Source organism: Artemia franciscana, chromosome 3 (genome assembly GCF_032884065.1).
Source record: "Artemia franciscana chromosome 3, ASM3288406v1, whole genome shotgun sequence".
Taxonomy (NCBI): Eukaryota; Metazoa; Arthropoda; class Branchiopoda; order Anostraca; family Artemiidae; genus Artemia; species Artemia franciscana.
Genome location: NC_088865.1, coordinates 55,920,535 through 55,982,255, shown reverse-complemented (window position 1 = coordinate 55,982,255; position 61,721 = coordinate 55,920,535). Strand labels below are relative to the sequence as shown.

At 33.7% G+C, this 61,721-nt stretch overlaps 2 protein-coding genes and 1 long non-coding RNA gene across 6 annotated transcripts in view; 2 read left to right on the top strand and 1 right to left on the bottom strand.

The window, feature by feature from the left end:
• Positions 1-1,349: 1,349 nt before the first annotated feature.
• On the top strand, positions 1,350-32,879 carry LOC136025443 (zinc finger protein 260-like). Of its 4 annotated transcripts, none has more exons than XM_065701470.1 (6): positions 1,350-1,890; positions 6,936-7,073; positions 14,224-14,409; positions 16,448-16,633; positions 18,735-19,001; positions 28,875-32,879. In XM_065701470.1, the coding sequence occupies exons 3-6, from the start codon at positions 14,259-14,261 to the stop codon at positions 30,434-30,436; spliced, it is 2,166 nt and encodes a 721-aa protein (XP_065557542.1). In that variant the 5' UTR covers positions 1,350-1,890; positions 6,936-7,073; positions 14,224-14,258; the 3' UTR covers positions 30,437-32,879. The 4 variants fall into 4 exon arrangements, with proteins under 4 accessions (XP_065557542.1, XP_065557541.1, XP_065557543.1 ...); XM_065701469.1 differs by having other exon boundaries at positions 18,726-19,001; XM_065701471.1 differs by lacking the exon at positions 14,224-14,409 and having other exon boundaries at positions 18,726-19,001.
• Positions 32,880-40,319: 7,440 nt separating this feature from the next.
• On the top strand, positions 40,320-48,248 carry LOC136025440 (uncharacterized). Its single transcript, XR_010617104.1, has 2 exons — positions 40,320-40,778; positions 47,854-48,248. It is a non-coding gene; the product is annotated as an uncharacterized LOC136025440 (long non-coding RNA).
• A 2,752-nt stretch (positions 48,249-51,000) lies between these two features.
• The window catches only part of LOC136025439 (fibrillin-2-like), a gene marked incomplete at its 5' end in the record, with an annotated part of 51,994 nt that continues 41,273 nt past the window's right edge, over positions 51,001-61,721 (bottom strand). The window contains 2 exon segments of the mRNA XM_065701468.1: positions 51,001-52,219; positions 59,006-59,146. Coding sequence (XP_065557540.1) covers positions 52,194-52,219; positions 59,006-59,146 — 167 coding nt within the window. The 3' untranslated portion in view covers positions 51,001-52,193.

The following is a 61,721-nucleotide window of genomic DNA, read 5'->3' as shown; positions in this document are numbered from 1 at the left end:
ATCTTTGTTAAGATTCTTTGACTTTTAGGGGGTGTTTTCCCTATTTTCTAAAATAAGGCAAATTTTCTCAGGCTCGCAACTTTTGATGGATAAGATTAAACTTGATGAAACTTATATATTTAAAATCATCATTAAAATGCGATTCTTTTGATGTAACTATTGGTATCAAAATTACTTTTTTTAGAGTTTCGGTTAATATTGAGCCGGGTCGCTCCTTATTACAGTTCGTTTCCACGAACTGTTTGAAAACTAGTCTCAATGCAATTCTCAAACCTTCCCGATTTTCTAGTTACCTCTATTTATTATTATGGAGTTTTAATGCCGGAATACGGAGCAGATAAATATATGTAAGCAGGCAAGAGTCTGGTTTTTCTGTTGATATGGCGTTATATAGAAACTATTGGCACAAAATATGCTTGTTACGTCAAAAATTCTAAAAAATTTCAATTTTCAAATATTTGGCTTTTCTTTCAGTTTTTGTTAAAGATATGATGTAATACAAAAATATAAACGCCCAGCTCAGTTGATAAATTTCAGAAACAGAAAACTCTAAAAAAGTTTCAATTTTCAAATGTTTGGCTTTTCTTTCAATTTTCGTTAAAGATATGACGTAATACAAAAATATAAACGCCCAGCTCAGTTGATAAATTTCAGAAAACAGAAAACTCTAAAAAAGTTTCAATTTTCAAATGTTTGGCTTTTCTTTCAATTTTCGTTAAAGATATGACGTAATACAAAAATATAAACGCCCAGCTCAGTTGATAAATTTCAGAAAATATTTTTTTCTAATTGATTATATGGATTATAGTTAAAATCAAAATTTTTGTACACCTACATGAATAAAGCTATAATCAGCTGCAATGAGGAAAATAGTAGACTAATATAGAAGAGGTTAGTATACCTTGTTTCGGGGGGTTAACAAGCAAGGGTAAGGAAAATTTGTCCCACTTGTGATTTGTCCAAAGGACCCTTTGAAAAAATGTGTTGCTCAAAGATACCTTTTGTATTTTATCCCCCCCCCCCCTTTGTCTCTCAGGGAAGACTATACAATCCTCTACCTCGCTCTCCTATATATAGACAAATCTAAATTTAATTGGGTAGGCTATGCAAATTCAAAATGTGTTGAAATTAAATTGTTGAATAGGATAATCGGGAAATGAAATTATATGATACGACGAAATTTTTCTTGGTGAAGCTAATGCTCCAAAGCTCTAAAATTGATAAATGTATTCTGCATATTCAGCGTATTGTTTTGTTTCTGCTCAGTACCATTCTAAACTAGAATCTGAGTTCATTTGCATTGGTAATGCCTATCACTGGCTGATATTTTCCTCTTTTCTTATAGACTCTGTCCGTAATGGTCGTTCTCGAAGTAAGACTAGTGGATGTCTCAAGAATCTGTCAAGTACACCAGAAACTGTCTGGCTGATTGGCCCATCCAATCAATCTAAGCAACTCGAAAAAATTTACTTGAAAACAACTGTTCCAATTAAAAAGCTATCAAAACGTACTATTGATGAAACCAGTCTTGGCAAATGGCGGTGTAATACTTGTGGAAAGATTGAAAATTCTTGTTATCTACTACAAGTGCATAATTCTACAAACTGTGAAACAGGGCTGTCATTTAACTGTGAAATGTGCTCTATAGAAATAAATAACTACAAAGACTTCACCATTCATCACATGGAACACGAAATTGATAAAGGAAATCAATGTCCCATTTGTTTATGTACAAATATTCGTAATATAAAGGAGCATGTAATTATGAAGGGTCATGTCTCAAGGATATTACTGGACTTGATTTCCCTGATTATTTATCTAATTTAAATAAAGATCGAAAACCAAAACCCTCAGTGGTTTTTAACTCCGCCATAAATGGAGGCCCTCAAGGTATTTATTTTTCACTTTGGGCTCTTTCCTATAATTTTTGGAACCTTGTTTGCCTTCTGTCTAGGGCATGAAAAGTAGGTCGTCCCAAATAGGGAGGGAAGATGCCCTAAGGAAAGATTTAAGGTAAATAGAACTTATGGGAAGGTTTAAAGAGGAATGCTTTGAATGGCTTCGGACGGAGGATCGTGAGTAGCTGTGTTGGCCTCAGGCGGCTCGGTGCTGCAGTGAGATGTTAGTAGTATAGTAGCATTCCAAATTAATCCGAATTATTGAATAGCCTACATTTTCTAATATCTGCAATATAATATCTATTTTCTGTTCTAATTTTATTTCAAATGTTTGTAAAAAATATGATGCAATGACGCTCATGATAACTAACTTATAGACATTTGTGTGAACTTCTGACGTATAGATGAGGATATTCTTGTGTTGTAGTCTCAATGTAGTCCGTGACACCCAACTTTCATTTTAAACAGAAAATGTCAATAGTGACTGACTTTTAGATATATTTTTTTGTACCCGTAAAAAATCTTGGAGTAATTTAGCGAGTTTGAGAACACCAGATACAAATGTTTGATGAGCAGTAGCTCAGAACATTGTCGAGCTAATTTGAACTACAAAAATTCAAATTCAAATATAATCAAACTAAAAGCCTACATTTTTTAATATCTGCAATATAATTTCTATATTCTGTTCTTAATTTTATTTCAAATGTTTGTAAAAAATATGATGCAATGATGCTCATGATAATTAACTTATAGACATTTGTGTGAACTTTTGACGTATATGTGAGGATATTCTGTGTTGTAGTCTCAATATAGTCCGTGACACCCAACTTTCAATTGAGTTAATTAAAATTTTTATTTGAATTAAAATTAAAATTTTATTTGAGCCACAAAATTAAAATCTTGATGCATCAATATTTCGAATAGTGAAAGTATAATAAAAGTAGGTTTATTATATCAAATTTTCCATTCGACCGTCAAAACTCAATAAGAGTTTCCAATTTAGTTAGACTGGCTTCAGATCCCATCAAAGGCATTTTTTTAATACAGTTTTTTAAAACGAATTTCCTGTTTCTTGCAACAATTACTCTATGTGTTTCAGATTTTATTAATAAAACCATCATTTCTTTAAATTTGAAAACAACTGGCACTGGGACATTCCAAGTCTGGATAATAAAATGCATGTGCAGCAATTCGCATGCTCCACTAATACTTTATCAGCTAATTTATTATGAAACAGCTCAATGGAATCGTAAAAAATATAATCCATAGTGCTTGACACTATAGTGCCTATCACCAAATGGTTTTTGTTGTTTTTTAAATTCTTCTATATTTTCAATTGATGTAAATATTGACAGAGACTACACTGCCTTTCCATCATGCAAAAAAAAAAAAAAACATAGATAGTGCAATGAGCTATTTCTACATAGATGGAGCTATTTTCTATAGGTTATATAGACAATAACCTATCACCAAATGGTTTTTGTTGTTTTTTAAATTTTTCTATATTTTAAATTGATGTAAATATTGACAAAGACTACACTGCGTTTCCATCATGCAAAAAAAAAAGAAAAAAAAAACAACATAGATAGTGCAATGAGAAACACTGCTAATTATCAAATTAGTATTATTTATTTGGATGAGCTATTTTCTATAGGTCATATTAAATTGATATAGTAATTTGACAAAGATTACATTACCTTTCTATCATACAAACAACAACAAAAAATAACGCTTTGAGAAAACTTGAGACTATGAATGGCAGAAGAAGAATTATTGAATATATCAGCTGTATATCTAAAAGCCATCCTCTAAAAAGCAAAAAGTAGAATTAACATCTATTGTACTTGTTTATATAAGTAGAATAAATAAAGTAAAAGTATCTTTTTACCTTGAAAAGATAAAAATCAATGCCATCTAACGTCACCTCGCAAAGTTGTCTGTTCATTTTTTTGTACTGTGTACCAGTGGTACTGCATTATACTGCTTGAGAATTAGAAATTAATTTTTTTGATGGTCAACTTAAAAGCTACATTTACACATTTTGACAACAACTCGGTGCCCCCCCCCCCCTAGAGACGACCTTGCTCGTACAAAACACGAAATCCCTAGATTGATATGATTAAATTGGTTTTTCTTTTCTTTTTATATTACTATTTTATTCGGCTTTTGAATTTTATAGCTTCTAAAAATAAAATATTATCCATTTTGCATAAAACATTTTCAGTGGTAAAGTATACATTTTTTACAAATTTAAATGTCCTTTTTATTCAGCATTGCTAATTTTGGGCTGAAGACAATATTGTAATAATGTAATTGAATCATGTCTTGCCTATCCACGTGCTAAATAATAAAATATACATATCTAAAAGTCATTCTTAGTGAAGCAAGAAAGTAGGGGATCCTATCAAACGGTTCATATCAAGCATCATATCAAACAGTTCGGGCTAGCGAACTGTAAGTAAGGAACAACTCAGCCATATAGTAACCGAAACTGTAAAAAAATGGAATTTTGATAAGAATTGACTCATCAAAAAAATATATAGTTTAATAAGATTAATGTTACCAATTAAAAGCTACGAGCCTGCAAAAATTTGCCTAATTTTTTAAAAAGTTGGGAAACACCCCCAAAAATTAGGGAATCTTGAGGGGAACTTGCCAGAATTCCTATACAAAATTATTTTTATTTACTTTCTCTTTGGGGACTCATTTTTACAGTTAGAGATATTTGAGAAAAATTTTCAAAGGGGCAGAAATCTAGGGGATTTTTCCGTGGAGGGGTCTTTCTGCGGGAGAAATACTCCATGGGGGAATTTACCACAGGAGAAATTCTTCGTTGTGGAATCTTCAGTGGGGAACTTTCCATTTAGGGAGGGGGGCTCAGGGGAAATTTTAAACGGAGAGGGATTTCCAATATGGTTTGAAAAACAAGTCTTTTTAGAAATGAAAGTAGGCTAAGAAGAATTTTATAGGCCACTTTTTGCGCAATAAATTTTTCGACCGAATTATAAGCGAGAATGTAATTTCCGAGGAAAATTTTCTGGGGAGGAGGATTGTATATGGGAGGAAGTCTCCATGGAGGAGTTATTGGGGTATTTTCCTTGGAAGGGGACTGTGGATTTCCCAGCAAAATTCAATTGAAAGTAATGAGCAACAATAAAACTTAAAAGAAACAGAAATTATACTGTATATGAAAGAGGATGCTCTCTTCTCAATTCCTCATTCTTTACACTCTAGTTTGACTTTTTCTCTGAATTCTTTAAGAACGACTCCTGAAACACAAGGATGGTTTAATCCAAATAAGAGCTTTTTTAAAGTACTACGAAAATATAGTGTGAAGAGTGAGGTGTTGAGGAGGTGGCATCTCGCCTCATATACCGAATACTTTTTATTCCTTTCAAGTTTTATTGTTGTTCCTTACTTACAGTTGAAAAAACTTGTTTTTTTTTATTCAAATATTTTGTACAAGAGCAGCTAGATATGGACTAGTACAAAGTAATGAAGTGGGATGTTCTTCATTGTTGGTTTAATTTTTTTATCATAAATTGGATTTCCTAGCTATTCCCCTTTTTTGTATTGCTGATTCCGGCTATCAGACACATAGCCAGAATAGTTAACTAGTGTTCTTTTGCAATTCACTGCTTTTACAATTGCATTATTGCATTATTGCCTTTTATTGTTTTTATATTAAATTTAGTTGTTCTAATATATTTATTTTTCATTTTTATTTCATTTGCTTATATATTTTTTTATATTTTTATATATTTATATATTATATATATATTTATATTTATATATATATATATATATATATATATATATATATTTATATATAATTATATATTTATATATATATATATATATATATATATATATATATATATATATATATATATATATATATATATATATATATATATATATATATATATATATATTATATTTTTTTTTCATTTGCTTAGTAAAAAAGCTCGGTGTGCCTGTGTAATATTTAATATTACACATTACTCGGTGTTGTTTAATATTTTATTTAAATTTTCCTTTAAATTGTTTTTCACAAAATTGTTTTGATAAGTTTTAAAATGTCCATAGAACTGTGAATATTTTAGATATAAGGAAATCAGGAAACACTGCTTAGATTTAATGGACATGTGCAGGGAGTAATTGGGAGCTTGTGGGGAGGTACATTTGCCCCCCACCCCTCGATATTGAAATATAGCTTTTTAGGGGACATTTTCACTGTAAAATACCTTATTTTTCTTGTTTTTATGGAAAGAATTGAAAAGAAAAAAAAAATTTCCCCTCTTAAATACAAGCGATATCTTTTGCCCCATTCTTCCAACAAATGAATTCATATTTCCATAGAACAAATCTTTTTGAAAAAGGAGAATTTTCCATGTAGGGGGAGCCAGTTTTTCTGGCATAATTGTAAAAACGATGATAAATAAAAAAATTGTTTTTCAAATGAGAGTAAGGAGAAACATCAAAACGTAAAATGAACGAAAATTATTCTATATATTGGAGAGGTTATCCCCTCCTCAATACCTCGCTCTTTGTGCTAAAGTTTTTTGGAACCGTAAAAAAGATACTATCAGAAAACATTGTTGACATCCCAATACAGAGTGAACTGTGGGATTGAATGCTCTCTTCACTTTTGTATATCTCTGATGAATTATTAGTAACCGAAGTATAAATTGTAGTGTAGATTATATGTATGTATTTATAACCCATCATACAAAATAATGAAGTGATGGAGTACATTGAAAAAAAAAGGAAAAAAAAGAAGAAAAAAACAACATATCATAATATAGTATGCAATTGTAAATCAGTATGCAAGTGTAAATCATAGTATGTAAATTGTTGAAATGAGAATACAAATATCATATCAGATAGTCGTGAGAATGAGATTGTACTAATTACCATATGAAAGTTATAACTTTATGATTAATATAAATTTACTGTCCATTTTTTATATAAATTTATATTTTACTAAACTATATAATTTACTTAATTATATAAGTTTACTGTCCATAATTTTAGACTTGGAAGACAAAGATCCACTGTCAAGTGAAGATAATGCAGATAGCAAACTCGACTTCAAGATCAAGTTTGATGATTCACTCAATCATTCTGAAGCTTTACCTAATCAATCGGTAACAACGAGACTAATTATTGATGGTAAGAACTAACCTTTTAATATTCCTTTTGGTTTCATTTTTATGTCTAATAGAGCCTGATGTTTGATCAAAATAAACATTGAACACTCAGGATCATGGGATGGATTAACGATTTTTTCTTTATATTTATAGTAAAGACACGCGATTTATTTTCATTTGAAAAATTAAGATTGCAGTAAGTGTAGAAACTTATCCGTTTGAAATGCGGCACTGTAGTAGAAAAGGGTGAAATGTTTGGTCCTTAGGTTTTGTAACACAAAGAGTAAACCTTAAATGCCAAAAGGTTTATACGGCCAAATATAAAGTAAATTTAAACTTACCCGTTTAAAATGCGGCACTTTAGTAGAAAAGGGTGAAATGTTTGGTCCTTAGGTTGTATAACACAAAGAGTAAACCTTATAGGCCAAAAGGTTTATAGGGCCAAATATAAGGTAAATTTAACATTACCCGTTTTAAATGCGGTATTGTTGTAGAAAAGGGTGAAATGTTTGGTCCTTAGGTTTTGTAACACAAAGAGTAAACCTTATAGCCCAAAAGGTTTATAGGACCAAATATAAGGTAAATTTAAGATTACCTGTTTAAAATGCGGCATTGTAGTAGAAAAGGGGGAAATGTTTGGTCCTTAGGTTTTTTTAACACAAAGAGTAAACCTTATAGCCCAAAAGGCTTATAGGGTAATATAAGGCCAAAACCTTCTATTATCAAATCTTATCGTGCATGATGAAACTGGTGCTCTTTTGACAGAAGGCTTCACATAAGTTTCAAAATAAATAAAGTAAACGGTTTATGTTAAACTAACTTGAGTTATTTGTAAAACCTCTGAATTGATCAATGGATCGTATCGCTAAATTCAATTTCGACGAGCATCAAGATTCATCTGACACTCAGGTGCCATAGAAATTTCAATTTTAACTCTGCAGTTCACTATTTAGGTTTTTTTGAAAATTGAGAATGGACGGATATGGCTCTACCCTCTAAATATGAAGGGTACTCTAATCAGGCTTTATATAAGGGATCCAAAGGCTACAACTCAGAAGCTATACAAGGTTAAATTCTAACCCTGCAGTTCATTATTTCGGTCAATAAAATGGAGAAGGGCTGGATATTATAGCAGTACTATCCTGTAGATATGACGCATATTCCATACTTACTCTGGATAGGGCTCCAACTGTATATATGCCTGACCTTATTATCCTTTTTCTTCCCCTGTGAGTTTATACGCCTCCCCCCCCTCGAAAAAAATTCTTTGTATATATTTGATCAAATAAACCTAGGCTACTAGTTAGTCTAGTCAAGAAATGAATTGAATTTGGGATAGGGCAAAGTTATTTTTAGACTTGACTAGCTAGTAGGTCAGTTCTGGAATCTGGAATTACTAGACCCTTTCATGTTTGGAGTAACCTAGCTCTAGATACCTCTGAATAATAGATAAATCTGATAGTGAATGAGCCTAGAACTAGCAGACTCATTATTATTATTATTTTTGTTTCTTTTGTTTTTATCTATACATTTTCGTTTGTTTTTACGAGTCGGACGAAAAATCAGATGGGGAGGCGTTCAAACCCCGCAACCTTTCCCCTGGATACGGCATTGGGCAAAATAACCACCTTTGTGCTAATGATCTGACGAAGGAAGAGTTTTTTTTTGTGATGGATGTGTGCCTACTTTGGTCCTCCTGTCATGTAGGTACCTCTATCATTCTGCTAAAACAGAATTTAACTTTGGAAGTTCTTTCACCCACCTAAGCTTGCCAATAGTACGAATTTAAAGCTCTGAAGTAATTGCAGCTCAAACAAGATGCAAGATGTTAATTTGTCGAGAGAGATGGGAATGGAGGAGAAGGGCTATTTGGAGAGGCCGAGGCCTACTGTATACCTCCAGTACCATGGATTGAAAATAATTCCACATCAAACAAGATGCAATATGCCTGTATTTCTCCAAAAGCAGAGGCATGGCTTTCTAGTAATGCTAACTCAAAATCATAGCCTGACTAGTAATGCTAACATGAAATGACAAAATCAGATCATGACTGAAAATCATAGCATCCAAACAACGAGCACCACGTCTAACTTTTTAATAAAAAGATGGTGGCAGATGAGAGCGAAGGGGTTTTATTAGGCCAATCACACATTTTAGTTCCTCAGGGATACAGGTCGGAAACTCTGTAATGATTGCTTCAAACAGGGCACAATATGTCTAACTTTTTGCTAAAAAGCTGGTAGTAGTAGGAAGAATGGGGAGGAGGGGAGGGTGTTACACTTCAATTGTTCGATCACAAAAAAATTAAAATCTTTGTATTATATAAAATGTTTTTACCTTTGTGACAAAAAAAAAAAAAAATCTCGGATGAATATTTGCCAGATTTTTCCTGGAGAAATTGCCTACGGATTGTTCTGTATACCTGGCTGACTGACCATATTTTAAACAATAGGCTGTACGAAAAGTGTGATTCAATCCCGCTTTTTAGGACTAAAATGAAAGAATGGTTGAGGTTGCTAGGGCACGTTTTGTTGATGAAGGATTACAGATTGCCGAAGATTGTCCTTTGTGGCTAACCGTTTAAAGCTAGACGGAAAGCAGGTCGTCCGCAGTCGGGGTGGGAGGATGTCGTAAAATCTTTGAAAGGAAATGTGAACTTCCTGGAAGGGTGTAAAGACAAGGCTTGGAATAATTCCTGCTCATTAGAAAAGTGACCTGACGACCTATCAAGGGACTTTTAGGGATGGAAAAAGGGACCAATAGTGACCAAAGTGGGAAGGCATTTTGATTGCTGTTCATGGTCAAAACATTCCTTCGCTCATGAATCAGAAACAGTGGCCAATTCCCTTAGAATCAACATATTCACGAGTAAGAAGTAAGTAAGTAAGTAAGACGGCACTAGACCCTTAAGGTCCAAATCGGCGGTGCTGATCTCCGTTTTATGGCCCTTCAGCCAGGAAGTTCAATGGGGGGTTGGGGCAAACCATCCTGTGCTTTCACACACATATTCATATTCAATATATTCATGAGTCTCAGAAGGAACTCATTTTCCCTGGATACGAGTCAGTTGTCTTGTTTTCCCATTGTCTTTTTGTTCAACTTTCAGTTATGAAACCATTCAATTAACCTATTCACTTCTTTGACTTCTTTAAGAGATTGCTGAACTTGCTTATCTGGTCCAACTTCCTCTTTTGTATGTCATTTTCAGCCCCTTCTTTTTCACTCGTTTCATTTTTGTCGTCTTCTCGCGTTTTCATGACACTGTCTAGTAGAGAATTGGCCAAGGCGATGTCCACGAAATACTTTGAATCCACCGCTCTCTGTAAGAGATTGTTGGCCTTTTTCAAGAGGGCATCAATAATTGCTCGTTTTTGTTTTTCAGAGGCCCCTTTTCTTTCAATGATTCCTCAAGTCTATCTAACTCCAATTTTTGCTCGTAATGTCAAATAAGTTCAGACCCCTTTTTTTCTCTTGGTCTTGGACGCTTTGTTCAGCAGCTTGTTCTTGTGCCTTGCTTTCCATATAGTTTTGGTATTTCGATCAAGCCCACGTAGCTAAAGTCGGCAACTCTTTGGGAATAGGAAACCTTTTGGGTTTGCCTCCATATGTGTTCAATTCGTTAATCACACACAGCTTTGCATTCAAGACTCTTTCTGACATGAAGGCTCTGTCCAACGGAAGGAGTCTTTCTGAGAGAGAAAAAACCCTCTCTACGTAAGCAATGCCATGCGATAATGTCAACGCAGCTTTTATAAGCTTCAACAAAAGCGTATATTTTTGCCCACCAAAAGCATCCGTCATAGACAAAATTTAATGCCAGTAATGTCGACGCATGATAGCGTTAGTGCTACTAATTTCTCAGCTTATAGCAATATCCACTCACTTCTAACATCGTCAAAAGTTACTCCTACTGGGATGCTTTGAGTAAATACAACTATATCTGATATACTTTTAGCTCTTTTTGTTTCTGTGGGATCCAGGCACCTAAGCGCTTCGAGAAGGCTATTAGAAGAGATGGGGCACTTCTTGATCGAGTGTTCGGCACTTGCCTTGAAATACCTTCGTGCCCTTTGACGGAACTCTTTTGTTTCTGCCAAGGTGAGTTTTTGAGCATATAACACAATCTCAACCTGCTCACCTACAATAGTATCCTGCTAACAGTTGTCTTAAGTTCTCAAGCAAACATGTAGAAATTTCATCGGCAGACATGAGAATGTAGGGTTTCAGAAGTCTCGCTAAAACAGTAAGAAGTAAGCTTTTCAGCTCGGCATGAACAGCGTGCACAAGGAGTTCGTTTTCCTGAAACGCTGCTCTGAATTTCGTAAAAAACACTGACAATGAATACACGAATTCGAGGTCGCAAGCATACCTTTCGTTTTTAGGTAGCTGACAATCTTGAGGTACTTCGCCGATGAAGCTACATTCTTCAAATGTTTCTTCGATGGCACGTAATGTAAAAAATACTTCAAGAGTACCGGCCACCCATCAACTGCTTGGCGAACTGCAGACCAAGTAGAAAATGCCTCAAGATGACTCTGAAGTCGGACAACTCCTTTCCAAATTTCTGGAGCCCTTTCATGTATGCGTTAGCCATAACACGGATTTTACACGTTCCAGTATTTGCAAGCTCTTTCGAAGACTTTTTCGTCTTCAATGCATCAGTTTGCGACCATACCTTTTTATTGAAATGAGGCCCATCCCTGCTCATCATTGTTAGTCTTTCAAGAGGTAAATTCTATCTCCCAATGCATTACATTTTTATTTTTATTTTATTTTTTTTACAATGTTCTCACCAGTTCCACGAAACATCCCATAAAATACTCCACCAGATGGTGGCTCCTAACTTGATTTCTTAAAGAGGAGCAAAAGCGCACTCTAATCTATAGCTCTTTTTTTACTTCACTGTTTGTAGTTTCGTCGCATTCAAGAACAAAGTGAGCTTCACTCATGCCCTTCTTAAGATTTTGTTTACGGTCTGGGTGAAGTGCATCAGATATCAAATACATAGCTTTCTTTCCACTCGTCGACATCCTGGGGGGTAGCTTATCATTGAATATGGCTTCAAAGACATCAACGATTCAATCACACGAAGCTGCAGACATCAAAGCTTACAGGGACTTAGAGAGTACTCAGAGGATTTCTGCTTTTTACGCAGCATCTTTGTCACAAAACATATCCAGAGTTTTACCTCCATTGCTTCTGATGGCTCCTCTGATTGGGACTGTTGCCTAGCCGATCCACACAATTGTAACTGTAACGGATATAGATTGATTGTAACATGTTTTTTGTGCTCGTCTGATGCAGCATGCTGATTCAAGCTTTAAAAGCCTTTGCGACATCTAAGGTTTTTCCTGCATATTTTTCGGTAAAAAGAAAACTCATCATCACCAATTCAACACCATTCATGTATCTCGACACCATTCGTCAACCAGGAGCGAAAAATTTGCAGTTGCCCATTATCTTTCCTAAGTAAACTTAAGAGACCTGAAAGACTAGTAGGTTTTAACACAGTAGGAAAAACACTGAGTACAAGATTCTTGCCATCTGAATATTCCTCTCATGGTACTCTTCTCTTCTCACTTAACCTGCTACTAGCTTCTTAACTAACATTTAGAGGGAAAGCATAGATAATTTGAACCATTGGAATACAAGTCAATTCGAACAAATTCATTGTGGTATGGTTCATTTTATGAAGAAATAGGAAATTATCTATCCCTGAACATTACCACGATACGACCAATCCATCCCTCCCACGGTATAGGTCAACTTTATTCTTTATCCTTGTACAATACAACAATGACCCATCTATCCCACCGACCACATAGGTCAATTTTGTGCTTTTATTAGCTGTCTACGTTTACAACAGTTAATAGCCACTTTGGCCACAGACCAAAATCCCACTGTTTTGTTGCTTCTTTCTGAACTACGACGGCGTAACCATGAGATAAGTACAACCGGATTTGAGGAGAAGCTATATTATCTAAATTGGGTCTTTTAAATATATCATGCTTCAGATTTCAAATAGACTATCTTCCAATTAGAGGATTTTAAGGACTTTTGGGGGAGTTAAGAGACTTTCTGTATACAAAGGACTTCGAAGGAACTTCAGCTAAAAAAGGGACCATAGGGACTTTTAGGGAGTAATTATGAGCTCTGTAAAGAAGGAATCTTTGAATAGATTGGGATGGAGGAGGAGCGTGCGTAGCTTTGTTGGCCTCAGGCGGCTTAGTGCTACGATGAGGTGTTAGTAGTAGTAGAAATAGGGAAGAAACGGAGTAATAACGGGTCCAATTTTCACCTCCTTCTTGTTGTCGCAACGCATAATGGCTTCAGTCTTTTTTTAGCAGTCCTTATTTATTTTTTTTCCCAATTCGAATCATAACAAAGAAGATGTTAGGCTTTCAAAATATTCAAAGCTGATTATTTGATGATACATTTTTTGCAGAGAAAGACTAATGCAGTATAAATTAACCAATTCATCAACGAGTATTTAATCAGTGTAAAAAGAAAATTGTGTTCCACTTTGAAAATTATTTTGTTGTTATTGATCTTGTCAATTTTCTAACATCGCTTCTACCGAAGATGTTAACGATCGAGAAAAGGCAAAAGAACTTTTTAATGACTTTGTTTTTAAATCCATAAGGAAAATCTCAAATTTTAAAATTCGATTGGACTGGGGGGGGGGGGCTAGTGTTTAAAAACATTGTGCTGAAACGTTGTCATTTTCCCACAAAGGACAAACAGTTCTTTTTTTTACTAAGTGGGTCCTTACTTAATTTTTGAAGCCAGGGTAAAAAGAGGGCCAAAAGCACAAAAATTGCCTCTGCCAAAATTGAGTTTTTGGATGGACTCGATTCGTGCCCATTAGATACCAAATCATAGACTTAACTACTTCTAGTTTCCAATCATTTTAAAACTCAAATCTTTAAGTCTGTGTAACCAGATCTTGTAAACCTTTGTGTTACAAGATCTGTAACACAAAAATAGACTTGGAACATTTACCCTCAAAACCAGGACTAGGAGTGGCCAGTAATCTCTGATCCACTTGAAATTTAGATATATAAATATAGATTTTTGGTTGGACTCAGGTGTCTAAATAATGTTAGGTGAAATTTTTTAGTCTGTTTCTTTAATTATTTCCGTTTTCAATGAATTTAGTTTCTTATTTTTAGGTTCAGAAGATGAAAAGCCATTGCCTAACAAGAGCATGGAGTTTCAATATAACAACTGTTTGACTGTTTCAAGCCGATCGCGCAGTAGCTCAATAGGATCAAACATGGACTGTATGATGAATTCTGACGTTGAACAATTTAAGACTCCTTCTGGGCTTTTCGAGACAGATATGCCTAATCTTGAAAGTAAAATTTCCTTTTTTTTTTAAGTCCATATTTGTGCCTTCTTGTTTTTTTGATGATTCAAACAAAATGAATATGTTAAATTAAAAAATGTAAGTTGAAGGAGGGTACATATATTCAGCAAAACGTATTAAACTTTTTTTATTCCAAGTACGTATCTCCTTTGTGTATTAGAATTAGCATTGAAAAGGAGTTTCCACGAGACAACTTGCATGAATTAATAAAAAGGTGAATTTGACTTCGTCAGGTAAATCAGGTTTTGAAAATTCTCTTTGTCCTAATGTTTGAACTACTTCATTGGTTAAAGAATGAATTATTGAACACACAAGTGTTTATTTTTATAGCAATGCTTCGAGTCTTAAGATCTTTCAGTCACTTGTGTTTGCTTCAAAACAAATTGTTTGAAACAATAAAGTATCAATTCAACATTTTTCAATGTAATTCTATCTTCCAATGCATGACATCATTTTTTTTTTTTTTTTTTTTTTTTTTTTTTTTTTTTTTTTTTACGATGTCCTTACCAGTTTCACGAAACATCCCATGAAACACTCCACCAGATGGTGGCTCTTAACTTGATCTCTTAAAGAAGAGCAAAAGCGCACTCTAATCTATAGCTCTTTTTTTCCTTCCCTGTTTGTAATTTTGTCGTATTCAAGAACAAAGTGACCTTCACTCATTCCCTTCATAAGGGTTTGTTTACGGTCCTGGTGAAGTGCATTAGTTATCAAATGCATGACTCTCTCTGCATTACATCAGTTTTATTTTACAAAGTCCTCCCCAGTTCCACGAAACATCCCATGAAACACTCCACTCTAATCTATAGTTCTTTTTTTTCTTCACTGTTTGTAGTTCCGTCCCATTCAAGAACAAAGTGAGCTTCACTTATGCCCTTCATAAGAGTGAAGTGCATCACTTATCAAATACATAGCTTTCTTTGCTTCCATCGACATTCTAGGGGAAGCTTATCATTGAACATGGCTTCAAAGACATCAACGATTCTGTCACACGAAACTGCAGACATCGAAGCGTACAAGGACTTAAGTACCCAGAGGATTTCTGCTTTGTACGCAGCATCTTTGTACGCTGCATCTATGTCACAAAATATCTCAAGAGTTTTTCCTCCATTGCTAGCTAAAGGCTCTTCTGATCTGATTAGGACTGTTGCCTAGCCGATCCATACAATCGTAATTGTAACGGATTGAGATGGATTGCAATCTTTTTTTTGCTCATCTGATGAAGCATGCTGATTCAAGGTTTAAAAGCCTCTGCAACATCTAAGGTTTTTCCTGCATATCTTGCAGTAAACAAAAAACTCATCATCACCAATCTTACACCATTCGTTTACCTGGACACCATTCGTCAACCAGCAGTGACAAAGTTTGCAGTTGCCCATTGTCTTTCCTAAGTAAACTTTGGAGACTTGAAAGACAAGTAGGTTTCAACGCAGAAGAAAAAACATTGAGTACAGGATTTTTGCAATGTGAATATTCCTCTCATGGTACTCTCCTCTTCTCACTTACCCTGCTATTAGTTTCTTAACTAACATGTAAAGAGAAAGCATTGATAATTTGAACCATTGGAATACAAGTCAGTTCGAACAAATTCATAGTGGTATGGTTCATTTTATGAAGCTAATGGAAATTATTTATCCCTGAACATTACCACGATATGACCAATCCATCCCTCCAACCCTTTAGGCCAACTTTATCCTTGAACGGTACAACAATGTGACCCATCTTTTCCACCTAGGCAAATTTTGTGCTTTTATTAGCTGTCTACGTTTACAACAGTTAATAGCCACTTTGGCCACAGACCAAAATACCACTGTTTTGTTGCTTTTTCTGAACTACGACGGCGTAACCAAGAGACAAGTACAACCGGATTTGAGGAGAAGATACATTGTCTAAATTGGGTCTTTTAAATATATCATGCTTTAGATTTCAAACAGACCATCTTTCAAATAGGGGATTTTAAGGACTTTTGGGGGAGTTAAGGGACTTCCTTATTTCCGTTTTCAATGAATTTAGTTTCTTATTTTTAGGTTTAGAAGATGAAAAGCCATCGCCAAACAAAAGCATGGAGTTTCAATATAACAATTGTTTGACTGTTTCAAGCCGATCTCGCAGTAGCTCAATAGGATCCAACATGGACTGTATGATGAATTCTGATGTTGAACAATTTAAGACTCCTTCTGGGCTTTTCGAGACAGATATGCCTAATCTTGAAAGTAAAATTTCCTTTTTTTTTTAAGTCCATATTTGTGCCTTCTTGTTTTTTTTTGATGATTCAAACAAAATAAATATGTTAAATTAAAAAATGTAAGTTGAAGGAGGGTACATATATTCAGCAAAACGTATTAAACTTTTTTTATTCCAAGTACGTATCTCCTTTGTGTATTAGAATTAGCATTGAAAAGGAGTTTCCACGAGACAACTTGCATGAATTAATAAAAAAGGGAATTTGACTTCATCAGGTAAATCAGGTTTTGAAAATTCTCTTTGTCCTAATGTTTGAACTACTTCATTGGTTAAAGAATGAATTATTGAACACACAAGTGTTTATTTTTATAGCAATGCTTCGAGTCTTAAGATCTTTCAGTCACTTGTGTTTGCTTCAAAACAAATTGTTTGAAACAATAAAGTATCAATTCAACATTTTTCAATATCAATATTAAAAAAAAACTTTGCGACTAGTTGATTATTTGCTTATTTATTTATTTCCCTCAAGACCGACGAGATATAAATACATAAATGAAGTTGCCAAAAAAGACAAAAAAAAAATAATTTAACAAATGAAACAAAGCACTGACTTACAACAGTCTTAATAACATAACTGAATGAAATATGTGTAGATATTTTGACTGTTCTCCGCAAAATACAAATGCATATATAAAAGAAACTTACATTAAATTCGACCATTAAAACTAAAAAAAAATATTGTAGTGAAGATGCTAAGACTGTTAAAAAAAGAAACAAAAATAGTTTTAATGGTTAAACTTTAATGTAGGTTTCTTTTATAGACTCATTTGTGTTTTACTTAGGACGGCCCTTGGATATATGGTTGAAATATTAATTTCAGATTAAAGTTTCACTGTCTTACGACTTGTTTCTGTTTATGATCGAAAGGCAGTGTGGTCTTCGTCGCTGTTTAAGTATTATCATCAGTATAAGCAATAAAAGACACCCCAGCCTGGAGAGATAAACGTTTCAGATAGAAAAAAAAACATTCCGCCAAACACATATTAAAGATATAAGGAAAATCTATTAACTTGGTGTAAGAATATAGGGAGGGCGAGGGGTTAAACGCATATTAGAACCGACTCAAATAGCCATGACAAATATGAAAAATTTTGTTAATATACATTAAAATGTATGTTTTATAATAGATGCACGGTGATGGAATTACAAACCTATTTTGTCTCCCTTGTTTGACCTGTTTGATCTACTATCCTGTAGTATAAGTAATAGTATAAGTAGTATAAGTAATAGTTAGTAGCATAAGTAATAGTTTTTTTGTGAACAAGTTTAATTATTACTATTTCCTAATTAGAATCACGACATTATTTTCTGGAATTTTTCACTTTTGTTCATTTTAAGGGAATTAATTCCACTTCTCCTGGGCCGACTATATTCAGATTAGATGTATGTACTAAACATAAACTTAGTTTAACTTAATAGAACTGACCATATTAGTTGTAACAGCTATGGTTAATGTTCATTAAGATAAATGTTCAATTTATATTAGATGATAGATTTACAAAAAAAAAATTAAACATCGAATGTGTTTGATCTCCCGTCCTTTGTTTTTAGTTTAAATAATGTTGTTTTTTTTTGGAAGAGGTAAGTATACAACTTATGACAATGACTGTTAATTTTTCCTAACCATAATCACAACACAAATTTCTACAATGTTTCATTTTTTTTTCCATGCTTACATAATAAATTTCAATTCCTGTAGGCCGATTGCACAAGAATTCACTCATTACAAATTAGCTCATTTATGATCGGACAGATATTGAATTTTTTCCATATTTAGATATGATAGTTCGTGAATATTTAAAAAAATTAATTGGTTCGCCTTCATGTTTAATTTTCCATTCATTCCACAAATAAAGCATGATAAACGATTTTAATAGCTACAAAAAACATTTTTCTTAATTGCTAATGATCTTATATTTGTTTCGTCATTGAAGGACGTGTCTGAAAGAGACAGGGAGAAAAATCTAAATGATGCTTGTTAGTATCAGGGTAAATGTCTAGACTTTGTTGTAATAGCAGGCTTGATTAGTTTTAAAAGAACTATATCTTTTAACATTCTAGATTACCAAGCGGATATATTGACATCTTTTGAAACGAAGAATATATCGATAGCGATGGATACCGTCTTCTTACCTCCTGTCTCCCATGAACCAATGCAGGACGACGAAAAGCCAGCAATGGAGTTGGAACGATCTATACGAAACATTAAAAAAGAATCTGTATCCATAACACAATCAACGCCATCTGATCTAGAAAAACCGTATCTCAGACGAAGAAACAGCAAGGCCATCTATTATGAATCTTGCGATTCTGATATAGACGATGTTAGTGATGAAGGTATGGCATTTATGTTAGTATATTAGATAATTTATAAGAGTAGATATGGCAGACAGTGACATATTCCCTTTTGACTGTTCTCTCTAAAACAATGATATTTAAATTTTTCTGTAGGCAGTTTAAATTAAAAAAAAATTAGGCTAAAAGCTGGCGATATCTAATAAAGACGCTCAAAACTACAAACTACAAGAAAATTATAATCAAGCGAGGGAGAAAATATTAGATTACGCTACCTCATATCCCTTATGTATATATATTACAAGTTTTCTCTGTAAGTTTGTATGCTATTTTTTATGCACTTCTACAGTATTAATGTTTCAACGCAAGACGATTATTTTGATACTGATAGATTGAAATAAATTTATTTAAACTGCTTTGTGTTTTTTAATTTGAAAAATTAGTTCAAATCATGCGAAAATAAATATATTTCCACATTTTTCTTAGCAAGTTCAGATCATTCTCTTAGAAAAATTCTCCACTATTATAGTTGTAGATCGAGGAATTGAAAGATCTAAAATTAATGAATCCAATGATATAAGTACCTTGTCCTCTATATAAGTACCTTGTCCTCTAAGTGCAAATTACAGCTGTAGGCTCGTTTTAAGATTGTAATCACATCACAATTACAACGATTACAAGCCTTAACTGTCAAAACAAGGACGAGGGTGCCCTAACATTCATTCACACAATTTTTAGTTTCCAGTTGATGGTGTTAGTTTGCCTTCATTAATTTTTACGGCCTTTGTGTGGTCAACGATACAGTAGTTATCAAGTTCTTTAGGATCGTGGCGTGCCATTTCTAGGGACACATTGCTAAGGTCGAGTTGCCCACTCGGGGGACGTTGCAATTGACAAAATATTTAAAAAAGCTTAAAGTTTATGCTATGAAAACAAAGTATTATTTAGTTTGGTCATCTACATTATTCACGCAAAACTTACCGCATAACATGTATTTTACTTTGCAAGAGAAACTTAAAAATACGCGTCAAAATTTGTTTACATTCGTTTGTGTTATGTTTTTACAATTGGGACATTTTTTTTCTTTTTTTTGGGTGTGGGGGGGGATGTTGTTTGAACCCCGTATCATCCCCCCATGGATATGGCCTTCAGTAGCAATGAGAAAAAAAATCTAAGAAGAATATATGGTCAATGAAAAAACTGGATACGACGATAAACAGGCATAAGCCACGCCTCGGAGTTTTATATGGTGTATTGGTAACTTAACATTCTATTGGAATTTATCGCAGCACTTTTGACATGGAGTCATTTGGAACTATCCTAAAAATAAACTTTTTCCCGGCCCTTGAGTTAAGGGAACCCCAATACATAAAAAACGAAAAATAAAAAAAAAACATGTAAAAAAAAGTAAAGAGAAAAAAATCGCATTTAAATGAGTCCCATAGTAGTGCTAAAACATGCATGTCGCTGTTCAGAAAGATTCAACAGTAAAAAAAAAACGCTTTAACACTTTAACTATAAAATACTTCCAGCAATAAATTGTTATTGAAAACTTTATGAGTAAATGTGTTAAACTTCTGCGTGAATTGCTTCTACGTCGTTGCGAGAGATATAGAAGTTAACTTAGAATGAGCTAAAGGTTAATAGATAATGACGAGGAAAAAGTCAAAACAGGGGTTAGCAATCTGATGTTGCTGTATATCCTTGACAAAAGTCTTCCAAAAATTGTTGGTAGACCGTATTTTTTTACCTTTAAATTTCATTTATTTAAATTTATAACTTTTAATTTTGATTTAAGTTAAGAGGGATATCCTCCCCTAGTGAAAAGATTTGAAATAAGAAAATACAATCTTATGAGTTAAATTATTTAAGACACCAGTTTTCTTAGATGGACGTGTTTGGCTTAAAAATATTTAAACATATCTTTTTAATATTGATTTCTAATTTCATGAATTTCTTCATTATAAAGAAAAGATGACGCCTCAATCTTCGTCCGAATAAACTATGGAGAAAAAATTGGAAACTAGAAAAGTTTTGGAACCGGCCAAACTTATGGCAGGAATTCAGACAATAATTCCAGGGGAGTGGGTATGGGAAATGAAACAAAAGTTATTTCCGACCCAGCCGAACTTGACTTCATGTTTTGAACAATATTACAATTCCATACAGTTTTGTTCGCCTTAAATGAAGTGTGAACTGAGTGCGAACTAATGAAGTATAAACTCTGGGCTTAGAAGTATAAAAGCTTAAAAGTAAAGCGTAACTAACAAACTAGAGAAATTGCAAATATTATAATATTTCACGAAACGTCTGTTTAAAAGATTAGTTTACACTCAGTTTTTGAAACTTTTCACTTTAAACCAACTTCTTTTTTTATCGATGATTACATATCTTTGTGGTGAACAGCCTAAAGTACTAAGTTAAACAGTATCAAGTTGTTATTACATTTTCATTTTTGACTTAACCCCAGAAATTCAATCCTTCATTTCATTGTGAATTCAGCAATGTGAGTTTTTGAAGGGGTGCAATGTCCCCACTTATTGCAGAAACATTTTGAAGATGCAGGATAACATAAACTGTCAAATGCTTATCTGCATATTCAACGAACGTGGCTGATAAAAATTCAATACGAAAATGAGATTTGAGCTTGATATTCATGCGAATATTTTTAGGACAAATTCAAGGCGGTGTAGCTTAAGGAGGCTGCAGTGCAAATTGTATCTTCTATATTTAGGAAAATACATTGGAAAGGAAAAAATAGGGAAATTTAGGGGAATGAAAAAAACATGGAAAATAAGAAGAATAACTGGCAATACTTTTTTCTGTGTTGGTTTAGGGAGTTATGCGCTGTGTTAGGTTGTCAGTAGTGTTAGTCGCAGGGATGTTTGCCATTAACAGAAGGAAGAGAAAATATTCTATTGAATGTAATGTTTATTGTGTTCATGTTGAGCATGTTAAGGTTTTGATCATATTCGTAAAAGATCATTCGGCAAATGTTCAATCAAGCTAAAAAGTGTAATATGGCATCTTTCCAAGTTCAAAACTATTAAATTTCTCCAATCTAACATATTTATTTTTGGATAAATATGAATCCAAAAAAGCGTATTGCCCGTCGGAATAAAATAGATAGTTCCAAGAATAAAAAATGCAATATACACATTGCAAAATCCTACTGTGAGAACCCAACTGTAGAAGTTTCAAGCTCCTATCTACAAAAATGTGGAATTTTGTATTTTTTGCCAGAAGGCAGATCACGGATGCGTGTTTATTTGTTTGTTGTTTTTTTTCCAGGTATGATCGTATCGACCCAGTTGTCCTAGAATGTTGCGAGAGATCTCATTCTACCGGAAATGAAAAGTTCTAGTGCCCTTTTTAAGTGACCAAAAAAATTGGAGGGCACCTAGGCCCCCTCCCACGCTAATTATTTTCCCAAAGTCAACGGATCAAAATTATGAGATAGCCATTTTAGTCATCGTAGTCGAAAAACCTTATAACTATGTCTTTTGGGCGACTTAATCCCCCACAGTCCCCGTGGGAGGGGCCACAGGTTACAAATTTTGTCCAATGCTTAGATATAGTAATGGTTATTGGGAAGTGTACAGGCGTTTTCAGGAGGATTTTTTGGTTGGGGGAGGGGTTGAGAAGAGGGGGATATGCTGGGGGAACTTTCCATCGAGGAATTTGTCATGGGGGAAGAACATTTCCATGAAGGGAGCGCAGGATTTACTAGCATTATTAAAAAAAAAAACAATGAAAAAATAAATATGAAAAAGTTTTTTTTTTCAGCTTGAAGTAAGGAGCAGTATTAAAACTTAAAACGAACAGAAACTATTACCCATATGAGGGGCTCACCTCCTCCTAATACCTCGCTCTTCACGCTAAAGTGTTTTTAGTAATTTCAACTATTTATTCTACGGCTTTTGTCATTCAGGGGTCATTCTTAAAGAATTGGGACAAAATTTAAGCTTTAGTGTAAAGAGCGAGGTACTGACGAGGGGGGAGCCCCCTCATATATGTAATAAAAACATGAGAATAAAAAAGTTCTTTACGTAAGCTAATTTATAAGTTACGTATACCTTTTACTAATAAAAAGATTCGTAAAAAATTAAAAGTTCTAGTTGCCCTTTTAATTATCCAAAAAATCGGAGGGCAACTAGGCTTCCTCCCCCGCTCTTTTTTTTCAAAATCATTCGATCAAAATTATGAGAAAGCCATTTAGCCAAAAAAATAATAAAAAGCCAAGATCAAAACATGCATCGATTCAAAAACGTTCAGAAATTAAATAACAAAAAACAAGTTTTTTTAACTGAAAGTAAGGAGCGATATTAAAACTTAAAACGAACAGAAATTACTTCGTATATGAAACGGGTTGCTTCCTCATCAACGCCCCCTCTTTACGCTAAAGTTTGACTCTTTCTCTCAACTCTTCTTTTTACAGCAGTAAAAAAAAAATTGCGTAAAGAGCGGGGCGTTGATGAGGAAACAGCCAATTTCATATACGAAGTAATTTCTGTTCGTTTTAAGTTTTAATATCGCTCCTTACTTTCAGTTAAAAAAAATCTTGTTTTTTTTTATTTATAAAAGTTGAAAGGACCAAATAAAAAAAAATATAAAGATATCTTTCCTTTGGGTAAGCGGGGGTAGAAATCTTTCAGAATATAGGAAAACTTTTCCATTATTTGACTTTTTTTCTGCCATTCAAACACGAAATCGTTATTGACAACTTTATTAATAAATGTATGAAATTTACCCTGCGTGTATTTCTTCCAAGTTATAAAAATAGGTAGTAAAGGAGTATGTTTTTTAGGTTTAAAAAGTATATAGTTGCCTATTTTGTCAAGATGAAAATCGTTTGTTTGTTTTGCAATCTTAAAATGAGTAAAGGGAGGGATCATCAACTATCCATGAGTAAAATAAGTTAAACTAGATAACTATCCTGCTAGTTAAAGATTATTGTAAACAATCACTTTCAAGACAAAATATGTTGATATAGGTGAGCTATTTGTTAATCGAAAAATTAGGTCCAATTGAATGAATCTTTTTGGGAATGATATATTTGCTGAATTTTAAATGTCATCCCGGCTGTGGATGAGATAACCATAAAATAACATAATGCACATGAAATAAAACATTAAATATTTACTGTATTCTACGGTACTCTTATGGTACAAGCTTATCGTTCAAAATTAATATGTATGGCTAGAAACGACATTTGATAAGAGTAGAGAGGAACATTTTGAAGTCTCATACTCTTTGCCTTTGATCAAATTTGGCTAATTTTGAATACTTTGCTGTAAAGTTTCCAACTATGGTTCGAATGCTAGAGAATTTCGTCAACAATGGCAGCGAACAGTTTTTGATAAGAAGACATAAAAATGGCTCGCAAGTAAAAATAAAATTACTGCATGAAAATACAACCTTGACAGTGCCTCAATATTCTTAGAATTTTGCTTAGAATTAAAACAGCAGTTCAATTACTATCCAATTTGAAGAGAACGACAGTAAAAGTCTTGATTGTGGTAACCTCTGTTCATTTTCAGTTTGATATAATTATTCTTCATCATTTTAGTTTGGTAGTCAAATTGTTAATTCACAGAAATTTTGGTTTGTTTTATGTTTGATATCGCTTATATTTGTCGCTCTTTACTTTCATTAATTTAAAAAGTATTTTCGAAAAAAGAATTTACTAAAGGTATTTATTAAGCCATAAGATAAGCAGAAGTCATGCAATACAATAATTCAAGCTTAAGTGTACAGAAATTTAATCAGACCTAAAGATTTCATTAAATGCACAAATGAATCCGAAAACAAACAGAAATTACAAGAATGGAAGCACTACGTCGTTTGTGCTTTGCTAAGCATCCTATTCATTTTGGGTTTCAGTATTCAATGATGGTTGCTCGTCTTTTGAAAAAGTTTTAAAATCATTTCTGTTTGTTTTTAATTGACATAGTTTTATAATTGGTTAACTTTGAGAATATGTGATGTTTTTTTTTCAGTTTTAGGCCAAAGGCCATTGCTTGAAATCAAGCCCGCTAAGCCTATAAAGGCCAGTACGTCATTTGTGCTTTGCCAAAAATAATTTTGATTTCAAGCAGTATAATTTTTATTTGTCAACCTATCAACTACAACCTAAAAAAAGTGAAAATCATCGTAATAGCTGGGATTACTGGAAAGGACTGATGAGAGGACTCACCACTTAATAGCTAATGATATTTTTTCCTGTAGGTTTCAATAATTTTATATTTATTAGCGTTATTTTGGAATAAATATTTAAAATGTATTTTGCTTTCAGTAGAGTAAAAACTACGCTCAGCCTTTACAAGGCTTAATTTGTGGTAATTTTGGTTTGCTTTAGCTTTCACTATTATTAATCGTAATTTTCTTGTCCTGTTTGTTGCGCTTTATTCTTTGATTTTGATTTCTGCTCTGTTTGTAAAATTATTGTTCGACTGCATTTCTGCACATCTTTGGAATAATGTAGCTCTTTCTGTTACCTTGAAAAGCTTGTAGTTTTGGTAAACTTTTTTTGATTTTTTTTTTTTTTAATTGACTTCTTTTCTTCTACTGATTAATAAAAGAAATACTAGTAAAGCTTATGTCGGTAAATCTGCTTAAAAATCATAATTTAACTTGCTATTCATTTTTTAGACATAATTTTGCAGCAGATTTTAGTAATAGTTTAACTAAAGTATTTTTGGCTGGGAGGAACATTATTCAAATAAATGGATTGAAAATGTGCTTCATGTTTGATTCTCTTAAGGGCTGAAGCTGTTCTGAAATTTTTGTTTCAGCCTTGAATATAGAGGAATATTGATCAACCTTTTTTAACAAGACTCTTACCTCAATATGTTTTTCTTTAGCTGCTTAATAGCTTATAATGAGTTATACATGTGCCTTTTTGACGAGCTGATGAAATCAGTGACAATATTATCACTTATATTAAACCGGTTTAAACGCAATATCTGTTTATGCAAAGGGTAAATAAATATCTTGGATCTAGCCCAGTTGAGCGAAATATATTTAAAACTAGAGCTAGGAGTTCATATGACACTTGTGACGAGGTCGGAAGAACCAAGAACTCATATGGCATGAGCTTTAGCAAAATTCTAAGAATTAATAGACTGATTCAAAAGGAAAATCAGAGGCTTAATGCTGATCGGGATTTAAAATAAGAGCTCTGGGACACGAGGTTCTTCTAAATATCACAATTCATTAAGATCTGATCACCCACTTGTAAGTTAAAAATTCCTCATTTTTTCTAATTTTTCCTCTCCCTTCAGCCCCCAGATAGTCGAATCGGGGAAAACGACTTTATCAAGTCAGTTTGTGCAGTTCCCTGACACGCCTACCGATTTTCATCGTCCTAGCACGTCCAGAAGCACCAAACTCGCCAAAGCACTGAACCCCACATCTTAGCTCCCACAAAAAGAGTAGATCCAGTGCAGTTACGTCAATCACGTATCTACGACATTTGTTCATTCTACCCACCAAGTTTCATCCTGATCTCTCCACTCTAAGCGTTTTCGAAGATTTGCGGTTTCTCCCCCCAGTGTCACCAGATATGGTCGGGATTTAAAATAAGAGCTCTGAGACATGAGTTCCTTCAAAACGTCAAATTCTATTAAAATCTGGTCACCCGTTCTTAGGTTAAAAATGCCTCAATCTATTAGTTTTTCCGAATAAACACCTTCTCCCTCCCCAACTCCCCCAAAGAGACTGGATTCGTTCTAATTATATCAACAAGGTATTTAGAAATTGTGCTTATTCTTCTCTTCAAGTTTCATCCCGATCTCTCCACTCTAAGCATTTTCCAAGATTTCCGGTTTCCAAGATTTCTGTTTCCCCCTCCAACCCCTACGTCCCTGGATCCGATTCGAACTGAAAATGGAGTATCTGACACATAAGATCTTTCTATATATCAATTCCCGTTAAGTTCCGATCACCCATTCGTAAGATAAAGATACCTCAATTTTCAGGTTTTCCGAGATTTCCGGTTTCCCCCTCCAACTCTTCCAATGTCACCGCATCTGGTCGAGATAAAAAATAAGAGCTCTGAAGCACAAAATCCATCTAAATATCAAATTTCATTAATATCTGAACACCCGTTTGTAAGTTACAAATACCTCATTTTTTCTAATTTTTCCTAATCCCCCCCCCCCCCAAGTCCCTTAAAGGGAGCGGACCCCGTCCAGTTATGTCAGTCACGTATCTTGGACTTGTGCTTATTCTTCCCACCAAGTTTCATCCTGATCTCTCCACTCTAAGCCTTTTTCAAGATTTCTGGTCCCCCCCCCAACTCCCGCTAATGACACTGGATCCGGTTGGGATTTAAAATAAGAGATCTGAGTTACAAAGTACCTCTAAATATGGAATTTCATTAAGACCCGATCACTCTTTTGTAAGCTAAAAATACCTCATTTCTTCTAATTTTTCGAAATTAACCTTCCCCCCAACTCTCCCAAAGAGAGCGGATCCGTTCCGGTTATGTCACAGCCTTTTAAACCTCCCCAGAATAGGATTTGAATTCTTCTTGCTCCAGCCTCTGACCCATCTGAACCAAACGACCCATTTGACCGTGACGACACCGAACGACCGAATGAACCTAACCTAACCAAACTTGCATTATTTATGATTATGAATCCGATTGGATTTTAAGTGCAAAAATATTTTGTGGAAACAGAGACAAAACCTATATAGCCTCTTAAATCTCCCCAGAATAAGATTTAAAGTCTTCTTGCCCCAGCTTCTGACCCATCTGAACCGAACGACCCATTTGTTCAGTTACGTGCGTCGTTTTGGGATTATATTTAGTGAAACTTTGAAAATCTTAGCCTAGTAAACGGTCCCCTAAGTATGTTTTCACTACAGTCTATGTGTGAACAATGGTCGATTTACATAGTCAGAGGCCGTATCCCCTGTAGGGTTTGGGGTTGTGGTGACCTTGGAGGTATTATTATTAGGTTTGTTTACGTTTCTAAATAAAATTATTCTCTCAAAATTTGGATGCGACATCATGAGACTTGTGGTAGAAGGGGTCAGCAGGAAAGGGTACCAGAGGTAGATTAGTCGCCATTAAATCAATTTGATTTTAAAAAAGGGCATTAGAACTTTCAATTTTCAATCAAATGAGCTCCCTTCCAAGTTTCTATAACCCATCTTCCATAGGAAACGAAAAGAAGTAAAACTTAGTTAGTTCATTCTCGGGCTTCTTTTGTGGGAAATAATTTTTTTCTGCCTTTCCATCTGTTTTGAGGCTCTATTTCCTCAAGAACTCAATAATAGAAGTGTTCACTTGGTAAGAAAATAACAATATTTTTTGCCCTTTGTGCGATCCTATTTGTTTTCTTTTCTTTGTCGGAGGGGGGGGGACCTTTAAAGTCATGATCCTTTTTAACCATGGACTTACGGCTCTTAGGTTTGATCTAATTAGATAAAAAACAATTTTGGTGCATTGCCGGGCCCCTTCCACTATTAACTGTTGATTTTGACCCCAATTACAATCTCTGAGTTGGCAATCTAGTCACATGCCCAACCTCATACAAGTTTCCTATTACTTTTACCAAATCTCTTGGTAAATAGTTATCTATCTACTTTTTGAACGGCCCTTGTTCCAAGGGATACGAGGGCTATGTTATCCCCCGTGGTACATTGATTGAACTTCTGAAAAAATTGAAGGCTGGGGGGGGGGATCTTTTGTTTTGGGAAAGGAGCAGGCGAAGTTGTGTTGGTCTTGTAAAACTTACTGCTGCAGTGAGCTGTTAGTAGTTGTTGTTTTAGCCCATCCAGGCGTTCTCCTCTTTAGGGGTATTATCGAGTTTCTTTTTATACCCATTTTAGTGGATCGCTATTTTAACTTAAGATCATTAAGAGTTTTGTATTATTGTTATGTTTTATAATTAATCTTTTTTTCAGAAATAGACAAATATAATAGAGAAGCATATGAAGCGTGTTCTGAAGATTCTCAGACTGGAAAACAATTAGAAATGGGACCTTCAGAGGGCCATACTCGTAGTGATAGTGGGAAAAACAAAAGAATTAATAGAAGATCATCTTATTCAGGAAAATTAACTTTGGCAACCAAAGTCAAAAATGCAGTGGGTGAAAAAATACCATCTATGCAGTTATCAGGAAAGTCTCACATTTGTAGAATTTGCAATGAAGCATTTTCTCTCCGTCTTTCACTATTAAGTCACTTCAAAATCCACGATGAAATAGAAATCCAGCAATGTCGGTTTTACTGTTCAAAATTACAGAATAAGTGTGATCTTGTTCGTCGTTTTGACTCTCAAGGTGGAGCAAAAGACGGCCCTTATGAGTGCAATATATGCAAAAAGACTTTGACTCGTCGTGAGTCGTTCTTAAGTCATATGCGAAGACACGTTAAGGGTAGGCAATTTTTATGCAATTCTTGTGGCGTAGGATTTTTTTCTAAGGTTCATCTTGATCTTCATATGCAAATGCACACTGGAGAAAAGAACTTCACATGTGAACGATGTGGAATGCAATTTCGACAAAGTAAAACTCTCAAATATCACATGGATAGTCACTTAAGAAATGAGAGTGGGACGATCCCTGAAAAATTGTTTGAGTGTGAAATATGTTCTCTAAAATTCAAAACTCAGAAGTGTTACTCCAATCATAAGAGAAGACACACTGTCGGAGCAACTCATGAGTGTGGAATCTGTAAAAGAAAGTGTTACACAAAATTCAGGTTAGTGGAGCATACGAGGGTCCATACGGGAGAAAAACCATTCAAGTGCAAAATTTGTAATAAAGCCTTGGCACATATGGCTAGTTTAGTGAGTCATTTGAAATGTCATAGCAACGAAAGACCTTACACTTGTGAGTTCTGTAACGAGGCTTTTAAGGACAAAATTGCCCGGGACGATCACGTGAATAGTCACACTGGTGATACGCCACATAAATGCAAGCTATGTGACATGTGCTTTGGATCAAGAAAGAATTTAAAAAACCATCAGAGGGTTCATACAAAGAAAGCAGGAGAAAAAAAAATCAGAGAAAAGAAATACGGCTGTAGTATATGCAATAAAGTATTTGCTGAGTCTTCTTATCGTGATCAGCATGTGGCTTTACACTCCAATCCTACCCCTTTCAGTTGCGAGTCCTGCAGCAAAAGCTTCAACTATAAGAGACCTTTACTGGCGCATGTGCGACGTGTGCATCCAAATCGCAATCCATTTAAATGTAAGCTATGTAGTAAAACTTATGATTCCATTAGGAAAATTGATCTTCACATTAGCTCTCGTGTTTGTGACAAAAACGGTAAATTGCTTGAAAAGTTGGCAAATCTTAGTAGTTCCTTCAATGTTGACGGTAATGTAAAATTGGATAACACATTGCTGAAGGCTGATAAGAATATAAAACTTTTTGTATGTAATATGTGTGATGAAGAATTTCTGTCAGTTGGAGAAATTCAGTGTCATTTTAACTCCTCTCATAAGCATTTTAAGTAGAAATTGACTGTATTAGTTTGATAGAAAGGCCTTTTTATGATCTTTTAGTTCCGTAAAAATTATTAACTTGACATTCAATAGAGTGAAACCAATTAATGAAGTATTTGTTTTATTTCGTTAGTATATATATATATATATATATATATATATATATATATTTTCTTGTTTAAGCGTAGGATACATCTGCGTCGGTTTGGTTAATTTTTTTTTATTTGGCATATAGTTCTACCTTCTAATCCTTACGATAATTCAAAATGAAATATTCAAAAAAATTGATGATTTTGAAACATTTAATTGTGTTTATCTTTAATTTACTATTTTTGTTGTCATTTTTTTTTGGCAAAATAAGTATCTCGAAAGTGTAGCGTTTTATGTGCTGGGCGCTTTTTGTATTTTGATTTATTAAACTTTGGTACAACTGTGATTGTTTAATATGAATTTTCTATTGTGATTTATATTATCGAGATTTAGCTATGGAACTGACATTTCACGATGAAATTTAATTTAATAATAGATTCTCTTAAAACACCTTTAATTCTAAATCTCAGTAAATACTGACGAGCTTTAGTCCATTTTTCGTTTTTTAATGAGAATGATCCATCATGTCGATTTTATCGCTTTTAAACGAACAGTAATTACGGCGAACAGCTGTTAAGCTACCACCCCCTAAACCTTTTAAAGACCATTGCGTCATTTGTGCTTTACTGAAAAAGATCTGTATTTTGATCTACCGCTGGTAACTGCATCCTTTAAAAAAAATGTGCTTTATAACCTTTCAAAACATCTAAACGGCTTGAGAGGCTTATGGGTTATATTGAGAGCTATATGTATTTTGAACAGAGTAATTTTTATTTGTTATAATATCGACAAGAAAAAGCCCATATTAATCAAATTAACGAAAGTAGAAGAATGTTTTAATATATACGGATATCAGTTCCTGGAATCCTCAAGTATTTTGGACGTTTTTCAATGTTTTTATATTCAAGTATCTACAAATATCTTTAAAAGATTTAGGGGGTGGCACTTTCCTGTTTTCGGTAATATCAGTTTTTTTTAAGTTTGTCTTGATTATGCATATTAGTTTCTGTTTGTTTCAGCTTGTAAGTTTCATACTTTCAAGAAAATTCTTAGTGTTTTTTTCGGACGAAACTGCATTTAAGAGACAAAAATGTGTTTTGCTCTTACCCCTTTTACGTTTGAACTGTTTTATATCACTCACTTGAAACTACAAAAACTATGGACACTAAAGGATAGCAGGGTTCGTAAAATTGGATGTATTTATAACAATAGTACTTGTGTGCCCCTCCCCTCATCCAAGTCAAAATCTGAGATCCGATTTTCTGCACAAAAAAAGAACTCTAAAAATGCCCCGTCCTAAATTAGGGCTTTAGTTTGTTCCGGTTTTTCTATACGTTTGGTTCCGTCTTCACTGTGGTTCAATATTACAGTCTGAACGATTCAATTCTAGCCGGCAACAGTGAACTGCTTGTGATGTTGAAAAAAAACGATTTGGCATTTCTAAGATTGTTGCAAATCGAAAGAAGTATAATAGAAGTACACTAACTGGGCTTTCTTCTACTTACTGTTATAATTGTTTCCCTACCTTTCTGATCTTTATTCTCTTTTAAAGAGGAGCTTTATTAAGAAAATCCTGCCTTTTCATGTTAGATATTGTAAACTTTATTTACATGTCCCCCCTTGGCAAAGTAATACTAAAATAACTCCACAGTATAGAATACCTGATGTAATAGAGAAGCTAGCCATGCTGCATTGAGCTCTTTACTGTTTACTCTTTACTGTTAAATATTTGACTTTGTCTCAAAGCTCTTTTTGAGTCTCCCAAATTACTCATTATATTATTCGCACTTCAGCTCAATAAGCTGCAATTCTTTTTTTTTTTCAGAAAAAATCCTAGTTAAATTATAAGTTTAGTAATTTTTTAGCTTTTTTTCAAATATTCAAGTTTTTAGGAATCAAAAGGTTATAAGGAAATATATTTAGGTTAAAGTATCTGTCTATGGACGCTTGTTTCAAAATGTAAAGAGTAGAATCAGCTCTTGACTGTTCTTCACTCCATCGTCCCTTAGTCCCTCCGTTTAGTTAATTTAATTATGTATAATTCTAATATTTTCTCTCTTTTTTATTGTTATGCTTCATAAAATTGAATTATTGTTATTATATGCAGCACTTTTAGAGCCACTTAATAGTAGCATTTCACGATTACCTTATCTGCTGATCTTTATAAAGTAATAATTATTGTTTTTTAATTATGTTATGTTAGTTGATATTTGTTTTTTTTTTCGTTTTTTTCAAAAAAAACTTAATTTTTTAGTCTTATGTTAATGTTTAGTCTCGTTTCTGTTTTCTTTTCATTTTCAATTACTCCACGAGTATCGAGTATTTTTGTATGATGTAGGCTATGAATAAATCATTACATGCTGTTTCGATTGCCTCGATACTTAACCGTCTTTAGATTTACCTATTATAAGACCACACTGGCTATACATGACGTATGAGACCAAGAAAAGAAAGGATATACTAAATGAAAAATAAAATCAAATAGGTGAGAAAACGAGGATTTTGTCAACCAGTAGGAAAATATGAAGAGGAAAAACAAGCATATATTTCGACAAGGACCTACGCCAAGTTGTCTTAAAAGAAAATAATAATAATAATCTAATCTTTCGAACTGAACTTGACAAAAAGAGAAAAGATACCGAATAAAAAAAAAACTGGAAATTAATGAAAAATAATTCACCAATTGGATTTGATAGGTATTATTAGCCTTGCTATAAATTTTGCCTGTCTGCAACCTTGATTTTCATTAGATATGCTGTCAGGTTATCTCAAATTAGACGGGGCGAAAATAAAGATTGAGTCTTTCAATATTTTGCTGTGTTGTATTATGTTGTTATACATTGGGGTTGAAGAAACATCTCCTGTGTCTTTGTTTATAGCCAAATTTCTGTTTATATATTTTTTGATCTTGATTGCATTTTTAAAAGATTGTGGTAGGCCATATTAAAGTTGCCTCTTCAGAAAGAACTATACGCTCAGGATTGTCGAAGATATGGAGGGCCAAATCAGAACCAAAGGTGCCATTTTAAGTTTCAAATCTCGGGGGCCTATCTATTAAAATTTTGTAGTTATGCAATCCTTCCCCCATTGGTTGATGGGATCTACCAATGTAGAAGTTCCCACTTGAACATGGTCTCTTTAAACACCACTACCCAGTATTGGGCTAGTTTAGTCCTTTCCCGAATTTAAAAAATGTTCAACTTTTTATTCAATATTTTTAAAGAAACAGAGAGTTTATGTTTTTTTTTTTTTTTTCAAGTTCGTCGCTGAGTTTTAAGATGTATGGTAAAGTGGTGAAAGTTTTGTTCTCAATTACTGTAGTACCTGGATCAAGGGGGACAGGCTCCCTATGTCTCTTTTTTATCTTTTTTAATCGTCTTTTTATGATATTTTCAATAAGGTTTATTTCGAAGCGATTGTAGAGTAGAATAATTTTAACACAGTTTAATTCAGTTTTGACATGATTACGTGAACACGTTTTTAGAACTCTCTCAACTAAAGAGATTATTACCCTGTTTTCTCAGGAGGGTGATTTGATGAGAAGTGCAGGTACCTATCATTGCGGGTCGGCTTATTATATATATATATATATAGAAAATTCAAGGCTATGAGTATTTTTTATAATAAAAGCACCCAAGAAAGCTTTCCTGAATCTTCCAGTTCTAAAGTGAATCGAAGACTCGAATGAAAAGTATCTAAATATGCCAAAAAATGTTTTCGAGAGTGCTATCCATGCTCCCAAACAGAAAGAATATAATCAAAGAAGTGAAACCAGAGAGTATTTTAAGGGCAAACTATCCGAAGCATATTGTTCTAAAAATCCATCTAAAAATTTGCCAAGTAAGGAGACAAAACAGTGCCCGTCGTTTGACCATAATCTGAAGGAAAAACTATTCTGAGAGAACTTCTTGCAAAGACCAACGATCGTCATTATTGTGTTAGTTTCCAAGGTTTTATAAGCTGACCAAGCAGAATTTTCTTCTAATTTTCTTTTTAACGTCTCTTCGCATTCATGGACATTGTATGAAATGCACATGGAAAATGCACCAAAACTGGATAAAATAGTTTTTGCTGTTATACTTTGATTATTTTAACTTGTCAACGAGGTCTATGGGATTTTTGTATAAGATTACTTTGGGCTTAAAAGAAGCTTGGAACCTTCATACTTTTGTCGCTGGAGAACTATAACATGCTACCGTAGGACGTAACGGAGTATCTTTCTTATGGATTTTAGTTTGACCATAAAATTTGGAACTGAACAACCTTTGGGTTAGAATTTTTTGTACATTTTTGGAGTAATTATTCCATTTGTCCTTTAAAATTTCTAATTCTTTTCTCAACTGTTGTATGTATTTGTCTGTGAATTTTCACTTCCTTTCTTGGTTTCAAACGTCGTGTATAGCCATTTTGGTCTTAGAATCTATTTATGTCAAGCTTACAAGAAGCATTTGAGCAATATTGTTTAAGATTTTCTAAATTGTGTTAAACAACATTGAAATCTCATTTGTCAGTTCAATTTTTTAGAAACTTACAATAGAAATCGAATTCTTCCTCCTTCTTTACGTTTCAGTCTACACTTAAGCACACAATCTGAAGGTTTGTTTATCCAGAGAATGGATTTCAAAACTTTGACATATATTAGAAGACCATAGACTCAAAAGATACGTCCTTAGTAATAAAATATTTAATCTCAAATCTTTACTATATCAGACATTATACGTTACAGATTTTGACCAAATTTTACATATCTCACAAAGGTCTTTCCGATACGATTTCCATTTAGCAAAAACTCACTTTTCGGAAAAATTTTCAGACTTGTAATTTCAACATTTTCTACAAACACGGACTTTCCTTCTTAGATTTCGTCCTGGCCCTCCTTAGGAGAATATATCCTCTATGGTTTTCACAACCAAGGAGCCGAGTATTCTGTCGAAAGGATCTAAATTTACAATGGTTCAGACACATATAAATATATCAGAAACTATTGCGGGTGTGGAGTCCAGTATTCTTATGCTCGTATGATGAGGTTGAAAATCCAGAGCTGGTCAAAGGAGAAATCATAAGGAGTATTCTGATTATAAGCCGTCATCGTCGCTCGCAACTCAATCAAAGGAAGAAATTAAAATCCCCCGAAATTTGGAAAGAGACAGTAATTACAAAAGCGAACAAAGAAAACACGGGTGTGATAAAAACACAAAATCCCAAAGAAAAAAACGAAGACAATTAACAGCCAGTGAAAAAATTGAAAATTATGCAAATATTTCGGTCAAGACCTCCGCTCGACCGTCCTCAGTGCAGAAGAAACTGATAAAAATATAAAAAAAACTTAAAACAAAACACAAAACTGAAATACGATGACCCTTTCTCAGTAACGGTAAAAGGGTAACTGAACAAAAACCACTAGTCTAAATGACATTTCACAATTTCATCTTACTTACAGCTGTAAGTGTTGTAAGTAAGATGAAATTGTAAAATCTGATTTAGACTTGTGGCTTTTATTTAGTTTATCCTTTCACCGGTACTGAGAAAGGGTCATCATATTTTAGTTTTTTGTTTTGTTATAAGGTTTTTTTTTGTAATTTGGGACTAAACATTGTTTAGTCCCAAATTTTTTGGTCAAAATAAAATCCAGAAGAAAGATACTCCGTTACGTCCTATGGTAGCATGTTGTGGTTCTCATATTCCATCCTGTACATTTTTACAGAATAAACAACTTATTATTAAAAGACTCAATTAACATTTCTGCCCTAGTTTAAGACAGCTTTTCCGCATATCTGACGAAAATCCAGATTAAAGACAGGCAAAATCTGTTGCAAGGCTAAGAATACTGGTCCAATCCAACCGGTGAATTGTCGTTAATTTATATCTGGCTGCTGTTTTTTATTCGGTATCCTTTTTCCTTTTATCAAATTCACTTCAAAAGATTAGATTTTGTTTTTTTGTTTTTTTTTGTTTTTTTTTATGAGCACTGAGGATAACTTGACGGAGGTCCTTGTGGAAATATGTTCTTATTTTTTGTCTCCATATTTTGCTACTGGTTGACAAAATCCTCGTTTTCTCACCTATTTGATTTTATTTTTCATTTAGTATATCCTTTCCTTTCTTGGTTTTCTACGTCATGTATAGCCAGTGTGGTCTTAGAATAGGTAAATCTAAAAACTGTTAAGTGTCGAAGCAATCAAAATAGCATGTAATTTTTAATTCATAACCCGTGTCATACAAAAATACTTGATACTCGTGGTACAATTGAAAATATAAAGAAAACAAAAACGAGACTAAACATTAAAATATGAATAAAAAATTAACGTCATCACACAAAAATTCTTGAGACTCGTGGATTAATCGAAAATATAAAAAAAAACAGAAACGAGACTAAACATTAAAATAAGACTAAAAAATAACACATATCATACAAAAATACTTAATACTTGTGGAGCAATTGAAAATATAAAGAAAACAGAAACGAGATTAACATTAACATAAACGAGAACTAACACAACAAACGAAGACTAATACAACGAAACGAGACTAACACAACAACAAAAAACATTAACTAATGTAACATAACTAAAAACGCTAACAATAATCATCACATTATAAGAATCACCTGATAAGGTAGTGGTGACATTCTACTATTAAGTGGCTCTAAAAGCGCTGCATATAATAATAATAATAACTCAATGTAGATCAATTTTTTTCTATAGAAAATTGAAAATTTTGAAAACAAATGTTGGATCATTTAAAAAAAACATAAATCAAATAACGTAACTAAAAACACTAACAATAGTTATCACATTATAAAAATTACCTGATAAGGTAGTGTAAGCGGCTCTAAAAGCACTTATAGTCATCAACAAGAGTAAAATTCTCAAAGGACGACCAGCTGCTCAGTGTATACAAAAATAACGATCATGTGTTTAGTGTTGACTGTGTCACTTCCAAAAAGAAATTGACCCACGATCAATAAAATAAATGTCTTCTAAAAGGAGGAGTAATCGAGTGATGTCATCAAATTTATTCGACTCATTTGTTGTTGCCTTGCAAACTGGCCGTCTTAAGCAAATTTCAATGTAGTGGTTAAAACCAAAACCACAATATTGTGTTGGTTTGTTCCAATTAATATGTCAACTAATTAAGTATTAAATAAAAAAAAACAAGTTTTTTTAACTGAAAGTAAGGAGCGACATTAAAACTTAAAACGACCAGAAATTACTTCGTATATGAAAGAGGCTGCTTCCTCATCAACGCCCCGCTCTTTACGCTAAAGTTTGACTCTTTCTCTCAATTCTTCTTTTTAAAACATTAAAAAACTTTAGCGTAAAGAGCGGGGCGTTGATGAGGAAGCAGCCTCTTTCATGGACGAAGTAATTTCTGGTCGTTTTAAGTTTAAATGTCGCTCCTTACTTTCAGTTAAAAAAAACTTGTTTTTTTTATTTAATTTCTGAACGTTTTTGAATCAATGCATGTTTTGATTTTGGCTCTCCGTAGAGGAATAATTAAAACGAAATTTGCATTTTTTTTTTTTTTTTTTTTGGCTAAATGGCTTTCTCATAATTTTGATCGAATGATTTTGAGAAAAAAAGAGCTGGAGAGGAAGCCTAGTTGCCCTCCTATTTTTTGGTTAATTAAAAAGGCAACTAGAACTTTTTATTTTTTACGAATATTTTTATTAGTAAAAGATTTACGTAACTTATAAATTAGCTTACGTAAAGAACTTTTGTATTCTCATATTTTTATTACATATATGAGGGGGTTCGCACCCTTGTCAGATCCTCGTTCTTTACACTAAAGCTTAAATTTTGTCCCAATTCATTAAGAACGACCCCAGAATCACAAAAGCCGTAGAATAAATAGTTGAAATTACTAAAAATACTTTAGCGTAAAGAGCGAGGTATTAGGAGGAGGTGAGCCCCTCGAATGGGTAATAATTTCTGTTTGTTTTAAGTTTTAATGCTGCTCCTTACTTCCAGCTGAAAGAACTTTTTCATATTTATTTTTTCATTGTGTTTTTAAAACAATGTTAGTAAATCCTGCGCTCCCTTCATGGAGATTTTCTTCCCCCATGACAAATTATCGGTGGAAGCTTTTCTATAGCTATAGAAAAGGTTTCGTATGATTTTTTGGTTCTTAATATTGATAATACGGATTATAGACTAACGAAGATTCTTTCTCTCTAGTAGCAAACTTACTCCTTTTTTATAGATTGATTCAGATCATTGTGTTCAATTTATTTCAATAACACATTTAATTATGTAATTATATAATTATTTATTGTATATGCATTATAATCACTTTTGCTGCAAAGCAGGACTGTTCTCCCAACATCACGAAAATCTCGTCCCATTCGAGTGTTAGCCAGTAACCCCTTTTAATTTCTACTTCTACGTTATCCACTCTAGGTTTCATTTTGCAATTGTTGACGCCTTCGACATTTAATACAGTAAAATCATCCATTAATAAAGAATAATATCATTGATGTTGACAAAATTAATTTTTTTTTAATACTGGAGCAAATCGTGTGATCCGACAAGTCACGCAAGATAACAACATCCCCAACTCCAATAACGTAACAGACGCTTGCATGTTTTAGAAAACATTCCTCATTACGTAACATGCACCTACGTCTTAAAGAAAACATTCTTTATTACGTAACAAGCACCTGCACCTTGCCCTGAGGGAGTCGCCGTTAAACTTCTTCTTCATCTTTAATCATAAAGGAAGAAAAGAATAGCGGCTATGGGTGAGCCTAAAGGCCTTATGTCACCACTGCTCATGAACAAAGCTATGTCAAAGTTTTATAGGACAATTGTGAGGAAAAAAGAGCAGTGGGAGGTGGGCTAGCTGCACTCCAATCTTTTTGTTTTTTTTTGTAAAATGGCACAAAACTTTTGATTTCTTTTTGAACGAGCCCTTTCCTGCTATTATAGGTCTACGGGTTCAACACGATTACCCCTGAAAAAAAAACAACAACAAATAAACACGTTTCTGTGGTATTTTTTTCTGGCAAAAATACCAAATTCCACAAATTTTGACATGAGAGTTTGAAAACTCTACAAAAGGGTTGTCGGATATGGTGAATCTTGTGGTATGCTTTTAATTAAAATTCCATATCTTTTAGGGGGTGTTTCTCTATTTTTCTCGAAAATCAGGCAAATATTCTCAAGCTTGTACCTTCTGATATGTAACACTAAACTTTATGAACCATATATATTTACACTCAGCATATTAAACCAATTCTTTTCACATGTTTATTGATTTCAAAATTCTTTATTTTACTTGTGGTTGCTTTTGAGCCGCGTCGCTCCCTACTTACAATTTGCAACTAAGAACTGTTTGATGAAAGTATTTAAAAGTTGCCATATTCTCCTGTTTTCTAATTTTTTTCTAAAACTCTTTTCTTAGGCTATGATAACTAAAACTATCAAAAAGCACAATAAAAGAATTAAAAGGAGTAGAAATATAAAAATAAACACTATAGAATGTTCTTTATTCTACATTTTGCCTATATTTTGGAATCTGTGCAGAATATTCCAAAATTCCTTCTTTTGTTCATCATTTGTATTTGATATACTTTCTCTTCAGCTGCTCAAGTTTTCGTGGGGGAGAGGGAATTTTACATGAATGGAGTTTTTCATGGCAGAGAGGAGGAATTTTTTCCTCCTCAAACCTTTCCAAACTTTGCTATTTTATTATAGTCAGTAAGCCTAATTCATTATTATAGGGAAATGATATCTCTTTCATTGTACAAAATAGTTTTGAATATCAGTTTTTATACTTGGTAAAATTCCAGATTGATACTATTTACTACCAACAGTAAAATATTAGGCTACGTAACACAGTCTATTGTTCACAAAGTTTAGTAGTTAAAGACAGCCTTAACTTGTGGCTGAAAAAGTCACACCGTGATGCAAACTTAGATTCTGGCGAGGAAATTGTTCAGCCTCAAGGGTAGACATTAGAATAATAGTTCAACGACCACCAGTAAATCCTTAAGAACGCTATATACAAGTTTTGAAAACAATCTGGCAAGAATTCGGTTTTGCTATAAATGTAGACATATTATGATAGTTCGTTGACCAGAAGTAGGTACTTGGCGCATTATGCACACGTTTTGGGAAATAATTTTTAAAGAAAACAATAAGTCGTTAAAGAATTTAGTTATTAAAACTGCAAAGTTGTCCGATAAGGTTGTCAGTTACAGTTGATCGCTTGATTGTTGCGAATAAAGATTTGACGAAACCCCAAAGATATGTTGTTGTTCTTGGTATGTAGCGTTATTTGTTCACCTTCTATATCTCCAAAACAGATTACATGCCCATTAAATCCTCTTTTTTGCTGCAATATTTCATTTAGCTGAATTTATTACTTTACTTTAATTACTATTTCTTTTTTTCTTTAGATTTTCTTTTTTTAAGTTGTATGACTGAACACCATAACTACTTGCATTTTACAATTTAATAGAAGTAATATAAATTTGGAAAAAAGTTTGGAGAGGCAGCATCTAAAAATACTACTCATGTTCAAAATACTATTTTTTTTTCACCTTTTTTACAAAGTTTCCTGAATATGCAATTGTAGAAATACGTATAGGTCCTAGCCCATAGGCTAGGTATCTGTTGGCCTATACCCCTTCTTCATATCCTTAAAAAACTTAAAGATTTTCAACTAAAACCCTGATAAAAACCTGAGAAACCTTTTATTTTTGTCAGTTTCATAAACTTTTTCGTATACTTTGCTTTTTATTTGTTTTTTTCAAACTTTTGACTATCTTCATGTTTTTCTTCGCCCCATCGATACATTTTTGTATACATAGTTGCACAGAACTATTTAAAATATAAGAGTTTTCTTTTCTAGTTAGGATTTTGCATAGCAGACAAATCAGTTATCATTGATATTTTACTTTACTGTTGTTGCTCAACTATCCTAATATTAAAAGTATACTACGTTGTTGTCTTTCTATTTTTTCTGGTCTGTTATTGTTTAATTTATGTTTGAACTTGATCCTATTTTTTTAGCAATTTTTTTTTCAATCCATGTTTTTCTGAGGGAAGTAAAGAGTGATCAATATCATATATTGATAAAAGTAGTGTAAATAAACCAACTGGTAGTATATCCCTATGTTTTCATGATTATAGAAAACTAGCACTTTTTTTGAAAACACAAAACAATATAGGAATTTTGGTACAGTAAACGCAAACAGATTTAGAAATATTTTGAAAAAAAGGATTGTTATTTAATTTTTTTCATTTAATTTGTTATCACTTCTGTACAATCGGCTCAGTCCAATGATTGGATGTCGTTTTGGTTCTGAAAAGGACGTTTCAGGATTAGTTCGTAGACAAGTCTGTGAAGCCGTCTTGATAATATTAGGACCATAGACAAGCTTAGAATTTGTATCATAACTTAAAATTTTCCTTTGTACAGAGAGAAATAGCCGTGTTCTCGGAATATAGATTTTTGTTTAAATAATCTTCATTTCGAGCAATAGTAATGTGTGATTTTAAATTTTAAAATTGTATAGTACTCACTATTGGTATTATAGTTGGTGAGACAAAGATGTTACCTATTAAATTCATCTAATATTTTTGAATACTGTTCAATAGCTTTGTGGTTATTAAAATAATATTTATTTTTATGCTTAAGTTTTATGACAATTTTAATTGTACTAAAAGTTAGTGATATCACAGCTATTAAAAACAATAAAAAAATAGGTTAGTTTGTTATTATCAGCCTACTTACTCACTTTTGACTCTTAAATCAATATTCTTGTTTGTGTTTTTTCTGGCCTCTGTGTACTTTCAGTAAAACGCTAGTTTTTTATAATCATGCAAACATAGGAAAATATTACCAGTTGGTTTATTTGCGCTACTTCTAACAATACACTGCCATAATGAAACAGCACTGCCACGATCTAATTATTTTCTTGGGGACAGCTTTCAAATATGAAACAGTTTTTATCCGTTTTAATGTTGCTTCTTACTTCCATTTGATTTTTATATTCAGTTTGTGATGCTTTTTCAGCTAATGCCAGGAAATTCTTCTCCCCACCCCCAGTGTAAAACTTCCCCTGTAAAGTTCTCCAGAAACTTTCGTTTCCATGGAAAACTCTTCCCGTGGAATATCCCTCCGTGCGAAAATCCAAACCTAAGAATATGTTCGAATATTTCCCAATAAAAATAGGCTACTAGGCTATATGCGGACAATGCTTAAATTGAATAAGTTACAACCCGTGGGATGCTATAGAAACCAAAAGAAACAACGAACTGACAAATTCATATAACTTGATTTAATTTTTTTCCGAAATAGAAAGAAAAAACAATCGTCCAGAAATTATCAGAACAAATGTAAGCTCAAAATTGCTCAAATTTTCTTGGCGTAGTTGGAAAAACACCGTTGGTTAAGAATTTCAGTAGTAGGCCTTAGCAAAGACAGGTTCTACACATAATCATAGAGAAGGTACCGCTTTACCGACTGAACTGCAAACTCTATTAATCTAATTTAATCTATTGCTTATACATTGTTATACTTACTGGATCTTTCGCCAGTGCTAAAAAAAACACTATCTCAAAATTTTGATCAGACAAATTTAGAGGAAGGGGGCTTTTGAGGAGGGCGTTAAATCATGATTGAAAAACAAACACCCGATACCGATATGCCCGATATCACGTACAGCTCTTTTCCCAGGGACTAAGGAGGACTATATTATAGCAAAAACCATAGTTATTGAACCTTCGAAACCCGAATAACTAAATAGATATCTCAAAATTTTTAAAACAGTCCCAACATCCTTACCTCAGCGAAGTTCAACCAGGACTTGAACCTCGCTGAGGTAAGAATGCTGAAACTGTTCTGAAAAAAAAATTCATTTTAGTTTTATCGATTTTATCCTGTTGTAATTTTTTTCTTCTTATTAATTTATGTATTGCTGAGGACGGCCCTTGGACATAAGGCCGAAATATTCATTGTAATTTGTTTCCCACTGTCTTGAGAAATTCCCTATTGTTCTTCTTGTTATTGGTGTTTGTGAAAATGTGGTTCTATCCCGCTTTCTATGTCTATAATGTGAGAAAGGTTGAGATGGCTATAGCACGTTCTGTGGGTGAAGGATGACAGATTGCCAAAGATTATCATTTTCCCCCAACCGTCTAGGAATAAATGGAAAGCAAATTGTCCGCTTTTGGAATGAGAAGATGTCGCAAAGAAAATTTGTAAGAGAATGGGATCTCCTGGGAGGGTGTAAAGAGGAAGGCTTTGAATGGATCGGGATGGAGGAGGAAAGTATGGAGCTGTGTTGGCCCCATGCTGTTTGGTGCAGAAGTGAGCCGTTAGTAGTATTATTAGTACTTTAGCATAAAACAGTGCTCACACAAAGCTCACTTACACAGCTAAAAATGTATGTGTGAGCATGTAGCATGCATGATGGATTTTATTGTTGTATTTAGTCTATTGCAATCAAAATTTGTTTTTTTAAGGTTTCGGTTTCTACGGACAAGTGCCGCTCTTTATTCACTTTGTGCTGCTAAGAATTGTTTGACCTAGTGCTCTATTACTTGTAAAAATGGGCTGCTACTCCTTCCTTCAACCCACTATCGATACAAAAGATAAATATTTCGGCATCCATAAAACTTTGCTTAAAAATTACAACACTTTTTGAAAAAAACAAAAAGTATGAAAAGTATAAGAAAATCAAATATAAAAAATAAATGAAAAGATCATAATTTATAAAGTTTTCAAGGTTATTTCGTTGAACAATTCTTTTTTTTATAGAGATACTGCCCATGGATGTGAACAAGGTACATGCCCCCCCTCCCAGAGAAAACTAAAGGACATTAAGAAATGTAAATAAGAACGAAAATAGAATTATATTCTTATTTGAATCTTCACTAAATCAAAGCATCCGGTTTAACATTAGTAAGCCCTTCCCTTCGCCCAGGAAATATCCTCTAGATTTTCTTGATGCACCTACCCCTCCAGTGTCACGACGAGAGGCATTTAGGTACTTGTATGATATGCACCCCCACCGCTCAAGTTGTTCATGCATTGACGCACTGTAAACTGGCTACTTTCGCTAGTTTATTTTAACCTATCATGAGACACGACAAAAAAAAATCGACAGAGTAGATGGGAAATATATAATTTGGGATATATATTTGCACATTTGGGGTGGTAGTGGGGGTAAAATATTTGGAAAGTGTGAAGTAAAAAAGCAATTATCAGAGATATATATATAACCCTATAAACCTCCATGGACATGAAAGCACAGTCCCCTGAATACAATAAGATCCACTGACCCTTATTCTTAATAGCTAATGCACAATAATATACTGCTTTACATAATTTTACCCAGCAGCTAGTGAGTGAAGTTGGTAAATAAAGCTTTAGAATAAATGTCTGTATTAACTTTTTATCGTGTTTGCACTAAATACATCCAGAAGAATGAATTCGTCATTGCGCTGCATTACTGTCTATCAAAGTGAAAAGGTAAATAAATAGCTTTTCAAGCATATTAAATCAAATAATTATCTTAGAATTACATAAGTTAGATTTTTGACACCATTAGTGCCAAAATAGGTATTTTGCGCCATAAAGTGGCAGAAAATCCCACTTTATCATTGCAAAACCTATTATGTTAATTACAATGTCAGTACAAATTTTAATTTCCTTTTTATGGGGCTTTCTCCAGTTATTTTCTGACTATTAATGGATTTTTTTTTTTTAGAAAATTTAACATACATTCTTGATCACTGTGAAAAAAAATGTGTTTTTAGATTTTATTTAAAAAGGGCTTGAAGTCTTTACAATAGAACATAAAAAAAAATAAAACCTCAAGAATAGAGATCTCTGATATGCAAAATTAGAAAGGTATAATTTTACTCATATCATCCACCTTCAAGGTTGTTACCCTCGTTTCTCGAAAATAGGGCAAATATTTCAGTGTTGTAACCGGTGGTGGGTAAATTTGAACCCAGTAAGTTTTAAAATGGGAATGATATTAAAAAGCATGTTCTTTTAATGTGCATTTAATGTACTTTAATGTACATGTATCTTAATGTACGTGTAATGTGTATATACGATTTTAATTACTAATAGCAAGAGTCGCTCTTTGCCTTCAGTTCATATATATATATATATATATATATATATATATATATATATATATATATATATATATATATATATATATATATATATATATATATATATAACCATAAAATCAAATTTTTCTAAAGGTCGAAAGTTCCTGGTAATACTTACCTTCTCCCATTAAGAAAACTCCCCCGTGACACTCATGCTTCCCTCGCTCTAAAATAAGAGAGAAGCTATCGCCCCACAGCACCAATAACATGGAATAGTCTATTCAGGAATAGTCTATACCATTTTCTATAATTATTTGTTTGTTCCCGGAGATTTGGAAATTTTTGGCTTAAGAATATGTATTAAGGGTATCAGGCACCCCTCCTCCAAACATTGTCATATTTACCCATCACTTATACTCCATAGAAGTTAATGAACTACTCATTATCACGCAGCATAATTTGGGAATAATGATCTTTGGAGAAATATCATTTGGCTTGAGCGTCTCAGCTACAAGCCTGAGAAGCAAAAAGGGAACAATGCGATTCAGCGAAGCTTTAAATAAATTTGTTTATTAATTTTTTTCCATCATCCGGCATTGCCGAGTTTTAAGCTGGGAAACTCAAAATGTTGTTTCTTGATAATTTCAAATTGATTGATTGTCTCAGAGTTATCAAATCAATAGCAGCTTAACCCTCTAGGGCTCCGATTTTTAGTTTTGTGCAACGAATGGACATAAAGTAACAGTTTTATATGGCTCAATCTCTTTTTTTCCTGTTAGAAAAAAAAAACTACAAAAAAACTTCACATATGATATAAGCCTTCTCTGAATTCTATAGGACTACTGATTTGGTACGCTTAATGCCAAAAAAAAAAAAAAAAAAAAAAAAAAAAAAAAAAAAAAAAAAAAAAAAAAAAAAACAACAACATATTCGTTCATGGAAAAAGCAGAATTCTGTATTTTTGTAGATAATCTCTTGAAGTCTCTAGAATAGGGTCCTATGATATATTGAACACGAAAGTGTAATTTTCAGATAGGTCACTTGCCATTTTAATTGTCTTCCTCCCTTTTTCAAAAATCTGGTAAATTATCTTGGAACCATCGCTTTTGATGGCTAACTTTGTGAATTTTATTTATATGAAATCACCATACAACCTTAGAACTACTTACGGCAAAGATATAATTTTTGTCCTAATTCCTTTGCCGTGACTGCTTTAATACCAGGGTAATTGAATAGAAATAAGAAGTATTTGCAAAGCACTATAAAACTTTAGCATAAAGAACTAAAGGATGATTGAGGAGAGGGTAGCCCCCTAAAACACACAATGATTTCTGATTGTTTTAAGATTTAAAATCTTTTCCTACTTTCATTTGTGAAAACTTTTTTGTTTGTACTTTCAATTAAATTTTAATGTTTTTCATTAAAATTTCAGGTTAATTGTGATTCAGAACAACTTTTAACGTTAGGACAGCTTCTTTGCTAAAATGTGGATATTAGAAAACCAATTTAGCTACAGGGTGTAAAACTGTTACAGTTTGACACCCTGTGGCAATGTGGCGGGCTACATGAGAATGCAAGCTGACTGCAGTTAAGTTTTTCATTTTTTTTTATGTTAATTTCTTCTCCAATATTTGGCAAGCAACAATGAATATCATCGGACAAAAACGAAACACTTAAAGGAAAGTTCTGAAGAATTATTTGACTGATGAGTATGTGAATTTCAAAATCTTGCTTTACTTAGCTTATGGGAAGCATTAGTTTCGTGGGCATCTGAGTATTTATATGTCTCTATGGATTTATTGTTCGTTCCTTTCAAACAACCCCATGGATATGGGCCCTTTAAGTGTCAAATAATTCAAAGATTGCTCGATACTCTCATTTAGACCAGATTTTCTAGTGATGTAACGGTTAAATATTTGATAACCAATTTCATTTCCCGCGCAATATCAATCACTTCAAAACTTGATATTCAAATTTGAATGATTTTTGTCTGAAATACAGTCATGTCGTCAAGGTGTAACTAAAATTTAAGATGGTTGCTGCAAATACTACGCCAAGGGTAAGGATACACTGAAATAGCATATATACTACAATTAAGTTACAACTTCTCTAGTTCCATATTATCCACCACATCTTAATCAGTACATACGATGAACATGAGAGATAGTTTCTTATAGCCCAAAGTTGCGATTGAAAATAATTGTAGAGCCTCTGAAAACTTTTTAAAGCGTTATTTTTGTTTTTAAGATTTTTTTTTTACAGTTTAGTTTGATTGTCACAATTTTTGGGCTATTCATACCAGCTGGAAGTAGTAATACTTACGTCAAAGGAGATGATAATGTTTCCAAAGAAATTCTGGCTGACAACTTATTATCAATATATAACCAAAGAAACGTTGGTGTCAAAGGTGACAGTGCGGTTTTTGAAGATGCCGATGGGAAATTCGCCAATGGGGAAAATATTCAATCTAGAAGGATTCGCAGAGGACTGAAGAAGCTGAAAAATTCCATCAAGAAGCGTTCAAAAAAGGCAGAAAGTTCAATTAAGAAGCGGTTAAAAAAGGCGGAAAATTCAATTAAGAAAAGATGTGAGATTGGCACTTTGAAAGGCATTAATTGTAAAGGTTAATATTTTAATTAATAAATGTTTATTTACAATTTTGTTTAAAAGGGCTAAAAAATTTTTGTCGAAGTTAAAGTATAGGTTATTGTCGCTTTAGGATTTAGGATATACGTTATAAGTTATAGGACGTTTTCACAGGCTTCTCAGCATCCAAGCTAGTTGAAAAAAACACATAATTCTTCGCAAAATATGAAAAAGCAAAGTTAATAAAATTTATGACTATGGTTCCTTTCTGTTTAAAAAACAAATAATAAGAGGTAAAACGGATAAAACTGATAAGAATACTTCTTTAATGTTTATGCTAAAGGCTCCACTTTAGCAGGTAAGGAATTTAAGGCGTCAAAACCCAAATAGGAAAGTGTGTATTTCTCAGAGGAGCCCTTTTGGGAGGGGCCACTTGTTAATAGCTCACTAGATTTGAGATGTTTTGCTTGTAATTTTACGATGGCTTACATTTATTAATGACGATTTTATAAGGACATGGACACTTCTGTCTTCTTGAATGTTGGGTTATACTGTTTTATCCTCTGTGATTGGATAGGCGAATCAAGTCAAGGCCTTGTTCAAGGGCTTATTTTTCTCAATAGCTAAGGTAGGAATTTCCAGATCTGATAAACATTATAAGCAACACTTTATCACAAGTAAAATGGTCAGTGGCTCTTCAAATTCATTATTACTGTTGCACCAAGTTCTTGATACCCTGAACTTGCTGGAGTTTTGCTCCTCCTATTCTAAAATTTTGAGAAAAATGTTGCCTTTTATTATGGAATCGACTTCAATGAATTACTTTTGACTGTCTGATCTAAGACGTGGCGGACAACTTTGATCACAACATATACACTCTTGATGGTAGAAACATCTTTCATGGCGTGGTTATCATTGCTGCTATTATCCGAGGTTTAAAAGTCACCTTAAGAAGTATCTCTAGGTCGGAGGTTACTGCTGAGAATCGAACTTCAATGAATTACTTTTGACTGTCTGATCTAAGACGTGGCGGACAACTTTGATCACAACATATACACTCTTGATGGTAGAAACATCTTTCATGGCGTGTTTATCATTGCTGCTATTATCCGAGGTTTAAAAGTCACCTTAAGAAGTATCCCTAGGTCGGAGGTTACTGCTGAGAAGATAAGTGCTGCTGGAAGAATCTGAAATGTTCCTAAAAAGTCAAGCGATTCTGTCCTTTCAACAACGTACTATGACCTTCTCTTATTTTAAATTGTGATGATATGTTTAATTTGTGACATCTCAAGCAGCCTAAGCGTAAACCTGAAATAAGTCATGGTTGGAGACCATTTTGGTAAAGCCAACATTTTTATTTCTTCTTCTTATCGGTCTTCCTTCAAGCGACAAGTATCTTATCCTCTCTACACTGACACTCATTGCCCAGCAGGCCAAGTGGTACATATTTTTTCTGGTCGTAACCTTTGACCAGCCATTGTAGTGGAAGTCCATGAATATTATTGCTGCCGAAGGACCTGGAAGTTGCGTTGCAGAAGTAGTGATTAGACTAGGAGAATTCTGCACTCTCACGAGTTTTTCGTTGCCATTCGATTATTGATGGATGGATTTGGACTGAGAGTTCGTTGAATTGATGTACCCTCCCAGTCTTCAAGTCTCGTTATGATCAAAGATTATCTGTCGGCTCGTAAATAAGAGCAAAGGCAAGAGACTCGAACAGGAAAACAATGGATCCAATACATGGAAACAGGGTCGTCATTCTTTCAAATTTTCTCAAAGATGTACGTACTGGTCAATGGAAACTTTGAAACATTTTCCGACGTGCTCCCTTACCTCAGACCAGCTGGTCACAACAACAGCTTTATATTAACTCCATACATCCTCTTAGACGTTGATTTTCCAACCAATAGGGAAACCTTTATAAACCCTGGTGTCTTTTGTTAATCTTGCCACTCTGATTTTTTTTAATAGCATTATCAATAAGGATGGGTGTCTAACCAGCATGTAGGTAACTGTAGGTAACTTATTGGCTATTTTTGACGAGACACCGCATTTGTTATAGCTATATTACCCTACTTATTAAACTGTAATAGTCTATTAACGCTGCAATTTTTCTCTTTTTTTCTAACTCAGGATACCATCGATCCCTATTTGTACCAAACTGGATATAAATTCCCAAAGTAAGATTACATATGCTTTTTCAGTGTTCTTGCAACTTATTACTACTACTAACACATTTAGCAGAAACAAGCTGCCTGAGGCCAACAAAGCTAAACACGCTCATTATCCATCCTAACCAATTCAAAGCCTCCTTCTTCACACCTCCCTCACGAAGTTCCCACTTCCCTTAAATTTTTCTTTCTGATATACTCAATTTCATCAAATACATTTTTTTTTTAATGTGGAAAAGGCGCCTTATGCAGTTTAAAATATCATCGTCAGCAGTAAATATGCCGTTTCTCAGGACTGAAAGATTGTCTCAATATTCTGTTCCATGACAATAAATTTTAATTCAGGAAAAGTTGAAGATTTAAGGTTTGAAGATTTAACCTGAAATTGAAGATAAAAGTTGAAGTTGATTCATTTGTTTGAGATCATTTTATGCCTTTTTGTTGAAAAAACTTCAACAATTCCAAAATTCTTTTGCAATGTCCACCATCACAAAAGCAACTAATATTAATTACTATAGATTCTATTCCCGAACAATTTAAAAATAATTTTTAACTTCCTCATATATGAATTAGTTTTAGAAATGTGTTCGACTTCTATAACATATATAGTTATCAGTATTTAAGAACAAACACAAGACTAAAAGACTTAGAGTAAAACAGAAATAAGCATTTTAATTTAAAATAAATAAATAATAAATACATATAGTTTGATGTCAAAATCAATAAATATTAAACAAACAGGAAGTAAATCACAACCCCATTAGACGGGGACATCAATAAGAAATGAGGTATGAAAATCTTAACATAATCTGTCAACTTTATCATTCTAATTGGGATAAATAATATCAGACAAAATGACTCTACTTTTCTCTCTGTAGCACATTTTTCTTTGTAGCATTACAATCTTCAAAATTTGCTTGAAGTGTAAGGGGTCTTGATTAGGGCCTCACCTGTCTCTGCGACAATTTTCTGTTAGTTTAACAAAATAATATAATTAAGAAAGAGATAAAAACGTTTAGCACAGAAAATTAAGCCAATATCATACTTCTAAAAGCTATTTCTCTTTGTAGGAACGGTAGAGTTGAACATTTAAGCTTAGATTTTCATATCAAGGAAAAGATCATATTTATGCATTTAACACGCTCATGTAGCTGTCAACTTGGTTGAGAAACATAATTAAAACTTGGCAAAGCAAATACATTAGCCCCATTTCACAGTTTTTGATATCCAGGTCTATATAACAATAAAAAATAGAAATGAACATAATTAAGATTTAAAAGAGATGAGATGAAACACAATTAATAATTGCACACAAAAGTCAACAAAACATCAACTATGATATATTACATCTTTTGCTGAATTTTATCGCATCTACAATGTTTGTTTCTGTCTTCTAAGATACACAGGATCTAAAGACTACTAGGAGAGGTGTTAAGGAAGGAATGCGAATTACTCATAACTGAAACTAAAGATTGAACAAATAGAACTGGAAATGGCCGAATCACAAAATCTGAAAACGGCACAACTCAGAATGTAATGATTAAGTCTTACTCAGTTGCGTTCGCTTTAAGTACCACAAAAATATTCTTGGCAGTCTTGGGTTGTCAAGACTGTCAAAACTATTTAAACAGTGTTCTGTTTGTCGTTCTGAATTTGTAACTGTGAAATAATGGCAATGCAGACGCAAATTGTCATAAAAATCCCATCTATAACCAACTGAATTGAATAAAAGAAAAAAATTTGAGCTTATATTCTATGGGTTCAAAATTAAGCTCACTGTACTGATATCTGAGTGGAAAGTCTAAATAAAAGTCTTTTGTAGTAAAAGAAAACAATGCCTCAAATTCATTCTTCTCGTAAGACTTCTGTATCTGAAAAGAGAAATTAGTTCATATTAGACCTAGTAGGTGCAAGAATATATATTTAACTATACAACTTAAAAGCCTATTTAGACCCAGCCTATTGGACCCAGTAGCCTATTAGACCAAGTAGGTGCAAGAATAAATATTTAACTATACAGCTTACAAGCCTATTGGACCCAGTAGCCTATTAGACCAAGTAGGTGCAAGAATAAATATTTAACTATGCAGTTTACAAGCCTATTTAGACCCAGCCTATTGGACCCAGTAGCCTATTAGACCAAGTAGGTGCAAGAATAAATATGTAACTAAGCAGCTTACAAGCCTATATATCGTTATGATGAGATCTTTTTTTTTGTAATTAACTCCTGCAGTAGCTGTCAAAATTATTAAAACACGGTAGTTTATTGTCCTAAAACACTAAGGCCAAAAACTAAATGCGACAGCCCTCGAATAAATTTGTCTAATTCTCAAGGGTCATTTTCTCTTATAATTTAATGACTATTCCGAGTCATGAAACATATCACATGAGTTGACACTGACAAAACAATTGAAGTCAATTAATGGAAGATATATATAGGAACAAATAAGGGCGTCTAGGCGTCCACTTTCCTATGGCGACTGAATAAAAGCCCAATAGTTCCTAAAATTTGGAATAGAAGGTACCCCCTAATGCCTCTCTAAATTATTCTTTGGAATGATGAGGTAAAAAAAAAATACATAAGAAAAATAAAGCTCTTCACAAAATTCACACCATCAAAAGTAAGCAGACTGTGATAAATTACGTAATTCTAAACTCTTGTTGCAGTGTTTCACTATCATGGGCTATACATTACGAAACAACCCTCCCTTAATTTTGCGCAGTGACACTTATACACCTGCCAATTCATGAAATTTTCTTGTTAATTTTTAAGTAGTATTTTTGTAGCTTAACCTCAGGAGTTTTACTCTTGAGGCTTGTTTCGTAAGAATTTCTATGGCTACAATTTCATATATCTAGATGACGCTCCAAAGCGACCTACACTTATTTTTCTGAATAGACATGATTAGCAATAGATCGTTTCAATCCTGAAGATTAACATTAAGCAACAAGCTGTTTATGAATATATTAAATTATTTATACAAGTATTGATGCTTGTTTCACTGCAATTCTTAAGTTAAAAACGGTAGGATATAAAAACCAAAAGACTGTAATCTAAGTTCCATAGACACCGCAGACATTTTAGATATTTGACAGTAATCGTCTTAGCAATTTGTCTGTGTTTGAGACAAATACATTCATAATTTTGTCACTTAATTGACAAATAAAAAAAATAGGGAATAGAAACGGAATTCCGAAGATCCAGATGTTGAAGAGGATGTTAATTAAGATCATATCACTGTTGTTTAAACATTGTAACTTATTCTTGTATGCAACGAACTTCGTTATTAAAATTAACCCATTAAGGCCCACGATCCATTACCGGCAAAAATTTTTGATGGTTTCCTTATTGCAGTGAAATAGGATTAAAATTGAAATAACTTGAGGATTTGTGGTGTCAAATATTTTTTCGCCCCAATGGTATAACCCTGGTATTATGTACCCATATGGCGACGTTTGGCGTTTATGATGTCCTTGAAACTGAAGAACATATATGAATACACATGTTTTGTTATGTTTGATAAGAGTTTGTACAAAAGATAAATTAAAGTTGGGCATGGAATTGCTCGTAGCACATTTGAAAGTGCAGTCTGACATTCTTTACAATCTTGTCATCCATTTTTTTTTCGTATACTTGGAATAGATCCTACTTCTCTGGTGTCACCAGTGCATGAATTGTTTATTTCTTAGGATAGGTCTGCGGCAACTCTGAGCATCAACCATTACCTGGACCGTAGGTTTTGTCCTGGTGAACGAAACTGCGTTTTTTTTTCTGGTGACACTGTCCTATAGAGTTGTAGTTTCTTTACGCAAGCACCTAAATTATCTTTCAATTTTACAGCCAAAATGACCCCATCTACCTGTAGTCATAATAACGAGATTTCTTCTTTTCAATAGCTTTTTTCCAAGCAACATCAATTCAATATTTTCATGTACAGTGAGTGTGACACGAAATCTTTGCGAGTCAAGCTGTGTGTGAGAATCATCTATTGAAAAGAAACTATCAATTAAGACTTGGCGATGGCTGCTTTTTCAATAACAGGCAATAAGCTAGTTAAAGATAGGGTATGTAGATAGGCTTGCTACACCTGTGAACCTTAGGGTTATTGCTGGCTGTTACTTACTCTTCACATAGTACAAAGCGATTTTGAAGGGATTTCCATTAGAAAAAGCTAGCCCACGCTTTGTATCCAAGTCAGATTGATTTTCCTTGGATAAGTATTTTGCTGATGTGACAACCAAAGAAAGGTTTTATTTGTTCGTGGAAAGTTTTTGACAAAACATCCAATATTACTTATGTTAAATATGAATGGCATCTACAATGGGCCTCACCTTAGTAATTTTTTCGCTGTCCTAGTTCGCATTATTACTTCCAAAGTGTATTTACTAGGTCATCTGAACGAGAACAGAACATTGTTTTACTGGGAAGGTGATAGGATCTTGATTGTAGCAGTTCCCTAAAAATTGTCAAGATCTTCAAAGTTCAATGTGAAGTTGATATTACCATTCTCATAGGCATATCGTGTTGTTTTCAGTATGCTCATAGCCCGAATAATTTCATCCTAAGACTGACGAAACACCTCGGAAACAGTCTTGGTAATGATTCTTGTGGAAGATCTTCAGACTATGCGGCCTTTTTCCATGTCGCAACATTTTTTTTTTTCAAGGGCCAGATTTCTTTGATGCAAGTTTTGAAAACTTTCCTAGCCACACTGTAGTATTGTTGGGGCAGTTTTTCTAGGACAGTTTTATAGAACATTGTCCAATTTGTTAGCAACCAAAGTGAAAGCGAAAATAAGTCCGGATGGATTATCTCGTGCAATATCTTTTGTAACGGAAGTACGGGTAACATCAAGTTCTATCATCCTTGCAACATCCCTTGATCATTCAAAGAGACTGTTTTTTCGTCGGTGCAATCCTCAGTCTACCCGGTATCTGTTTTCTTTAATGATAAACCTATTTGTATCGCAAAATACCGTATTTGTTTAGTATTACCACTAAGTATCTCCGGGCCAAAACAGTTCTACTGTTCGTATACGAAGCTTTGGCTATTAGCCCTGCAAAGACAAATAATTAATTTCAGAAATATATTCTTGAAGCGTTACATTCTTATTTGAAGGTTGGCTCAAATGGCTTAAATTCAAATTTTTTCCGATCTCCTGATATTTATCTTTATATTAAACAATTTACCACATCATACAGAACTTTAGACGGGGCTTCTCCCTTAATTTACTTATGGGTTTGTGCTGATAAACCTTTTTTTTTAAACGACAGGTACAGGCTGGTTGTAACACAGTGTGATGTAATCTAGGTGTAATGAGAATACCTAAGGATGTTTTCTCTATTTGTGTGTACACATCCTTTATTTTTCCTGCATCTATCCTCATTGAAGGTAGTAACATTCTACCACTGTTAAGACTGCAAGTACTTCACGAAACAACATTGTTCGGTTGCTGCCTTGTCTGAAACTCCAGGATTGACAAAGAATATATGTTATCTTGTAAAGATACTCCCTCGTCCACCAGAACCAATTCTACATGAGTTTTAAAAAATTCTTTTACTTTTAGGCTTCAACACGGTATTTATCTTTGATTTATGATATTTGATAGGCTTTAAGCTTTCACAGTCAGTGAAGGTAGCAGTAGCCAAACTTTTGTTTGCAGCGATTTTAGTTCGTTTTAAGCTTGATTTGCTTATTCAATTTAAATTTTGTTCGTTCTAAGATGTATTTATTCATTTATATTCGTACATGTTGAATGTTTGTTTGTTATGATTGTTTATTTAATTTCTGTACGACTTGGGTTTCATTTACTCTTTAACAGTAAAAGATTTATCTTCCTTTTAAACTTCGTTTGCATATTCAATTTAAGTTTTACTCGTTGTAAGATATATTTATTCCGTTATATTAGCACATGTTGTGTGTTTGCTCGCTACGATTGTTTATTTAAATTCTATTCGTTTTGGATTCCATTTATTCTTTAGTAGTAATTTCTGGTCGTTTTGAGCTTCAATTATCCTAGGTTTTTATTTCTGCTGATCTTAAGTTTAATATGTCCTTTTCTTTTCGTTAAGAAGCTGCTTTTTCTGAAAGTTTAAAAATTAATTTATTGTTTCAATAAAAATGAATTTCTGTTTGTTTTTAATTGCCAAAGTTTCAAGTTTTTCAAAATTCCCTATTTCAAAATCAATTTTTTTTCAACATTAAAGTTTTTTCAAAGTATCAAAACAACTATCAAAGTAACAATATAAAAGTAGCAAAGTATCAGAGCGAAAAAAGTATCGAAACCAAAAAGAATCAAAGTAACAACAAGAAGGCTTGTATAACTTACAGCTCATGCCCCGTAAATTAAAGTTGCCCCGTAAATCAGTAAATTCAAGTATAGAACTAAATAAAGTATCAAAGTAACAATGACGAACATGCATAACTCGCCACCCCTGCCCCTGGGACTGGAGGGAATCAGCCAGTGGAGCATAATTATTTGGCCTTTGAATGATTTTGAGCAACATTGTCAGCTTGAAATTTTGACTAGACACCTTAGGGGAAAGACCGGGGGTAGGGATAATCTTTGATCACTTTTGACTCTTACAAAGACTAGAAGTTTCAATAGAATAAGGTCAATCAGTTTTATATCTTACAAGGGGAAAAAGAAATTTCGATTTCCAATCGAAAGAGCCTCTTAAAAAGGTTATACGATCGCCAGTTCCATAAGAACTTTATTTGTTAACGATTATATGATGCAACTAGCACAGCATATGACATACTTCGGATAGATTCGAAGGGGGGGATATCAGACCTGAAGCCACAGTTATTTGACGTTTAGACTATTTTGGATAAATTGGCTATCTCGAAGTTTGATCAGAAGTATTTGGGGAAAAAGGACATTGGAGGGGGGGGGGTGGTTTAAATTCAATCACTCTTGACTTTTAACAAGAGAGCTCTAAATTTCAAACTTAAATTGGATGAGCCTTCTCCGAAGTCTATATGACCACCCCTCCCATAAAAACTTTATATCTTAACAATAGACAACTAGTATAACTTATGGCCTTTGTGCGGAAGGCTTTGAGTGGAGATATCAAACCTGGAACTATAGTTATTTGACATCTGGACTATTTTGAACAAATTGGCTATCTCAAAGTTTTTATCAGATGCATTTGGGGAAAAAAGGAGTAGGGGGGAGGGTGAGAGCTGGTTGAAGCCTGGTGACTTAACTTTAGAAGAAATGAGCCTGAGCTTCTAATTCTCAGTCGGATAAGCCTTCTTCAAAGTTGACACGATCATATTTCCCATAAAAACCTTGAATGTGAAGAATGAACTACTATTGTAAATCAAAATCAGAATTAGTTGATCTCTCATGCATTTTGACTCTTAAAATGGGCAATAGAACTTCAGGTCTCAAAGTGAATGCGCCCCTCTGAAGTTTATATGAACACTGCTTTCATTTGAAGTGCCTCTGGGGAGAAACCAATAAAAACATTGAAACCAACCATGGAGGCAAGGCTTGGACAATTTTAAATATAATGGCTATCTAAAAATTTTGATCAGATATATTTTGGGAAAAGACGGCGATTGGGGGTTGTTACCCCCTGATCAACTTTTGTTCTCAAAAATGAAATTAGAACTTCCAAATTCCAATTAAATGAGCCTACACGAAAGTTTATACCACCACCCCTCTCACTTCAGATTTAAATACTCCTAGGATATAATTTATAGCCCTTGCCCTTAGGCTATGGGTAGTTGTGTTAACCCCAGAGATGGTGTTATATGAGACATGGATTATTTTGAACAAAATGGCTATCTAAAATTTTTTATTTCATCCATTTGGAGAAAAAGTACGCGTGGGAGGCTAGTTGGACTCCATTCAATTTGGGTCATAAAATGAAGCTGGAACTTTCAATTTCCAACCAAATGAGCCCTCATTGGAGTTTATATGATCAACCTTTCCATAAGACCTTCGATGCCCCCAAACACTTGCGCCAATGCTTTTGAGAGTTGTACCAATTTATGTGATCTTTGGATTATTTTGAACGGATCAGCTATCTACTAAATTCAACTGAATGCATAGAGCTGTCCTGGCCGAGTGGGTTGGTGCGCTGGATTCGGGATCCCTTGTCTGAGAGGAAGCGGGTTCGAATCCCAGTGTACCCAATTCTTCAGTTTGGGACGGGGGTCGGTGGCGTGACTTTGTAAGCTTAGCCAGAGTCGACCCAGCTCTAAATGGGTAACTGGAGAAATTTGGGGAAGGTAAACAGGAAGGGTGTGCGAAAGCACAGGGTGGCCGGCCCCCAACCCCCCATTGCACTTCCTGGCTGAAGGGCCAAGAAACAGAGATCAGCATCGCCGGTACGGACTGTAAAGTCTAGTGCCGTATCCTTTACCTTTTTTTTTTTACCAACTGAATGCATTTGGAGAAACGAAAACACAAGATGCGGGCAGTTGCCCTTTGATCACTTAAGACTGTTAAAAAGGTAACTAATACTTCTGATTTCCAATAGAATGAGCCTCTTCTGAGGTTTATACGACCACTGCTTCCATTAAAAGCGCCCCTGAGGAGAAAAATAAATAAATGAAAAAATAAAATATTGAAGTATAATGCCCATTGCTATAGGCAATGCTATAGCGTTGCCTCTGAATTGCCGTAACAACAAAAACAGCTTACCAATGCAGCTGCCCCTCCCAAACTTATATCCCGGTGAGCAATCACAGAGATATTTCAAAAACCGGCCATCATGGTTGATACATTTGCTTTCAAAATCGCCATATAAAGCACAAGGATTTCTGTTCTTACATTCATTCACATCTGAAACAAAGCAAGAGCTTGTTTTGATTCTTATATATATGCATATATATATATATATATATATATATATATATATATATATATATTTATATATATATATATATATATATATATATATATATATATATATATATATATATATATATATATATATATATATATATATATATATATATATATATATATATATATATATATATATATATATATATATATATATATATATATATATATATATATTTATATCCATGAATTAATTTATATATATATATATATATATATATATATATATATATATATATATATATCCATGAACTAATTTTGTACCAAAACATGAATTAATTAGGTCAAAACAAAAAAGAGCGTAGAGCCCCTAAATGATGAAGTACAACATAAGGAAAAAAAGATAAAAGAAAAACGAAAATTTTTACACTGAACAATAGTAAGCAATTTTAGAATCATAAGAACTGATAAGATCAATCGTGATTAAATTTACTTGAAAAAGGGTTTAACCTCTTTCTCTCTTTTATCAATAATTTCAGCTGGAAAGATTTTTGGGATAAAAAAGAGTTACTGGTCCAAGGGGGCATATGCAAAAGGAATTTAGCAAATTTAAAACAAATTCAGTGAAGAAGTTTTTTTTGAGCAGGAAATAGTTGCCAAATAGGAGACAGAGCAAGAAGATGAGGCACAGTTTTACTATTGTAAAGTTTAGAAAGACAGAAACGACAAAGGTTTGCAACATTAGAGACAAGCGACGCATAAGCGATCCTTGTCTTATTTTCAAGATTTTGGATGGCAAGCCATTACCAGGTAAATAAGGCTTTTAGGGAGGGGAATAGAAGTTTTAGCAAGTTAGAGAGATTTATCAGAGCATCCTTTGAGGTTAAAACCAGCAGCTACAGTTTTATCAACATTAAAACTTAAACCAATCTGCTGATGTTCTTGTTTTAACTTAGAGAAAGTGCTTTCACAATCAGAGAAAGGGCGACTCAGAGACAGGATATCGTCGGCATACGTAATTAATGACACATCTAAACCGTCATAAATACAGGTGAACTCAATAGAAATTTGGCTTGAATGACTGCGTTATTAAATCATGTCTTACTGCGTTATTTAAAATGACTGCGTTAATAAGTGAAGCCTCCTTTTCTAACGCCCTTTCTGACATTAAAAAGCTTTGAGCCGCAGTTGAATTTGACACGAAAATGTTTAAACAAGTCTTTATAACTAGCCAAAGGCTGAGAATAGGTTCGAAGATTTTTGAATTAAAATCAAGTTGGTGGGTGGACATGGCTCTTAATAAAAAATTAAGAGCCATGGCTAATTGGAGAAAAAGCAAAAACAGATGGTCCGAGTGAGAGGCAAACTTGGCATAAGCCTTTTCAGAATTGTCTAAAAGTGATGTCATTTCACTTGTAGAACAATTGTCTCTCATCCATTCACTCTAAGGCAGGACTAAGGTTGAAGACACTTGAGCAACTGAGACTGCTCTTATTATATGAACTTTGCCTACTGGGAGAGCCTACTGGAATTACAATGAGGATGATCAAGATTTATAAGTTGACTTATGACGAACAATGTCCACTGGACTTATATCGAAAACGGAGGATTGAATTTGCCTGGGCTCAGAGGCAAACAATTGACCTAAGTCTAATAGGCTTACTCACTTAAAGTCTCAGGTGGGTTAAGATAAGGAGTTTTCAAACTGGTTTGAGCACAGAGGCTGTCTCAGAATTCTAATCAGGATGTCTTTGGGAAAAAGGTAACAAAAAGAGGCATGGGAGAGGGGATGTTGCATTTCAACCACTTTTATTCGGAGCCACTTGAATGTGCCCCCTCCAAAGTTTCTGCCCCAACTCATTCCATACAAAGTATCCTGGGTAAAAAATAATGCACTGGTGTTTCATCTCACTTTGCTTAAGCAGTGCTATTGCGCTGGCTATGACGGAACCAATGCATTAACAATAAGTGACTTGCATAATTTATATCCCTTACCCTAGGGGCTGTGAGGGGTCATTTCAACCTCAAAGGCAGAGCTATTTACTCTTTTAGATATTTTTTAGACAATAACACTGAAAATTTGATCGGATATTTGGGTGCTGACGTGGTAAAGCAGGTAAAAATCGTGTGGGCGGTGAGTGGTTTTCCCCTTAATTTCTTTTGACCCGTAAAAGGGTACAAAAACATTCGATTTCAAACAAAATGATGATGCTAGGAGGTTTTTGTGGCCTAGAAAAAAAAAAAAAAATGAACGACAGATTGAAGCCAAATCACTCTTTACTTCAGCAGGGCTATTACACTACCTTGAAAATGTCTATGTTAGCCGTTTATTTTGTATGGAGTGTGTTCATTCTTAGGAATGAATTGCATCACCCACAGCATTACTTTCTCTGAGACCAAAAAAGCCCAATCCAAAGTTTTTCGTAATTTTGGTATCGATTGGTCATCCCAGAATTTTCATTCGATGGCTTTTTGGCATCCGCAGGGTAAAAATTGTCGTTTTTTTTTTAGCTCAAAATGGCAAAGAAAATCACGTTGCTGGCGTAGTATCTGTTTTTCTACTTAGAAACCT

Excerpts from the sequence above, each read along its gene's own strand:
- LOC136025443 (XM_065701469.1), top strand. The coding sequence starts at position 14,259 with ATGGAGTTTCAATATAACAACTGTTTGACTGTTTCAAGCCGATCGCGC. Across the intron at positions 16,634-18,725 it reads AGATATGCCTAATCTTGAAA|ATTACCAAGCGGATATATTG; the intron begins GTAAAATTTCCT and ends TTAACATTCTAG. Across the intron at positions 19,002-28,874 it reads AGACGATGTTAGTGATGAAG|AAATAGACAAATATAATAGA; the intron begins GTATGGCATTTA and ends TCTTTTTTTCAG.